The sequence below is a fragment of the Oncorhynchus nerka genome, linkage group LG25 (genome assembly GCF_034236695.1).
Source record: "Oncorhynchus nerka isolate Pitt River linkage group LG25, Oner_Uvic_2.0, whole genome shotgun sequence".
NCBI lineage: Eukaryota > Metazoa > Chordata > Actinopteri > Salmoniformes > Salmonidae > Oncorhynchus > Oncorhynchus nerka.
Genome location: NC_088420.1, coordinates 38,885,583 through 38,957,316, shown reverse-complemented (window position 1 = coordinate 38,957,316; position 71,734 = coordinate 38,885,583). Strand labels below are relative to the sequence as shown.

General features: G+C 43.0%; 4 protein-coding genes and 1 long non-coding RNA gene across 5 annotated transcripts; 2 read left to right on the top strand and 3 right to left on the bottom strand.

Moving 5' to 3' along the window:
* Positions 1–14,185: 14,185 nt before the first annotated feature.
* Positions 14,186–16,610, top strand: LOC115118915 (uncharacterized). Its single transcript, XM_065009939.1, is given in 6 exon segments — positions 14,186–14,210; positions 14,490–15,548; positions 15,671–15,772; positions 15,957–16,078; positions 16,228–16,368; positions 16,521–16,610. Coding segments are annotated over 6 exon segments (1,539 nt in total).
* A 684-nt stretch (positions 16,611–17,294) lies between these two features.
* LOC115118918 (rab-like protein 2A) lies at positions 17,295–21,978 on the top strand. The gene is made up of 8 exons (XM_029647647.2): positions 17,295–18,280; positions 18,400–18,429; positions 18,711–18,790; positions 18,985–19,064; positions 19,157–19,268; positions 19,354–19,451; positions 19,572–19,655; positions 20,595–21,978. Exons 1-8 carry the CDS (start codon positions 18,174–18,176, stop codon positions 20,676–20,678), a joined length of 675 nt encoding a protein of 224 aa, XP_029503507.1. The 5' UTR covers positions 17,295–18,173; the 3' UTR covers positions 20,679–21,978.
* A 6,578-nt stretch (positions 21,979–28,556) lies between these two features.
* Positions 28,557–33,013, bottom strand: LOC135564533 (SH3 and multiple ankyrin repeat domains protein 3-like). Its single transcript, XM_065009776.1, has 2 exons — positions 32,945–33,013; positions 28,557–29,940 (listed from the first exon to the last, which is right to left on the bottom strand). Exon 2 carries the CDS (start codon positions 29,682–29,684, stop codon positions 29,382–29,384), a length of 303 nt encoding a protein of 100 aa, XP_064865848.1. The 5' UTR covers positions 29,685–29,940; positions 32,945–33,013; the 3' UTR covers positions 28,557–29,381.
* Positions 33,014–37,777: 4,764 nt separating this feature from the next.
* Positions 37,778–41,573, bottom strand: LOC115118916 (SH3 and multiple ankyrin repeat domains protein 3-like). Its single transcript, XM_065009938.1, has 6 exons — positions 41,552–41,573; positions 40,886–41,016; positions 40,512–40,617; positions 40,371–40,392; positions 39,856–40,270; positions 37,778–39,742 (listed from the first exon to the last, which is right to left on the bottom strand). The coding sequence occupies exons 1-6, from the start codon at positions 41,571–41,573 to the stop codon at positions 37,778–37,780; spliced, it is 2,661 nt and encodes an 886-aa protein (XP_064866010.1).
* Positions 41,574–41,644: 71 nt separating this feature from the next.
* On the bottom strand, positions 41,645–44,931 carry LOC135564534 (uncharacterized). Its single transcript, XR_010461120.1, has 3 exons — positions 44,801–44,931; positions 41,992–42,072; positions 41,645–41,668 (listed from the first exon to the last, which is right to left on the bottom strand). It is a non-coding gene; the product is annotated as an uncharacterized LOC135564534 (long non-coding RNA).
* Between the last annotated feature and the right edge of the window lie 26,803 nt (positions 44,932–71,734).

Below are 71,734 nucleotides of genomic sequence, written 5' to 3'. Positions count from 1 at the left end.
CAGGTGGAGTTGATAAGGCTAGAATCTTGCTGGTCCTCCAGCTCACACCACATCATTCTTAATTTGAGTCATGTCTCTGTCTGTCCGCCTGATGTTCCCCTCCCAAAACCCTCACTCCTCTCTACCTCTCTTGCCTCTCTCTTTCAGTGAAGACCCACATAGATTAGATCTGTGCTGACAGGTTCGGGCAGCGTGCGTACCGTCTGACTGACTGCTCTTTTTGACTTGTGCGGTCTTTTGTGTGTGCAGCCGAGCGTCTCTCCCTGCCTGGCGTCTGAGGGTTTCATCTATGTGGCAGGTCTGTCATATCGCTGTGCCCACCATGCCAGATCAGTGCCAGTCCCAGCCAAATGGCAGCGCCTAACAAGAGCTCGCCGTCTGACTCCTGTGTGTGTGTGTGTGTGTGTGTGTGTGTGTGTGTGTGTGTGTGTGTGTGTGTGTGTGTGTGTGTGTGTGTGTGTGTGTGTGTGTGTGTGTGTGTGTGTGTGTGTGTGTGTGTGTGTGTGTGTGTGTGTGTGTGTAAGGGGGGTTGTTTGTGTGTGTATGATGCCTCGACATGACAGGAAATATTCACACAACTGGCAAGCTGGCAAGCCACCTGACTGATGCAGACGGAGAGTGGCACTAAAGAGTAGACAAAGGAGCACTGAGGACTGGGAGAAAAATAACTGCTTTAAACTGTGGCTTCAGAGAGACAGAAACAGGAACACAACTTCACGGTTTCCTGAAAGAGGAACACAGACAGACAGACGAACAAAAATGAACTAAGAGGAACACAGTCATTGACCTCTCTCTCTATGGATCTTTAGCAGAGCTGGCAGCCATATGACTCAGATCAGAGCCAATGCAAAGAATTCAAGTCCACCACAGTTTCAACCAAGATACATGACACAGCAAATGCCTTACCTCACAACAACATTCTCATAACTCCACATAAACATACAGGAAGAAGAGGTCTCTCCTTTGACTCAACACTCCCTCTACATTAACTTTAGCCCAGAGCTGAAGGTTATATCTACAGTAATATACCATAATAGTGTATGGCTGATGATGGATTGGTCTGATGCATTCTCTGTGTTGTTGTCATGTCCTATAGAGGGACCAGAGGTTGACCACCTCACCACTTTAGACTCATAAGGGGGATTAAAAACTCTGCATCTACCTCTCTCTCTCTCTCTCTCTCTCTCTCTCTCTCTCTCTCTCTCTCTCACACACACACACACACACACACACACACACACACACACACACACACACACACACACACACACACACACACACACAGTGGGTTAGAACCCACTTCATGAGAAAAACATGTAGACAGAGTGAGACAGAAACAGAGACAGAAAAAGACAGACAGAGAAATGGACACACAAACCAAATAGACATAGAACACACTAAAGTCTGTTCATTTCTGGGCTTAAAGATACGCTCTACTGATAATACCTGCTTGGCGGTCAATGAACTGAAAGAGAAAACAAGAAGGGGTTTTTACGCTATCAAAAGACAAATTCAAATTGACATACCAATTAAGTCTGGCTCAAAATATTCAAATCTAAAATTGAACCAATTGCCCTATATAGAAGTGAAGTGTGGGGTCAATCAACATTTTAAAAAATGGGACAAACCTCCAATTGAAATCCTGCAAGCATATTCTTAGAGTACAGAGAAAGCCCCAAGTGATGCATGCAGGGCAAATTTAGGCCAATATCAATTATTAAGTAATATCCAAAAAGTAGACATCAAATTCTATAACCACTTAAAAGCAATCGACCCTTACTCATACCACTATAAAGCCCTGAAATGACAAGAGATGAACATAGAGAAAAGTTACCTTGTTCAGCCAGTCCTGAAGTTCATTAACCTCTACCAACACAACACAGCCTCAGGACAGCACTCTGACAATCTGCCCCAAAGAAATTATAACAAACAAAAATAAAATTAGATTACCTATTGGGGAAACATAATATAAAATCTCAAGGTTAACTTGAATGCTATTGGGACCTAAACAGACAGTACATGGTGATAGACTAGCTGTAGAAAGAAACACAGGAAAATTGAACAATGTGCATAGCCTTGCTACTGAGAGCCTTGCTACTGAGAGCCTTGCTACTGAGAGAGGCCATTAGGCAGTCCTCGCTCTGGAGAAGACAGGCTATGTGCCCACTGCCCACAAAATGAGGTGGAAACTGAGCTGCACTTCCTAACCTCCTGTCAAATGTACGACGATAAAAGATACACATATTTCCCTCAGATTACAAGGACCCAAAAAGTATTTTAAAACAAATATCGGTTAGCTTGCGTATCTGTTAGGTTCATTCGGAAAGTATTCAGACCCCTTGACTTTTTCCACATTTTCTTAGTTTACAGCCTTATTCTAAAAATGATTCAATTACTATTTCCCCTCATCAATCTACACACAATACCCCATTATGACAAAGCGAAAACAGTTTTTTTGACATTTTTACAAATGTATTAAAAATATAATCCAGAAATACCTTATTTACATAAGTATTCAGACCATTTGCTATGAGACTAAAATTGAGCTAAGGTGCATCCTGTTTCCATTGATCATCCTTGAGATGTTTCTACAACTTGATTGGAGTCCACCTGTGGTAAATTCAATTGATTGGACATGATTTGGAAAGACACACCTGTCTATATAAGATCCCACAGTTGACAGTGCATGTCAGAGCTAAAACCAAGTCATGAAGTCAAAGAAATTGTCCCTAGATCTCCGAGACAGGATTGTGTCGAGGCACAGATCTGGGGAAGGGTACCAAAACATTTCTACAGTATTGAAGGTCCCCAAGAACACAGTGGCCTCCATCATTCTTAAATGGAAAAAGTTTGGAACCACCAAGACTCTTCCTAGAGCTGGCTGCCAGGTAAACTAAGCAGTCGGGGAAGAGGGACCTTGGTCAGGGAGGTGACCAAGACCCTGATGGTCACTCTGATAGAGCTTCAGAGTTCCTCTGTGGAGATGGGAGAACCTTCCAGAAGGACAACCATCTCTGCAGCACTCCACCAATCAGGCCTGTATGTTAGAGTGGCCAGACGGAAGCCACTCCTCAGTAAAAGGCACATGACAGCCCGCTTGCAGTTTGCCAAAAGGCACCTGAAGGACTCTCAGACCATGAGAAACAAGATTCTCTGGTATGTTGAAACCAAGACTGAACTATTTGGCATGAATGCCAAGCATTACGTCTGGAGTAAACCTGGCACCATTCCTACGGTGAAACATAATGCTGTGGGAATGATTTTCAGCAGCAGGGACTGGATGATTGGACTTGCAGTGTTATTCCCAAGAAGACTTGAGGATGTAATTGCTGCCAAAGGTGTGCCATGGAAATTCTTACACAGGGACACTTGAAGTCTATCTTAAATTAATCATTGTTTATTGTCAGTGTGCTGGAGAGGTTCCAACAAACTTGATGCACCATAGTGAACATCTGTCAGGAGCTCTCTCGGGGCAGTCCCGTTAGTTCAAATCAAATTGATTTATTCAAATCAAATCAAATCAAATGTATTTATATAGCCCTTTGTACATCAGCTGATATCTCAAAGTGCTGTACAGAAACCCAGCCTAAAACCCCAAACAGCAAGCAATGCAGGTGTAGAAGCACGATGGCTAGGAAAAACTCCCTAGAAAGGCCAAAACCTAGGAAGAAACCTAGAGAGGAACCAGGCTATGTGGGGTGGACAGTCCTCTTCTGGCTGTGCCAACATAAAGTTTAAAAAAGCACCAACATAAAACCTTCCATCACGTTCCATCTTCTTATCACTTGTGTGAGTGGTGTCCTCTAGTGGTGTGGGGGCTGTGCTTTGGCAAAGTGGGTGGGGTTATATCCTTCCTGTTTGGCCCTGTCCGGGGGTGTCCTCGGATGGGGCCACAGTGTCTCCTGACCCCTCCTGTCTCAGCCTCCAGTATTTATGCTGCATTAGTTTATGTGTCGGGGGGCTAGGGTCAGTTTGTTATATCTGGAGTACTTCTCCTGTCCTATTCGGTGTCCTGTGTGAATCTAAGTGTGCGTTCTCTAATTCTCTCCTTCTCTCTTTCTTTCTCTTTCTCGGAGGACCTGAGCCCTAGGACCATGCCCCAGGACTACCTGACATGATGACTCCTTGCTGTCCCCAGTCCACCTGGCCATGCTGCTGCTCCAGTTTGGGCAGGACTGTTCCTGACATGATGACTCCTTGCTGTCCCCACCACCTATTATTCAACCATGCTGGTCATCATTTGAACATCTTTCTGTTATAATCTCCACCCGGCATGAACATTGACATGAACATCTTGGTCATTTCAACTTCTGTTATAATTCTCTGGTCATTTATGAACCATCTTGGTCATGTTCTGTTAGCCAGAAGAGGACTGGCCACCCCACATAGCCTGGTTCCTCTCTAGGTTTCTTCCTAGGTTTTGGCCTTTCTAGGGAGTTTTTCCTAGCCACCGTGCTTTTACACCTGCATTGTTTGCTGTTTGGGGTTTTAGGCTGGGTTTCTGTACAGCACTTTGAGATATCAGCTGATGTACGAAGGGCTATATAAATAAATTTGATTTGATTTGATTTGTGTGATAATAATCATTACATTTTAATGTAAGCATTTACATTTTAGCTTCTATATCAAAATGTTCTATACTCCTAGACCCACTCCAATTCGCTTACCGCCCAAATAGGTCCACAGACGATGCAATCTCAACCACACTGCACACTGCCCTAACCCATCTGGACAAGAGGAATACCTATGTGAGAATGCTGTTCATCGACTACAGCTCGGCATTTAAAGTAAGGGAAATCAACAAAGAAAAAACAGACACTTCATCATTTCAAACCCTTCATTCTGGGTTATACAATCTAAATAGTATGGTAATACTATAATCATAATAAAGGTTATACTTCTATTAACACACGCTGCAGCCCATTTGGCAATTTGGGATCCCCAACTTCCAAACAGGGATTCCAACCAAGATACAGACGCTCACTCTAGTTGTGGGGAATTATTCTTAGCAACAGTGGCAATGTATTTGGCAAGATCAGTCATATTAGAAGAGTGATCTGGGACAAAAGTTCAACATTCATCGCCAATGATTGCACAAGTGTCGTGAAGAGGGCATGACAAAACCTTCTCCCCCTCAGGAGACTGAAAAGATTTGTCATGGATCCCCAGATCCTCAAAAAGTTCTACAGCTGCACCATCAAGAGCATCCTGACTGGTTACATCACCGCCTGGTATGGTAACTGCTTGGCATCTGACCGTAAGGCGCTACAGAGGGTAGTGCATACGGCCCAGTACATTACTGGGGCCAAGCTTCCTTCAATCCAGGACCTACATAATAGGCGGTGTCAGAGGAAAGCCCATAAAATTGTTAGAGACTCCAGTCACACAAGTCAGAGACTGTTTTCTCTGCTACTGCACGTCAAGCGGAACTGGAGCGCCAAGTCTAGGACAAAAAGGCTCCTTAACAGCTTCTACCCCCAACCCATAAGACTGCTGAACAATTAATCAAATGGCCACCGGACTATTACGTTGACTCCACCCACCCGTCCATTTGTTTTGTACACTGCTGCTACTCACTGTTTATTATCTATGCATAGTCACTTCACCCCTGCCTACATGTACAAATGACCTTAAACCTGCAGACTGACTCGGTACTGGTACCCCTTGTATATAGACTCCTTATTGTTATGTTATTGTGTTACTTTTTATTATTTTTTACTTTAGTTTATTTGGTAAATATTTTCTTAACTCTTCTTGATCTGCACTGTTGGTTAAGGGGTTGTAAGTAAGCATTTCACGGTAAGGTCTACATTTGTTGTATTTGGCGCATGTGACATATAAAGTTTTATTTAAGGTGCCCCCTTGACCTGCCAAAAGACAGTCAAGAGACTCTCTGTTTTGCAGAGCCAATTTGCACAATTATTTTTGCATTACCAATTTTCTCTACGTTTCTAGAGATCTCCCGAATTTGGTCTTGGGCAAATGCATATTGACTTTCACAGCGATGAGAGAGAACATGTGTTATAACAGTTTCACACCAACCTTGATAAATCAAATCAAATCAAAACAAATGTATTTATATAGCCTGGTCCTAGGGCTCCCCAGCAATCCTGTAGAAGCACGGTGGCTAGGAAAAACTCCCTAGAAAGGCCAAAATCTAGGAAGAAACCTAGAGAGGAACCAGGAGAGAGATTATAACAGAACATGGCCAAGATGTTCAAATGTTCACCAGCATTCAAATAATAATAAGGCAGAACAGGAAACTGGAGCAGCAGCACAGTCAGGTGGACTGGGGACAGGAGAAGTACTTCAGATCATAACAAATTGACCCTAGCCCTCCGGTAGTCCTGGGGCATGGTCCTAAACAGTTGGAACTGCAGCAGAAATGGACTGGGGAGGCTGAGACAGGAGGGCTCAGGTCAGGAGACACTGTTCACACAGGCCCCAATAGGACAGGAGAAGGATATAACAAATTGACCCTAGCCCTCCGACACCTACTGCAGACTGGAGGGCTGAGACAGGAGGGGTCAGGAAGGATATACCCCAGACCCAAACAGGAAGGATTTGCCCCAGCCCCCCCCACACCACTAGAGGGATATCTTCAACCACCAACCACCACAATAAGAATGAGATTGGGGCAAGGTTAGCCCAAGCTACAATCTAGTGTCTCTCCTCACAATTTAGGGGCATAGCTCTGTCCCTAGAAGCCTTTCCAAATCGGAATTATAACTATTGATCAATTATCCAACCCAAATTTAGAAACTCCATCCTTAAGGCTAGGGGGCACTATTATCACATCCGGATGGAAAGTGTGCCCAAAGTAAACTGCCTGCTACTCAGACCCAGAAGCCAGGATATGCATGTAATTGGTAGATTTGGATAGAAAACACTCTAACCTTTCTAAAACTGTTACAATGATGTCTGTGAGTATAACAGAACTTATTTGGCAGGAGAAACCCCGAGGACAAACCATCCAGTAATTTTTTTTTTTAAGTCACTCTCTTTTCAATGGGTTTTCTATGTTGATCTAGATTGCAGTTCCTATCGCTTCCACTAGATGTCAACAGTCTTTAGAAATTGGTTGATGTTTTTCCTTTGAGAAATGAAGAAGTAGGGCTGTTCAGAACGAGGGTCAAGTCTAGTGTACTGTTGTGGTTGGGGCGCGTGACCTGAAAGCTGGCTCCACTTTGTTTTCGTCCGGTATTGAACACAGTTTATCCAATCTTACATTTGATTGATTATTTACGTTTAAAATACCTAAAGTTGGATTAGGAAAGTTGTTTGAAATGTTTGGATCAAGTTTACAGGTAACTATATTAGATACTTTGTAGTCATGTTGCGCGAGTTGGAACCAGTGTTTTTCTGGATAAAACGCGCCAAATAAATTTACATTTTGGAGATATAATGACAGAATTTATCGAACAAAAGGACCATTTGTGATGTTTAATGGACAATTTGGAGTGCTAACAGAAGAAGATCTTCAAAGGTAAGGCATGAATTATATCGTTATTTCTGACTTTTGTGTCACGCCTGTCGGGTTGAAATGTGATTTTCATTTGTTTGTTTGATGGGGTGCTGTCCTCAGATAATAGCATGGTTTGCTTTCGCCGTAAAGCCTTTTTGAAATATGACACTGTGGCTGGATTAACAAGAAGTTAATCTTTAAACCAATGTATAACACTTTTATGATTCATGAATTATTATTAGGAGTATTTCTGTTTTTGAATTTGGCGCGCTGCTATTTCACTGGGTGTTGTCAAATCAATCCCGTTAACGGCGTCCAAAGGGATCACTAAGAAGTTAATGCTCCACGTTGGTTCTATCACTTTAATTTAAGAACCTCAATTTAGCACACACCGACACTGGCAGAATGTACATTTACATTGACATACAATATATGCATCTTATATTTCTAGTAATAACTATTGTCATCACTTGTGGTAATGACAGATTGGTATCTCAATGCATTCTTAGTCTAATTACTATACATTTCACAGTGTGCAGACCTCCACAATCAACCTGATACCCCAAATAACCATTTTGGATAAGCCTAAATCAATTACGGGCACGGTTGACCACCCCCCTCCATCCCAGCACTCATCCTTCTTGCGTTTCTTCATGTTCTTCTTCAGATAGTGTTTCAGTTCGTTCTCCCAATGGCAAATGTTCAATGTGGATGGCCCTTAATAATGTCTTGTCCATTTTTCTACCATTACACCAACAAGTTTGGACGGGATCTCTCTCCATGCTCACTCCACGTGGACTCATGTTGCACTCCTGAGAGAACAGGCATGAGAGAAAAAGCATAGCTTTGACTGATAGCTTCGACTGGATGCTGTGTACAGGTTGCTGGCTCAGACTCTGGTCTCACGGTAGAAGTGGTGAAAGATTATAGTGAACGCCATTGTTGGCCGTTGCTTTAGCCAGTTAGGGGGGGTTGAGGTTCACACTGTTCTTGGTTAAATTATCCCTTCCGTGCATCTGGACACCATCTGTGGTCACCTTCGCCATAACCTTGAGAGAAGACAACAGTTTAGATTAGGTTATTTCTGATTCAGGAAATCCAGACAAATGATTTACTGTATGACAAATTATTACTACTACCAATATTCTTAATACAGATTTCTAAGACACATGTCTAAGAGATTAACAACACACAGTTGAAAGCAAAGGACACCAATAATAAGAAGAGACTTGCTTGGGCCTAGAAACACGAGCAATGGACATTAGACTGTTGGAAATCTGTCCTTTGGTCTGATGAGTCCAAATTTGAGATTTCTGGTTCCAACCGTCGTGTCTTTGTGAGATGCAGAGTAGGTGAATGGATGATCTCTGCATGTGTGGTTCCCATCGTGAAGCATGGAGGAGGAGGTGTGATGGTGTGGGGGTGCTTTGCTGGTGACACTGTCTGTGATTTATTTACAATTCAAGGCAGACTTTACCAGCATGGTTACGACAGCATTCTGCAGTGATACGCCATCCCATCTGGTTTGCGCTTAGTGGGACTATGATTTGTTTTTCAACAGGACAATGACCCAACACACCTCCAAAGTGTGTGAGGGCTATTTAACCAAGAAAGAGTGTGATTGAGTGCTGCATCAGATGACCTGGTCTTTACAATCACCCAACCTCAACCCAATTGAGATGGTTTCGGATGAGTTGGACCGCAGAGTGTAAGAAAAGCAGCCAATAAGTGCTCAGCATGTGTGGGAACTCCTTCAAGACTGTTGGAAAAGCATTCCAGGTGAAGCTTGTTGAGAGAATGCCAAGAGTGTATAAAGCTGTCATCAGGGCAAAGGGTGGCTACTTTGAAGAATCTAAAATATGAAATCGATTTAGATTTGTTGAACACTTTTTTGGTTCCATATGTGTTATTTCATAGTTTTGATGTATTCACTATTATTCTACAATGTATAAAATTGTAAAAATATAGAAGAAACATTGAATGAGTAGGTGTGTCCAAACGTTTGACTGGGACTGTGTATACATATAGTCAAATACAGCCGTTTGTAATCATCGCAGCAAAACGTGTGACCTGTTCCAATAAGAAAAGGGCAACCAGTGGCGCTGAAACACAAGTAAATGAAACCCATATTTGAATAATATCTGATTATGTATCTTCCCCTGCCATTTGTACTTCTACTACTCACACATTGTAACAACACTGTACATGCAGTAGTTAATATTAATATAAAATGTCAAAAGTCTTTCTCTTTTGAAACTAATGTTAACTGTTGATTTGTTATTCTTTATTTCACTTGCTTTGGCAATGCAAACATTGTTTCCCATGCCAATAAAGTCACTTTGAATTGAAAACCTAAAATGGTTTCTGGCTGTCACCATTTGAGAACACTTTGAAGAACCCCTTTTGGTTCCAGGTTGACCCTTTTGGTTCTAGGTAGAATCCTTTTGGGTTCCATGGAGAACCCATCCCACAGATGGTTCTACATGGAACCCAAAAGGGTTCTTTCTACCTGTAACCAAAAAGGGTTATACTATGGGGACAGCTGGGGAACCTTTTATCTGTAGACGCAGAGAAACAGACACTAGCCACTTAAATCTTTAAATTCTTCATTCACTTTCCCTCCCCATAACGAGACAGTCCCCATAGGGCTGTAATGAATAATCATTAGCTAAAGGTCCACAAATTATTGATGTAAAATAAGCAATGATATTTTTGGGGGGTTTCTCAATGTATTGCCATTAACAAGTAACTTGCAATCCAATAAATGTCAGTGTAGCTTTCAGTTAATGAAATGGCAGAATATTAGACTGTAATGCAGGGTGGCGTTTATATCTCAATTTCCACAGAACACAATTTATAGCCTGGACTTTATTTGAAGGGAACCACAAATAATGGCAGTTAAGACATCGGGGGGATGGACAGGAGATCACATTAATGAAATTAGATAGGGCAGAGCGGTGATATACACAGCACTCACACTGGGCAGACTCTGGTGCATGGGTGGTGGATGGATGGACACAAATACACACACATCTAGAGAAAGGCAAACTCAACGACCGCATGCTGCCGTGGAATGCTCAGCTGCTCATGGGATGGGTTGGCTTGTATTGGTATTGTGTGTGTGTGTGTGCTGCAGGATGCCATGGCTGGGCCTAAATTGGTGACCAGGGAGCATCCCTCTCTCTCCTCCTCTCTCCCCTCTACCTCTTCTCCTCCCTCTTCTTCTGTATCCTTTGGTTGGCTGTAGAGTGTGAGGACCTGTCACCTCATCAGGGAAACTTTCCCTATCTTGAGAACTTCTACACACGCACGCACGCACGCACGCACGCACGCACCGCACGCACACACGCACGCACGCACGCACGCACACACACACACACACACACACACACACACATACACCCCTAATCCCCCTGGTAAGAGGGAGGTGTCACTTGAGGAGGCAGCTGCAGTCGTCTGGGTGACGGCTCTCCTCAAATCAGAAACGCTCGTACCTGTCAACAGCAACCAGGCCCCCAGGCTACCACTGTCACACACACACACACTGACACACACACACACACACACACACACACACACACACACACACACACACACACACACCAAACTCACCAGGGGATGGGAGAGACGAGGAATGAGTGAGGGATGTTTCAGTTGTAGTCTGAACAGTGAGGCTGATTTCTGTCCCGACAGTGAGACCCAATTATGAGCAGTGACAGTTTGGCTGTAGTTGGTAATGTAGGTTAAGAGAGAGAGTGTGTGTGTGTGTTTGGACATGTTTAACTATTCTTGTGAGTACCAGAGCTAGGTTTAGGTTTAGGGTTAGGGGTTAGGGAAAAATACAATTTTGAAGGGGACTGAATTGTGTCCTCCCACAAAGTTAGCTAGCTGTACAAGACTGTGTGTGTGTGTGTGCGTGTGTGTGCGTGTGTGTGCGTGTGTGTGCGTGTGTGTGTGTGTGAGACAGGGGGACATAGAGGTGCTGAACTTTTTACTATGGCAGCTCTAACAGTACTTGAGAACACCGTAGGAATCCCCAGCACTGTAATTGACTAGAATCCCAGATAAGTGTGTAGGCTCACACTGTCAAATCCACTGTCAAAAAAGGGCGATACTAAAAACAACAATATTACAATGTTTCTCTCTGTTTCCAAGCACACTTGTTTAATGTATGATTACATTCAAAGTGGCCTGTCTGTCTGTCTGTCTGTGTTTCCTCTAGAAGCAGGAGGCCCACCGTATGTTGCAATCAGACAAATAGCCAAAACTTCTTTCATGTGACAGTGGCTTTGTGTCTGTGTATGAAAGAGGAGTAAAGTGTTGTCAATACTGGCCCGTTCTCTCCAATCTCCTCAAACATACACAACCAATATCATGGCAACACCTCGGAATATCTCTCATCTTCCCATGTTGTCTCAATTACAAATACACTACACATGAACATTTTTGGAGACTAACAACTTGTGTAAAAACAAAACAACAATAGGTTTTTTGGATAGCTCATTCTTGCATGTTATAGTAATACACTATGTAGGAAACTAAAACAGAACAGAACAGTTGTAGATCCCGGCAAAGATTTATTTTACAACCTGATTGACATTGTTGTGTGACATTTGAGTTATTTAGCAGATGCTCTTACCCAGAGCAACTCACAGTAGTGAGTGCATACATTTTCATTCGTACTTGTCAAAAATGGGAATTGAACCCACAACCCTGACATTGCAAGTGCCATGCTTCACCAATGGAGCCACACGGAACCACTGTGGTCATAAAATCAAACAGATTCAGTTTTGGTGTAAAATATTAGTTTTGATTCATATTTTGGTTATAGTGAAACATTACTCCTTAATAGAAGCACAGTACAGCAAGCAACACACGATTCTAAAGTGTTCCTCAGTCTCACACACTGTCTGCCTGAAATGAGCCTCCCTTTCACATAGGACGACACTGCCCTCCAGTGACTGGGAAGAGAAGCAGTCTATGAAAAACAGTGATCAGGTTGGTGGACCGGGAGAGCTGCAGGGTGTGGCGTCTTTTATTCCAGCCCGGAACTAAAACAGCAGAACAATCTAAGTGGTTTCTTATGTAGACCTTGATTTGTTGAATTAGGGTTATGATTAAACACACTCACAGAGTCCCCCCCCCCCCCCCCTCACACACACCCTCAGATAGAGGACTCCATCCATGTCTGCAGTATGAGAGATTTAACTAGTTGTTAGTATTGACAACGTCCCGTTGCTGTGACGACAGCCTCTCCATGCACTCCAATCTGAGCTGGACATTTTCTATTGATCCCTGGCAGGACCTCCATCGGCAGCTCTAAGATTTTTACGAACCTGTCACTCCCTGCCATCGATCAACATGTCCTTCATCTGATCCTTAATTATATGCAAAGATAAAAGATTTTCTCATTATTGTGTTTAATCTAATGAAAGCAGCGCGCTACGGCAGGGGCCAGTTCAGAGGTCCTGGGACTATTGGCCCCGGAGGGCAGTGCTACGGGGTGACGTTTTTAATTAGACAGAGTAATGGGATTCAGACAGAGAGACTCAGATGTCTTTAGAGCGAGAGGTTGGACAGGCATGGAAGGCTGTTTAATAGAACGCCCGGTCACAGCCTCTAACCTTTATTGACTGCGTCTCACAGCTTATCACGGTTTAGCATCAGACTCGGCATCAATAACCCAAAACTATGTAGGGACCAGAGAGATTGGAATCTGTGCTCAGCTGTTCAGAGAGATGAGCACCAAACCACAAGTGATGTAGATATTCATGCTATGAAGGGGTCTGGAGCCAGTGTCTGTATAGCCAATCATATTTCACTACTAGGGGGGGTTCAATTATTTAATGCACCACTATTAAAGAGCTGGCTTTTTTGCGGGCCACTTTGAGTAGTTTCTCTCTCTCTTTCTCTTTTTACATGTCTTTCTAGCTATATATCTCCCTCTCTCTCTTTCCCACTTTTCTTTAGTGCTCTCTAGAGTAACATTGACACCTTTATCCAGGAATTGTGTAAATTGATAACCATGCATAAGGCATAAAATCACTTAAAAGTGAGTGGCTGGAGAGAACATTTCTAAAAGCCATAACTGCGTTTTGGACAGACTCAATAATCTGAATGCTGATACATTTATTTGATGATATTTAACCTCCTGATCCTTAATTTTCCACAAAGGTTTTGTTTCAGTTTTTCATGAATCATCATTTAAAAGCCTTCAGCCTGCTACTCAGACCCTAAACCACATGGAAATGAGGCACATTAATGTGAGTTTGATAGAGAGGCGACAGTAAACAGGTTTATTATTGTCTCAATCAAGCCTAGACATATTTATGTACTTGTCACATTATAAAGGTTTGGATGTGAAATGTTTTACTGATGCCAAAGCCACTGTTAGATGAGAGTTGACGTTGATGTATTCTGAACACTCAAGGCACAGGCACAAGTGCAGATGAGATGTTAAAATGAACACACCATGCAAGCTGTTTCTCTAGAGAACTTTGTCATTGAATATTGATCCGAAATCACATCTGTCCTTAATAATACAATGTAAACATTGAGTTTACCCCTAGTAGTACAGAGGATGCCTATGTAGCCTATTTTTGAGTGAATTGGGGGCCAATTGACAGAGAGCTGAGCAATACCACCACCTGGTAATTTAAGGAATTGTTCTGACTCTTCCATCAAAAATAATTTGGAAAAAAACTAGTTTGCGTAATATTGATGGGTGACTCAGGATGGAACATAGGTAGGTCTGATGTCTGCTGGTTTATCCAGCTGTCAAAACACAGACAGTTCCAGACAGACAGACAGACACACACACACACACACACACACACACACACACACACACACACACACACACACACACTGAGAAACTGAAGCATATTTTTTCATCAAGTTCTGACTGCATTGCATAAAAAAAACATGAATAAATGTGTCCATTTTTGTAAATTATTGTGATTTAAATGATTAATTACATGTGATTTAAATTTGACCTGCCTGTCATCTTCATCTCTTCCTTCAGGTCTGAACTACCATGACCCCAGAATGCTGAAAGGGCCGGCGTTCAGTTTTGGGATGCGCCACCAACAGCTCAGCTCAGACCGCTCCCGAGGGCCAGCGTTCAGTTTTGGGATGCGTCACCAACAGCTCAGCTCAGACCACTCCCCAGGGCGGGCACTCAGTTTTGGGATGCGTCACCAACAGCTCAGCTCAGACCGCTCCCCAGGGCGGGCACTCAGTTTTGGGATGCGTCACCAACAGCTCAGCTCAGACCGCTCCCCAGGGCCAGCATTCAGTTTTGGGATGCGTCACCAACAGCTCAGCTCAGACCGCTCCCCAGGGCCGGCGTTCAGTTTTGGGATGCGTCACCAACAGCTCAGCTCAGACCGCTCCCCAGGGCCAGCGTTCAGTTTTGGGATGCGTCACCAACAGCTCAGCTCAGACCGCTCCCCAGGGCGGGCACTCAGTTTTGGGATGCGTCACCAACAGCTCAACTCAGACCGCTCCCCAGGGCCGGCGTTCAGTTTTGGGATGCGCCACCAACAGCTCAGCTCAGACCGCTCCTCCGGGCCGGCGTTCAGTTTTGGGATGCGTCACCAACAGCTCAGCTCAGACCGCTCCCCCGGGCCAGCGTTCAGTTTTGGGATGCGTCACCAACAGCTCAGCTCAGACCGCTCCCCAGGGCCGGCGTTCAGTTTTGGGATGCGTCACCAACAGCTCAGCTCAGACCGCTCCCCAGGGCCAGCGTTCAGTTTTGGGATGCGTCACCAACAGCTCAGCTCAGACCGCTCCCCAGGGCGGGCACTCAGTTTTGGGATGCGTCACCAACAGCTCAACTCAGACCGCTCCTCCGGGCCGGCGTTCAGTTTTGGGATGCGTCACCAACAGCTCAGCTCAGACCGCTCCCCAGGGCCGGCGTTCAGTTTTGGGATGCGTCACCAACAGCTCAGCTCAGACCGCTCCCCAGGGCCAGCGTACTTGGTTCCCTCCAACATCACCAGGATTGGACATGACGGGGCCCCTTCATACTCCCTCTACAGCCGCCCCAATGACCCCCAGCTGTTCCAAACCCCTGGACCTGGTCAGTAACACACACACACAAGCATGCTCAAAACTCACAGTGTCTCTCAGAAATTACACACACATACAGACTCAAGACATATAATATGAAACTGTGTTCTTACTGTCTGTTCGGTGTTTCAGGTCGCTACTCCACTGAGAGGTCGGGGCAGTCTGCATATTAATCTGCCCCTGCCTACTCCCTGTCTGATTGGAGCAAAGGCTTCTGCAACGACCAGACCCCAGGTAACATCAGGTAACATCCTCTTCAATAATGATAACAGTCCAACACTGTGCTCTTTAGAGACATGGAGTAGAATGCTGGCTGCAGAATTTTAGAATGTGTTCGATGAAGACTGAGAGAATGTGTTAGAACTGTGGAATAGAATGTTGGTGTACTTACGGAATGTGATTGTGTCCTTTCGCTCAGGCCCTGCTGCTTACATGCAGCTCTCTGTGCTGGGGCCTGCCACCGTCAACAAAACCTCCGCCCCTAACTTCTCCCTCCGAGGATGCAGCAAGATGGTCAGTTTCCACGAGGACCTGCAGAAGGTAGATCTGACATGTCGAATACAGACTCTTCCAAATGGAAATCTCACCTGTCCTCTTTATTGAAGATGAACAGATTGAGTTAATAGGCCTATCGATAAGCCTATCGTTCATTGTATCTTCCCTCACACTTCTTCCCTGTGTTTTCACCTGTCCCTGGCCCAGGGACATTCAGAGTGGTGGACCCCTGCACCTACAAACACAAGCCCCCCCACTACAGCATGACAGGATGCAACAGCATGCCTGGAGACACCACCATGAAACCAGGCCCCGGAGCTCACCACCCTGAACAGGCAATCACCTCATCATACCCATATCACTCTTATATTACTGTTATGCAATGATTAACATCTTAAAATAAAAAATGTGAAAATCTCTTCTGCAAAGTGTTTTTCTACCCACTGTTGCATCGGTAGTGTCCTAGCTGCCCGTCTTCCATTGGTAGGTGACCTTCACCAGGATCAAACCTCCAAGCTTCACTTTCAGAATTCATCATTCCGAGTTCATCACTCCACTCATCGTGGACGTGGTGTAATAGGAACTCTCCTCCCCTCCTTCTTCCATTTCCTCCACCCCTTATCCCAGCAATCAATAAAGCAGCATCAAACTGCTCTGCACTGAAGAAAGCAGTTACTTGTGCCTTATTGTTATGTATTGCATATGCTGCATTGAGTAAAATGATGCTGACAAGCTAACCTGACAATCACATATTGGGGGGGGTGTACATTACTGTATTTATACTTCAGTTATCACTTTTCAACAGGATACGTTTCTGTTTTAAGGTGCACATATTTTACCACATGAGATTCAAAGTTTGATATCAGGTCAAAGGTTTGTGACCACTTTCAGTATTACAATTAATATAAAGTATCTAGTAGTATGTCTTTTTCCCAGTACCAAATATGTGGTTTGATATCACATTGATCTGACATGATTTTCACAACAAAATGACTTATGTTCACTCACTTTGATGTCATCTAAAATAGCCAACCTGTCAAAATGTGGTAATCAATCAATAAAGAAATGTTCAACAATGACAATGAATGCACTTTTTTCACTCATTGAAAAAGAAACCATGGGTGTAATCGTTAGTCCAAACAGTTTGAAAACGAGTTTCTATTGGGAAAATTCACGTAGGTCCCCAACGAATGGTCCCTTCCCTTTTCGCCTCTTTGCAACATAATCTAGCCAATCAGAAACGAGAATTCGACAACCCTGCAGTATAATGAGGTATTATAGGAACGTTGGCGACCAAGTTATATTTTCAGCCAATAATAGGAACAGCATCGTGGGCTTTCACGCGTCAGCGTTGCATAGAAACAGACTTTCTCTATGGAAGCCGTTGCTACAAGAACATGAATATATATTTCCAGGCAATAATAGGAACAGCCACGTTAAAAAGTGGGCCTTCACGCGTCAGCGTTGCATAGAAACAGACTTTCTCTATGGAAGCCGTTGCTACAAGAACATGAATATATATTTTCAGGCAATAATAGGAACAGCCACGTTAAAAGGGGGGCCTTCAAGCGTCTGCGTTGCATAGAAACAAACATTCTCTATCGAAGCTGTTGTTACAAGAACATGCTAGCTAACTAGCTACAATGTTTTGACGTTTTTCCATCGATAGCTACGTTAATGTTTTGATGCTTATTTTGCTAGACCATTGACCGCTAAATAGGGTTGTTAGATATAGCCAAACATATCAAATGTCCATGACTGGATGTAACGTTAAGCATTAGCTACATTTTATCTACAGTTAACTAGTTAGATAAGTCAAGTAAAGCCACTGGCTAGATAACCAACGAGTTGAAAACATAACGTTACCCGTTTCGCTAGTTTAGCTAATAAGTTAGTTTAGACATATGACTTCGACTGGGGTTGAGTCATATTTTAAGTGAATAACTTAACAGTTACATGCCAATGTGTGTCGCGATAACGTTAAGCGGTTTAATTTAGCTAGCTCAGGAGCTAGCGTTAGTGTAATCACAGACTAAGTGTAGTCGGTCATCTTGTTCCTAGCTAAAGTTAGCTAGCTACCTAGTTAGAAGTTAACTAAGCCGCTGTGCGACGCAGCTGATTTCCCCATCCCGAAGGAAGGATGGCAAGCGACGCCAATGGCATTCCTGAACTGGACCAAGATAAATATGATGCAGATGAACAAGTGAAGATCATCTGCCTTGGGGACAGTGCAGTGGGAAAATCTAAGTATGGAGATAGGGAGCATGCCAGCTACCTCTTGTCACTGCAAATTCACCTCAAAGGTGATAGTGCATACCTTTTGTGACCCAGGAGATGTTAAACACCTGCCTCTTGTTGTCTTTCAGGTTGATGGAGAGGTTCCTGATTGACGGATAGTATCCTTTCTCATCTATTCCTTCTGTAATTGGATTTTGAGTGTCACATGAAGACATTCATCAGTGTTTTGGGTTGATGTAGTTAAGTAAGTGTTGCCTAGTGTTAATAGCAGTAAATGGAGAGAAACCCAATGCCTTCATGCAGTGACCGATTTGGCTTGTAATTGGTTGGTCATCCAGCATGCCGACATGCCTTTTGACCAGCAATGTTACCATATGCTGTAGCAACTGTACAGATAGTTTACAATGTTGTTTATTCTATTCCTTAACTTGTTCTCCAGTCGTCCACAGCAGCTGTCAACCTATGCTCTGACACTCTACAAATACAATACCACCATTGACAGAAAGGCTGTATTAGTAGGTATGTTTATGAATGGTTTCCTTATCAAAATATCTGGTTTAGACTGATGAGTTGTTAAGGCTATAAAATAGTCAGCTGGTTTTAAGTAAACCAATCTGTTATTGCTTTAAACCATAAGCATGGCAACCAGATAACAGAACAGGATATCTGCTTGGTTGCCTTCAGCTGTGTTTGTGATTATGTCTGCCCCAAAGACTTCTGGGATACTGCTGGACAGGAGCGGTTCCAGAGCATGCATCCCTCGTACTACCACAAAGCTCACGCCTGTATCATGGTAAGACTTCATGCTAGATTCTAAGACGATACTACTACAAGGCTTGCACTTATGTCTTCGCCTGTATCATTGACTGTACCTGGGTTTGTTAGGTGTTTGACGTGCAGAGGAAGATCACCTATAAGAACCTGACCACTTGGTACACAGAGCTGAGAGAGTACAGGCCTGAGATCCCCTGTGTTGTGGTGGCTAACAAGATAGATGGTGAGTCCAGCCAGACAGGCTTATTCTTTAATCTTTTATTTCCTTCCCACTTTATTTTTTACTCGGTTGTCTCTATTGTTTGCAGCTGATATGAAGGTGACCCAGAGGAACTTTAACTTTGCCAAGAAGCAGGGACTTCCTTTGTACTTTGTATCAGCTGCTGATGGGACCAATGTGGTCAAGGTGAGGATGGACAACACTGACCTCCTTAATTACACACCATATACTCTGTCTGTATACCGTATTCCCATGCTTAACAAAAAAAAGGGAACAAAAGTTCTGTGTTCTGAAAATGTATCCTAGATGTTTAAAGAAACGATCAAGATGGCGATGTCGTACAAGCAGAACTCTAGTGACTTCATGGATGAAGTGATGCGGGAGCTAGAGGTACATGTTTCCCTCTGGATATTAGCACTCTGATGATATATCCCCTCTTATTTATTTTGCTGTTTCACTCTCCAGAGTTACCTGCAGCTATTTGACTGACAGTTGCTCTGTCATTAGAATGAATCTATTCGGTGCACATTGAACAGAAAATGATAATACATTTGGTCTTAGTGTTTAGGCTCTGATCTTCAGGGTGCTCCCCACCCACCCAAGGAAGTGCTCAGGTATTGAATCGGATCATAGCCTAGCTAGGGGTAGGGACCAAAAAACAGGCAGAGGCTGGGGTGGTGATGGGGAAAAGTCTGCAGATAATGTGTAATACACAGCTACTGGAGGTCCATTTTAGAGTCTAAGGGTTCTATTCAATCCGTAGCACTAAAGATCTGCATTCTAGCGCAATTTATAATTAAAAGCAATGTTCCCGCAGTCCTGGAGACTGCATTCATGGTAAATGCTGCATATGTCGGCTCAATGGGAAATGACCTTTTACATTTTTAGCGAACAATCTAACGCTTCAGTGATTCAGATTGAATAGAGCCCTAAAAGACTGCACTCAAGCTACTCCTTTCCTGAAATGCATCATGTAACTTTTATTTAACTAGACAAGTCAGTTAAGAACAAATTCTTGTTTACAATGATGGCCTACTGGGGAACAGTGGGTTAACTGCCTTGTTCAGGGGCAGAACGACAGATTTTTACTTTGTCAGTTTGGGGGATTTGATTCAGCAACCTTTCAGTTACTAGCCCAATGCTCTAACCACTAGGCTACCTGCCGCCCCATCATCCTCTATCTGCGGAAGACCATTTCCCATCGACAACCAGCTCCCTAAATAAAAAATATATAAAACAAACTTTTTGTGATTCTGTATGAAAAGCTCAATCTACAATAAATGTACTATAATTATTATGATGTATTTTTTGTTCATCCCCGGCCTGCAGAACTTTGAGCTGGAGCAGAACAAGGATTTGTCGTTACAGACGGCTCAGAAGGGACTGAAACCAGAGAGCTCGGAGTCTGTCTGACTGGATGTTGATGTGGATACATTATCCTCACGTTATCTTTACATTATACTGACGTTGTGAACACAAGCTCTGATTTGGACTACAGTGCAGCTATGGACACTGGATATGTTATCCAGATAGTGTTGACATTTTACTAGTCTACCATGGGAGAGCCTTGCTCCTGAATACCTGACATTGTGGATATGTCATATTCATGTTATTCTCACTTTGTGGACATTTTATCCTTCCATTATCCTCATGTGTGTATTTTATGCCATGAGAGAGCCATGCTTCTGTGGGACTGATGCTATGGAAATGCTAACCTTTGACCCATATAATAATAGTGACCTGTGAGAACTTGGGAAATCTATTGATGTGAGAACAAACATACTGTAGGAAACATGTTGTCAGGCTGGTGAAATGTCTGCCAAAGTGTGTGAAGCAGGCTTGTTATTTGAGGTGAACTAGAATGTGAAGCTTTGTAAAATGTGGGGCACACAAAATATTTTCCTATTTGGGCTATTTTTGGAGAGCAAAGTGAAACTGTGAATGTGAACTTTCTTTGTCACTTGTGATTTTGTCATCAGCTTTGGCTCTCTGAGGCTTTTACATGAGGATTTGTTCAATGTAAGGTGATAGTGGGGTACATGTATGTAAAGGCTGCTGTCGTTGCTCTTAAGTGCTACAATGTAAAGCCAGAGCTTTTATGCCATGTCTTTTAATGTATTTTAAACAATGAATGTACCTTGTAACCATGTGACGGCACTAGCGACTGTTAGATATTATTTCAGTGTGGTTTCAAACCTCAATACTTGCTACCTGACATGGCTAGGCTGCATCAATGTCACCAGTAATTCATTCCAGTGCAGTTATCGGTCAATGTACAAGTTAGATATAAGTGTGTGTGTGTATATATATGATAGTCAACTGGAATTGTTGCAGAAGTACTGAAGATAGCTCAGAACTACAATGACTGACCACTTCTGAGAGGTTCACAATCTAGGTGTAGAACTCTAAGGACTGTATTCTATGTCACTGAAGTGTTAGAATGCCTTCACATTTAAATCACTCTGAACTCCTGCAATATGGATTGAATAGAGCCCTTAATGTTCTGTGTGGAAAATCCACATTTTTAAAATCTGTACGATATCCTATGAACTGTGATTTAAAAAAAGGATAATTTCAAGACATACTATGTCTATTTGATGTGCTTCCCTCAGGGTATTAACCCTGGTTATTAGTGGAATTTCAACCCCCTTCAAGAAATACACATTTTATAATCACAGCTCAAATGTACACAATAAATTATTTGGAAATTCTGTACTGACTACTGTGAAACTATAGAGCCACACGGCAGCAATTCTCCAGCAGAGGGCCTCAGTTTTCCTTGGGAAAGACTCCGGTCACAACTGACATGGCAGTTGGCACATCTAAAGCTCTGGCCAAAGTAGATCTCAGCAATGAGGAGCTGATACACAGGATTCATGTTTTTAATTATAAATTTATTACATAATATAACAAACATATATCTCTGTGGTGGAGCTATCACAGCTGTGGACCTGCCTCAGCCTCACTACCCTGCCGCCCTTCCCTATCCGTTCCCTTATGGATGATAAGAGAACCAGGGTGAAAAGGGTTCAACTGATCTTGTAAATCATGGGACTGACCATAAAGTGTGTTTTTGTTTCCATTATTGTTATTTTCCAGAAATCTACTCAATGGCCAGTGGCCACTGTATTCTCTCTTATTTTCCAGTCTGTCTGCCCGCTTCTGCCCTGACCCCTTTCAGTACGGTGTGTTTGGGAGTAGACATGGTTGCTCCCCATCTTCACCTTCAGATGCTAGTTAGAGGCAGGTAGCCTGTATCTCTCTCTCTGCAGACCAATGAGGCTATTTTAATTTCAACAGCAAAAACATTTACACTTGAGTATGCCCTTCCTGTATCTGAGATGACACAGAACTGTATCTTAAAATCCTGGCCTCACCAATAGTCACAGTAACACTGTCTAGCAAAAATCTGTACATCTATAGCACCAAAGTGAACGCTACTATTTTATTCTAGTTAGCTAGCAATCTGACCTTTCACATTTTCACCTCCTACCACATTTGACACATATGCTGTCAGGATTAATCCAACAATGCTAAACTACTGAATAATATGAATCTACTGAGGTTGTCATTAAGCCAGTGTTCATCATTAGTTTCAGCCAGGCTACAGTTCTGTGTGGAGTTCAGTGTCTTTGAGGAAGATGGAGAGCCGGGATGCCTGGGGGATCAAGAGGAGGGGAGGTTTAGATGGGCCAAGCAAGGCCCAGACATAGCCTGTGATAGATCCACCATGTTAAACTTCACAGTGCAAACAAGGAGAAAATCAACAATGAAAGAAAAACCCTTTGAATGATGATAAGATCACTAGATCCAGTGATGGGTCTACCAGATACCCTCTCACCGTGTAGATTGTGCTTTGTTGATTAGAAAAGAAGATGAAGTCGACCGTACAGAGAAACTCATTGGTGTGAATGAAGTGTCTGCCTCACCTGTCCCGCAGCATGGGTTTGCATCTGTATAGGCTACCTGTGGTAAACCTACTAAGGGGTCCAACTAGGTTCTCTGTTACTGACGTGTTTTCTAACCAGGAAAGCAACTGGAGTCCAAACTGCACTGTGTGTGTGTGAGCGCATGTGCATGCCGTGTGTATATATGAGCTGTGTGTTTAAACCCATGTCAGCATCTCTCAGCATCAGTTAGACAAGCTATACAACCTTCATCACATTTCAACCAAGCAATACTTTGATACCTTGTCTCAAAATAGATATAGAAATGGTAATAATGCAAAGCTCATAAAATCTGGTCATTTTTCAGGATATATATATATTTATATTCCTTTACAAAACATAAAAAAACGATTGGAGTTCCACTCCAAAAAGGTTGTGCACACACAGTGGAGAAGCTAAATGAATGTCTGTAGTTCTCAAGATTCCCAGGAGATGGCACCATATTACTGAGTAACAGCTCAACAACTTCCAAACTAAGGTAGTCCTATTAAGAAAAATACACCATTTAAAGTTTTTTGTTATTTTTTGGCACGTTTTTCCCTCTTTCTTTCTTTTTTTTGTCGGTCCTCTTCAAAATCACCTCATCATAGCATACCCTAAAAAACTCAGTCTGAAAAGGGAAAAGGGAGCAAAGAGTGTGTAACAGGATGAAACGCGGAGCAGAGAGTGTGTCTCACGATAAAACACGGAGCAGAGAGTGTGTCTCACGATGAAACACGGAGCAGAGAGTGTGTCTCAGGATGAAACACGGAGCAGAGAGTGTGTCTCAGGATGAAACACGGAGCAGAGTGTGTAACAGGTTGAAACGCGGAGCAGAGAGTGTGTAACAGGTTGAAACGCGGAGCAGAGAGTGTGTAACAGGTTGAAACGCGGAGCAGAGAGTGTGTCTCACGATGAAACACGGAGCAGAGAGTGTGTCTCACGATGAAACACGGAGCAGAGAGTGTGTCTCAGGATGAAACACGGAGCAGAGAGTGTGTAACAGGATGAAACGCAGAGCAGAGAGTGTGTAACAGGATGAAACACGGAGCAGAGAGTGTGTAACAGGATGAAACACGGAGCAGAGAGTGTGTAACAGGATGAAACACGGAGCAGAGAGTGTGTAACAGGATGAAACACGGAGCAGAGAGTGTGTAACAGGATGAAACACGGAGCAGAGAGTGTGTAACAGGATGAAACGCGGAGCAGAGAGTGTGTAACAGGATGAAACACGGAGCAGAGAGTGTGTAACAGGATGAAACACGGAGCAGAGAGTGTGTAACAGGATGAAACACGGAGCAGAGAGTGTGTAACAGGATGAAACACGGAGCAGAGAGTGTGTAACAGGATGAAACACGGAGCAGAGAGTGTGTAACAGGATGATGGTAACACTGTAATTGTCTGTGTCTATGTCTCCTATTGAACCACAGCCCGAACCACACACAGTGCCCAAGGCAGACAGGGTCTCTGACACACAGACAGGGGCTATACAGGAACAGACAGAATGTAAAAAAGATTAAGCTGTATCGCTCTATTGTTTTGATCTCTCTCTCTCTCTCTCTCTCTCTCTCTCTCTCTCTCTCTCTCTCTCTCTCTCTCATCAATGAATAGATATCAAAGGGTCCTATAATGATTACAGATTTGGAGTTCAGTCTGTGTCTCTGTTTGTGCAAATGTGTGTGTGCACCACGTGTGAGTGTGTTTGTGTGTGTGAGACACAGCCACTGCCAGGAATCTCTGATGGTATTAAGGCTACAGTGGACTCACTTCGAGGGTTTGAACTAGCGCACACACATACATACACGCACCACACAGAGGAGAGGAGGGAGTGTACAGAGAGTCAGGGTGTTCCTCCCTTCACAGCCTGCATGCGCTGTAACGAATGGTGGCTGTATTGCTAGCACCGTGTTTTGTGCAAATCATCTCCTAGTTCAAAGTTCATAGAAAGAATACAATCTCATCACACATTTTTTCCTCAGTGATTAACTATGCATATATGCCAAACATTCATATATAGATCTATATATTTTTTGATTTTCAAAAATGTATATGAAAACTATCATATATACATTGCTTTTGATTAATATAAAAAAGCAAATATTTGTATTTTGTTCATATTTACAGGGTGTACGCCATTTTGAGAGGTTTAAATATTTTAGTTTATCTTTTTCTTGGTCACTCTGAAATTCAGATTAGGTGAGTGAATAGAAAAAGTTCTTAAATGTCTTAATCCAAGAGCTACAAAATCCACCCCTACATTATGGGGGGGAATAACAAATAAACACAAACCAACAATCAACTCTTACATTATGGAGGGGGAATAACAAATAAACACAAACCAACAATCAACTCTAACATTATGGAGGGGGGGGGGCATAACAAATAAACACAAACCAACAATCAACTCTTACATTATGGAGGGGGGCATAACAAATAACCACAAACCAACAATCAACTCTTACATTATGGAGGGGGGGCATAACAAATAACCACAAACCAACAATCAACTCTTACATTATGGAGGGGAGGGGGGACATAACAAATAACCACAAACCAACAATCAACTCTTACATTATGGAGGGGGGACATAACAAATAAACACAAACCAACAATCAACTCTTACATTATGGAGGGGGGCATAACAAATAAACACAAACCAACAATCAACTCTTACATTATGGAGGGGGTGGGCATAACAAATAAACACAAACCAACAATCAACTCTTACATTATGGAGGGGGGAGGGGGCATAACAAATAAACACAAACCAACAATGAACTCTTACATTATGGAGGGGGGCATAACAAATAAACACAAACCAACAATCAACTCTTACATTATGGAGGGGGCATAACAAATAAACACAAACCAACAATGAACTCTTACATTATGGAGGGGGGGCATAACAAATAAACACAAACCAACAATCAACTCTTACATTATGGAGGGGGCATAACAAATAAACACAAACCAACAATCAACTCTTACATTATGGAGGGGGCATAACAAATAAACACAAACCAACAATCAACTCTTACATTATGGAGGGGGGGCATAACAAATAAACACAAACCAACAATCAACTCTTACATTATGGAGGGGGGCATAACAAATAAACACAAACCAACAATCAACTCTTACATTATGGAGGGGGGGCATAACAAATAAACACAAACCAACAATCAACTCTTACATTATGGAGGGGGGCATAACAAATAAACACAAACCAACAATCAACTCTTACATTATGGAGGGGGGACATAACAAATAAACACAAACCAACAATCAACTCTTACATTATGGAGGGGGCATAACAAATAAACACAAACCAACAATCAACTCTTACGTTATGGAGGGGGGGCATAACAAATAAACACAAACCAACAATCAACTCTTACATTATGGAGGGGGGGCAAAACAAATAAACACAAACCAACAATCAACTCTTACATTATGGAGGGGGGACATAACAAATAAACACAAACCAACAATCAACTCTTACATTATGGAGGGGGGCATAACAAATAAACACAAACCAACAATCAACTCTTACATTATGGAGGGGGGGACATAACAAATAAACACAAACCAACAATCAACTCTTACATTATGGAGGGGGGGGGGCATAACAAATAAACACAAACCAACTCTTACGTTATGGAGAGGGAACATAACAAATAAACACAAACCAACAATCAACCCCACACAAAAGCCTAAATGAGTCAGACGGTATGGTAGTGGCCCAAAATATATCCTTTTCCTTAAATAGTGCCACAAAATGTCAAATGGAGGGCACTATAGGGATAAGGGTGTCATGTAGAACACCCCGCATGTCTCCAGAATCAGGAGTGAGATCGTCTGTGAGGTCCAATGTGAGACAGTGAGCGTTATCCCTACAACCTTGACACAACATTGCATTTACCACCTGCTAAATGGATACAAAGGAACGTTTCACAGAGATAGATTGCCAAGGATCTTAACTGAGCATAAAGGTTTCAGTGCTACTGTTGACTAGTTAAGGTTTTAGTGGTAGCAGAGCCCACCTGGGTCATGTTCAGGGGAGTCCAATGTTAAACCTCAATGTAGATAGTCATGTATTATAGAGAACAGACACGCTTCACTGTTGAGAAACCTATACTACATATTCTTTACCTACAAAAGCAAAAAATCTACTTGTATAATAGGGAATCATGTTTGTTCTTTATAAGACGTTCATGACAGTTGTACCATGTCAGGTCTATTCGCTGCTATTGGACCAGGTCTCTCTTGGAAAAGAGATGTTATCTCAAGGAGATAAAACCTGGATAAATAAAGGTCAAGTAAATCAAATAAATAAATGTGCGGTATTCAGAATGTTGCTCCCTCTTAAACGCACCACTGTTGTTCTCCCGCTGTGATGTTGCGTGTATGGATGACCACTCACTGTCTCTAACCATTGAGAGAAGCTATTCACATTACAATTGTTGATTTCTTAAGACACCCCCGTTCTATAACCCAAACCATGGTCTCAGATGTAGATAATGATGCTACCGGTCTTAGGTTGGATGAGGATTGAGTCTGTGTGTGAATCTAAGTGTGTTATTTGTTTGACCAGGTGAATGTTCATGTGTGTACAGTATATATAGATGTAAGATCTTCATTTGAGCCAGTTTGCTACAACAGGAAAATAATCCTGCAGCAACAGGAAATGTGAATTATTATTATATTATAATTAATGGACATTTTTTGGGTTGATACAAAATCAAGTCTGACATTTCGAAGTGTAAATGACAAACTTCAGAAGCCTACAAGCACTACAAGTGCAGGAAAGTTGCAGGAAAGCTATTCTGCAACAGGCTGATAATTAAGACTCTGTGTATATCTACATCTGAGTATGTGTTGAGGTCACTGGGTTTAAACTGGGGTCAACTGTGGTTTCACACCCCTCACTGTGTGGGATACCCTTCAGCATGACGGAAGACCGCAAGACAACAAGCGGAAACGAAAACACAACTTTCTGTTCAAGATGTGATGCAACTTCTCATGCTACTGTTCAGGAAAGAGTGACCATAGAAGGACAGTTCATCAATAGCGTGTTGTATATTGAATATGTATAGTTTTAGTAAAGTTGTATATTTTATGAAAAAAAATCATTTTTATATATCTATATACTTTCTTTCAAATATATATATATAATTGGTAAAAACAAGTAAATTGTTGGTGGAATCAATGTTAAAGTCTTCTCTCTATACTCTGTCTAGAAGTAGGAGTCAGAGGCTCTGTATATAACATATATTTTTTTCAACGTTCTGTCCCCCCCCAAAGCTATTTAAATACATTTATATTATATATATTTATAATATTCCCTTTGGAAACCCAAAGCAAATGTTTTGATTATGAAAAAAGCCACTAGTGTTGGTTAAACATTCTCCAAATATAATAGATAGCACAGTCAGTCCGTGAGACGGTCCCAGGATAGATGAGTTCTCCCCACGTGGTCTCCAACATCAAACTCTGTCTCTGGGCACAAGTGTTAAACACAATGCCAGGCAGAGTGGAGAGAGGCCTGTGTCAGTACTGTATCAGTATGTCAGTTCTATGTCAATACTAGGTCAGTACTGTATCAGTATGTCAGTTCTATGTCAATACTAGGTCAGTACTGCATCTTTACTCCTGTGTTCAACGTAGCTGATCTCTGTAAGAATATTTTGAAAGGCAACTGAACTTTCCGTTTGGAACGAGATTCATCCTCCTCTTCTTCACACAAACTGGGGATCCTTCAGAGGCAAACAATGAACAGGAGGGAAAGAGATGGAGGGACAGAGAGAAGAAGAACGGCACAGCGAAGGAAAGGTCTGTGGGATAGGTTAAAGGTGTGACTAAAGGAGCAACTCAAGCAGTCACAAATCAAATGTTCTAATCGGAGCTCATGCGAGATACTGTTCTGCAAAGAGTTTCTGTGCCTCTTTCAGAGGACTCATCTGATAGGTTGTGAGATGGGGGAGGGACTTCATAATTCAGTGCAGTGCTGAGAGCTGCATATGAACGCAATCACTGAAACGTTCAGACACATCAGAATAAAAATAAATGAAAAGCAGCGACCTAAAATGGAGTTGGTTTAAAACTGGGGTGGTCTATCCATTTTTCTCTCTCTCTCCCTCTTTCTTTCTTTCTCTCTCTCTCTCTTTCTCTCTCTCTCTCAGGGCAGGGGTCAGCTCTCCAGCAGCTGTTTGAGTGCTCGTTCAATGTTCATGCGGTGTCCCACCCGCGTCACCCCCAGCTCAGCAAAGTCGTCCTTGGTGAGTGCTGGCAGGTGCGATCCCTCAATCTCATGCTCCTGAAAGCCGGCCCTGTGCTCCCCCAGGTGGATGCTCTCCAGCCAGTCTCCAACGTCGTACTTGTTCCACAGGTGGAGGGGCTTCTGGTGGAAGGGCCTGAGGGCCAGGAGGGGCGAGCCCAGCCCAGGAGAGTGAGAGGGAGACGGGGAGCGGGACCGGGCGCTGGAGCTCCTCATAACAAAGCGCACTTCTTTGGGCTCATGGGGCAGGCTGAGGCTGGATGACTTGAGGATGGTGTGGGGCGGCGTGGTGGGCGAAATGGGTAAGCCGAAGCCTGGGAGTCGACTTAGGGGGTCACCCCGATCTGGGGAGCCCGAGCCGGGGCTTGGGATTCGGCGTGTTATGGGGTAGCGGCTGCCGGGCCGGATGGTGTAGGAAGTGCCGTAGCTTCTCTGGGAAATGGTGTGGAGCTCTCCTAGACTGCTGAAAAGTCTGGAGGAGAGAGAGAGAGAGAGAGAGAGAGAGAGAGAGAGAAGGAGAGGGTGTTTGGGAGGGAAAGAGGTTGAGAGGGATACAGAGAAAGCAGGCGCAATGAGATGTAGAGAAAGAAAAAGGAAAAGAGATATTAGAACAATGTCACAGCCATTTGATCTGTTGAGCCTTTGAAACATCAAGCCACTGAGGGGCTGCAGGGTTAGTGACCATTACTGAGAGCAAGCTAGTTAAAATCACAGCAAGATCAAAAGCTTCATTGTTTTCAACTACTCAGTTAGTTTGTACATGGCTTAAAGGCCTTATACAAGATGGTCCAACCTTTCTTGGGGTCAGGAGAGAGGAGCACTGCAGAAAACACAGTTGAATTGGAAAACTAAGGAACTGGAACGTTACAGAACCAGAACATGGCAGAACATCTGACAGAGCAGAAATGGGTTCTATCCACCAATTCCCTCTGTAGTCGCTTTCTCTGTTCTCTCTCGCTTCGATCTATCCAGTTGCTGGCATATGGTGTGCAAGAGAAACGCGTGCTGCATACTGTCTAGCTAGTGGAAGACGATCAAGCAACACTTGGTGGATCCAGCTCATTCTGACAGAGCAATCACTGAGAGTATCTGCTCATCAATCTCTTTCTATCTCTCACTCCCTTTCTCCCTTTCCCTCTCTCCTTCATAAATTACTTTAGTGAAACTTAATTCCGTCTTATTGCCAATCAAGTTGTCCACTCCGACATAGAGCCCTCATCAGCATTTGCCTGGATCCCATCGCTCAGTTTCTCTGATGTCCATTCTAAACCCCACTGAGACTCCAGTCTCACAGACGGGGACCCAGAAGCTGGTGCAGTTTCACCAATGGCCATTCTTGGTCCGCAAAAACACTACAGTGAATACTGAATACTGTAGTATTTACTCTAGTGTTGTGGACATGATTGCAGTACACTGTCGTATGTACAGTTTACTATAGAATAAATACTGTAGTAACTTTTTTGTTGTAGTATATACGATAGTATTTACTGTAGTGTCTTTGCAGACTGTAATATACTGTAATATTTACTGTAGTTAGTTTGCAGACATTACTGTAGTATTTACTACAGTATTTAAGTGTTTTTGTTTTATTATCTTCGACATAGCAGTGGTGGCTATCTCCTTGAGGAAAACTACTGGACCAAATACTCAAAGAGCAAATGTTCCATAACCTGTAGGTAGGTAGGACTGAGGTCTGAACAGATAGTTCAGAGCTTCTGCTCTTTTCTATAATATGTAGGGAACATTATCATTTCTCACTTATGGGTTTCTCACTGGGTGGCACGAATTGAGATATGCAAATGAAATACTGTAGCATATACTATAATAATTATTGTTTTTGCGGACATTACTGTAGTATTTACTGTAGTGTTTTTGTAGTCTGTACTATATTATTCTACATGATCGAAGGATACTAGAGTGTGTAGTATAGTATTCTACTGTATACTACAGTTCACTACATAATTCTATAGCAAGTACTACAGTATTCTATAGTAAACTGTAGTATTTTTCATGTGGGCATGCGTGTGATTCTCTACTTTACGTCTTTTCTCTACTCATTCGGCAGGCCAAGAGAACAGGCTACTCTGACGAATGGTGCTTTTTTAATAAAGTCATATCAAAGCGGAATCAATGTCTGCAAGATCAAATAATGTTTTTTTTTTCTGCCTCAATAAATATAGCTCTGATTTGAAGCTATGAGGGTATGTGGTGGAGGGGGTTTATGGTTCTGTCCTGTCAGAGGAACATAATACAAGCCTACTGTAAACACCAACAAATGCCAGGGTTAAAGGATAATTGTTCAAAACCTGGCCATGTCTTTGACCGCACACACAAGCATGCACACAAATAAAAGCAGTGAACATGATTTCCTTGTGTCAGCATATTTTGGGTCCAAAAAGCTGACCATGCATGTAGTAAGAGTAAGGGTCATGTCTTTATAGCTCTACAGGAGAAACAGGTAGGGCTCTGTATGGGAGAAAAATGGTCTGCTCTGTGGCTAAGAAAGGAGAGAGCTATGGCAGCTACAACACTAGCTCAGTCCTCACACCGTAGATGATGTGCAAACTACCATATTTATACCATATCCCAGTGCTTTCCCTGAGTCTCACTCTGGACTGTACCCTGTGTACACAGTTAGATCACTTTAGATAGTAATGGTTTGATTATTTGTCTGTATTTGACCCAGATAAAGCACCGTACAGTGTGAGACCTGAGGGTTTTGAGGTGAAGAACAGCCAAAACCACAGGAATGACTGGAGAGACTAAGGGGTTAAGGGGAGGGAGGGGTGGAGAGGTGAAGAACAGCCAATACCGCAGGAATGACTGGAGAGAGTGAGGGGTTAAGGGGAGGGAGGGGTGGAGAGGTGAAGAACAGCCAATACCGCAGGAATAACAGGAGAGAGTGAGGGGTTAAGGGGAGGGACGGGTGGAGAGGTGAAGAACAGCCAATACCGCAGGAAAAACTTGAGAGAGTGAGGGGTTAACGGGAGGGAGGGGTGGAGAGGTGAAGAACAGCAAATACCGCAGGAATGACTGGAGAGGGTGAGGGGTTAAGGGGAGGGAGGGGTGGAGAGGTGAAGAACAGCCAATACCGCAGGAATAACTGGAGAGAGTGAGGGGTTAAGGGGAGGGGGGTGGAGAGGTGAAGAACAGCCAATACCGCAGGAATGACTGGAGAGGGTGAGGGGTTAAGGGGAGGGAGGGGTGGAGAGGAGGCGTGGTGGAAGAGTTCAGGGGGAAATGGAGAAGTAGGTTGGTTTTGGGGACAGGCAGGGAGGTGTGTGGGAGTGGTGGAGGACAGGGTGGAGTTTTCAGTCAGTACCAACATCCATGTGTACTTGCGATTGCGTGTGCATTTGTGTATGTCTTTGTGTGTGTGTTGGGAGAGTGCTGTGTGGTATGGGTTTAGGAGGTGAGACGGTTGGTAGCTATAGAGATGGGCGGAGTGAGGTGACATGAGCTCCATGCGCACTTACACGGTCGTCTTGCCCTCCTGGGCGTACAGTCAGTTCTAGACCAATCAGATCAGAGCAGCGGGGCGGAACATGCAAGGTGAGCAGAGAGAGAGCAATGGGAGAGAATGTTAGCATCAGTCCATGAGACATAGCCTGCTAGCCACACCTGGCTCTGCTTTAGACAACTCCTCTGGCCATGTCAAGCCAATGTATGTGTTTGTGTTAGTATGTGTGGATGAATGGTGCCCGTGTTTGTCGGTGTGTGGTTGTGTTTATGTGTTTTTGACATGACAACGACAGCAGAGTTGAGGAAATCAGAACCAGATGAGTCCAGCAGGCCACATGAGAGAGAAATGAGCACACTATTCACATCTCAAACACTGAATAAAAGGATAAAGAATACAAACCAACAGAAAAAACAACAAAATAAAACAATGAGGAACAGGATGAATGGCAAGAGTCTCCTGACTCTGTGTGTTTGTGAGTTTAAACTCAGATTATGGAGACTCATAGTATTGTATAGTAGAGTTAAGCAATAAAGCCAGATTAGCCAATATACCACGGCTAAGGGCTGTTCTTATGCACGACGCAACGTGGAATGGATACAGTCCTTAGCCGTGGTTTATTGGCTATATACCACAAACCCTCGAGGTGCCTTATTGCTATTATAAACTGGTTAACAACATAATTAGAGCAGTAAAAATACATGTTTTGTCATACCCGTGGTCAGCCAATCAGTATTCAGGGCTGGAACCACCCAGTTTATAATAGAGTATATACTATAGTGTGTGATGACTCGTCAGTGGACAATGAAATCCCCAACACAATCACTGATATCAAACAGAAACATATGTAACATAAATAAAAGATCAGAGAAGAACAGGAGACCAAAGAGCCCAACTCAAACAAATGACAACCAGGATTTTCTGAACCAGCCAAAGCTATGACAACATAGCATGAGTGGACATTATTGAATAGATGAATGAATTGTACATATAGCACCTTTGGCAGCATGGATACATTTGAATGAGACAGACATGGACTGGTGATAAATGTATGGAGCAACACAGAGTGAGTGTACACACCACAGAAATCAAGCGAATGAGTTCTGCAACTGTGTGAAGTGGGTGAAAGAGAGAGAGAGGAAGAGAGAGAGAATAACGATGTGCATAATTTGAGCTTTTCCTTCCTTTAAACTGAACAGAAAGAAAGTCTGTAGAAATAGAAATATCAGATGACGTTGGGGGCGGGACGATGCAGGGAGGTTGATTTTGACTGGAAAAGGTCAAGATTAGTCAAATTAACTGAGACGGAGGAGTGGGCCAATCAGAACACTCTGTCACATGACACATATGACATCACGCTATCCTCTGACATCACAGGGAATGTAGGTAATGTCAGAGTCCAGCTCTGGGATTGGTTGAGTTGACGGGATGTGATACTTCAAACACATGGTGAAATATCTAACTAACACATTTGCTTTGCTGGTACGCTACATGACTAACCATAACTACTCTATAGAATGCTATAATAGTAGTGTCCCTCAGCACCTTATCTGAGAACATTGCTGAGCTTCATGGAGAGAGAGATGAGGCGAGCTTGCAGGCCGCCACTACTGTTCCTATCCACAACCAGGTCAGGGTGGTACTGGTGGTCATAATTGGTCCTCCTGCTCAGTAGACAAACAAAGGCATCAGGTCTGCATCTCAATAGTCCTAAAACCACTTCCTTTCTTCACCTTGCCTTCCTCTTCCCTTCTTTACTTCATAGTCACCGCATCATATGAAAGAACTGGACAGGTGAAAGCGAATTCCAAGAAGCCATCGCCTATGTTGCGCTCACCTGTTCAGATCAATTCAATACAGATGAAGGAGAGGTGGTGAGGAGAGGAAGGCATTTTAGACTATTGAGATACATCTGAAGACTCCTGAAAGAAGACTGTTGCTGCTAATAAGGTTGGTTAACTGAGCCTTACACTAACTACATCTAAGCTATTTGATACTGTATAACCACTATCACCTACATACATCATAAACAATCATGATCAACATAAGATCTAATATACTAAAATAAGTAAGCCCAAACTAGTAAAAACAACGAATGCACAGTATTTCAACAGCAGGCAACGGTTCATCCCACTGTATCTCTGCTGATGTGCTTGAGCTTGAAGTTGATTTGTCAGGTGAGGGGAGGGGGCACGATCATTCATTTAGCCCAATCTCTCCGAACGTTGAAGGGATAGTTCACTCCAAAAATATATCAGATGTTTTTATACCTAAAAAGTTGAGCTAAAAGTCATATAGTTTATGCCATTTATGTAGATGATATTGTGTAGAGGATGTTATATATGTGCAGATCCTGCTATTGTATATGCATTAGGAGAAGTCTACAGTCTCGCGTATATTTGGTATCTGACAGACTAAGATTTTTGGGTTGTACTATCCGTGTAAGCAGCCAGCAGACCATAGTGGAAGGAGGGAGTGAACATGGGAGCTGGCAAAGACGAGAGAGATGAAAGCAATCTAAGGAGGGAGTTGAGGTACTGTATATGTTAACCCTAACCACAGACATAGGATCAGATTAACCTAGCACCAACCCGAATTTAAAGCTGGAATCCTTAATGGTGACACTGCCAAGTCTGTTTGTGATATTACAACAACGAAGAAATGACTGCAAACAACGAACACTGTTTTATTGCCTCAGATATCATTGCACGGTGATAGAACAGCAGAACATGTACTGCAATTGATTATAGCACGTTGCGCGACCCTCCTCACCTCTGCCTGTCAGCAACCCAAAATGTAACACTGACAGTGGGACAGACACTGGTGCTGTTTCCCCTACTGCAGATTCCATCTTTAAAACATTTTGGTGTTAAAAAAACGAATTGATCCTTTATCAGTGGTTAGAAGCAACTTTTACCCACTCCAGCTGAGCATTGCACGTAGGAGAGAGGGAGGTGTGTGTGTGTGGGGGGGCTGGCAGGGTCATAGGTCAGGGCCTAAAGGTCAGAGGTGAGAGTGTGTATGTGCGTGAGATGAGAAGAAGCATTCAGGAAGTGCATCCCTCCAGGCCCTGTGTTACCTTGTTTGCACCAACCGACCAACCCTGCACATATACACACACACATATGCACACACACGCACACACACACACTGTTTTTTATTGAGTGAGATTTAGAGCTGATTTACTGACTAGATACAACAAAGGTGACTATTGATAGCAGGCCAATGCTGTCACCATGGAAACAGTTTAGAACTCAGCATGTTTCAGGTGGTCTATAATCTCTATACTGTATGAGATTACATCATATAATTATTTGAGATGATCTGAAGGTTACTCAGTCTAGACCTAGAATTGTCAATGAAAGAATGTAATGTACATTGGAGAGAATCTTTAAAACTCCAATCAGTTACTGAATATATATATACTTTACATTATAATGGTGGCGAGATCCAGTACTACATTCCTACAGTACATAGGTTATACATGTATTATATTTGGAATTATAAACTGGGTGGTTTGAACCCTGAGTGCTGATTGGCTGACAGCCGTGGTATATTGGCTGACAGCCATATACTACGGATATGACAAAACATGTATTTTTACTGCTCTAATTACATCGGCAACCAGTTTATAATAGCAATAAGGCACAAGGGGGTTTATGGTATAAGGCCAATATACCACGGCTAATGGCTGTATCCAGGCACCCTGCGTTGCGTCGCGCTAAGAACAGCTCTTAGTCGCGGTATATTTGCCATATACCACAACCCCTGTGCCTTATTGCTTAATTATAACATTTAGTCATGTTTTATGGTCCTCTACAGGAAGTGATTAATTAGTTAGTGTACGGTAAGCCTGATGTCTAATTTTATTGGTCGAAACATCAGGAAGTGGATCATGCCAACAAGGTAACAACTCATGGCGGTTTGAGAAATAAAATAAACAAAATCGGTAAGTTATTTCATTCCCATGGGGTTAGGAAATGAATAATACAATGAGTTTGGGTTTACCCTAGTGGCTATAAACTTAAAGTTTACTCGTACAATCACTCCTTGTAACATCTGTAGGAATACAAAGGACTTTCAGTAGAACAATGAAAGAACAAAAAACGGGAAAAAAACAGAATCCTCCAAAAATGGTGTGTCGTACAATTACTCGATCGGTTCCACAGCAAACTGTCTAAACGTAACCTCAACCCGAATCCTATGATCTATTATCTCACCTTTCTGTACCATCTATGCTGTACCAGAGAGGAATGGGGATTGCTAATGAAAGGGCCTGTTTGCACTAGCATTGCTAAGGAAAGTTAATGCTAACATTGTAGCATTGGCTAGGCATGTCTTCTATCCTCAGTCTCTCTTACTTACCACCGCAGTTTGCTGTGCAGGGGGAATGGTGGCAGTGGCATACTTTATAATGGGAGAGAGCAAACCATGCACAACAAGGCCAGCAGTGATAGTTAGAATGTAATATTTACAGATGTTTTTGAATCCTTTTAACCTTTAAACTGAATATGAAGCTTTTTGAACAGCTGAGTGGATATGTGAAAGCTGTGTAGCCTAATGGAGCCTTGCTTTAATCCACCGAAGAGATTCTTAATTACTTAAAGGAAGGGAAAAAGGTATCTCAGAAGTACTTGAATAGGGCCTAAGATTGGTTTGGCCATGTTCAGTTAGCCTCCCTCTCTCCTGTCTTACCTGGCACCTGTCACAGGGGACTTCCTCCCAGGGTCCAGCGATGCTCCCAGTGGCTCCTCCTCCCCCAGAGACCTGGTATCCTTATTCAGCTGCTGCAGTCTGGAACTCAGTTCCCCAATCACCGATGGTTTGCCTCCCTCCTCACCCCCCAGCCCTAGCCCCAACCCCCTAGACTGCCAAGACTCCCCATCCCTAACCCCACCCCGGGTCCTCGCGCCTCCATCTGATCCCCCCACAGCTTGGACCTCCTCTGGAAGAGGTAGCGGGGCCTCCCAGGGCCTCCCACCAGACCAGATATAGAGCCTGACCCCAGGCCTCCAGACCCAAGGCCTCCAGACCCAAGGCCTCCATGCCCCAGCCCTGCCCCTCCGGCCGCTGCTGCAGCAAGAGCAGCTGCCTGCTGCTGGGATAACAGCTCGCTGTCAGAGCTCTGCTTTAGCAACGGGTCCCTGAAGGTTACCGGGCCTTTACTGCCTCCGATGTGGGATTTTAGCCTGGGCTTGGGAGGCACTGGTGGCTTGTCGAGCACAAAGGTCTGCCCGTCGGCATAGGAGGTATGTGTGTCGGCGGGCTCACCACTCTCCGAGGACAGAGTGGACATGCTGGAGACGGTGGACACGGTGCTGGTGGTCTCCAGGTGGTGGTCTCGCTCTCTCTCACTGGAGCTGCGTGTGTCTGCCTCCTCCACACCAGAGTCTGCTGCTGAACCAGACTCAGCCAGCAGGGCTGGAGGATGGGGCTGGTCTGGGTCCGAGGGCTTCCCTGAGACGACTGCTCCTCCGGGGGAAGGCTGGAGAGGAGGGCCCTGAGGCTGGGTTGGGGACAGGCTGGGGGTTGGGGTGGTGGTGGAAGGGGTGAGGGGAGTAGGGGTGGTAGATGTTGTGGGGGAGGTGACGGATTTAGACTGGGGTACAGGGGTCCCCTGGGCTTGGGCTTGGGCTTGTTCCAGTGCTTGTGCCTTGGCCAACAACCCGTTGGCGAACTCATCCGGAGGTGGGAGCACCCCGATCTTCTTCAGCTCCTCTCTGGTCTCCTCATCACTTGAGGACAGCATGGCTGGAGGTAGGTTCACTGTGTAGGGCTCCACATCTTCCTCTGAACTGCCCTGGGCCAAGGTAGCCTGGGCTGGGCTGGAGGGGTGCTGGGCCTGGGGCTGGGTCTGGGGCTGAGAGGCAGAGGGGCTGGGCGATGGAACCCGACTGAGGGAGGGTTTACTGGGCTCGGTGGCTGTGGAGGTGGGGGTCTGCTCCAGCCCTGGTTCCAGCCCCACTGCCTGGCCGTTACTGGTGGCATGGACCATGATTAGTCCAGCCGTCTTCTGTTGGGATGTGTCCATGATACTGATCAACAAACTCTTCTTATCCTCCGTTCTCCTCTCCTCCTTCCTCTCCTCTACTCTTCCCTCCATCTCCTGGCGAAGCAAGGTGGGTGAGGATGCTCCCCACTGGGGTTTACCAGCCTGGGGTGACCCCGGACTCCCATCCCCATCCTGAGGCTCTTTGGTCTGGCTGTCGATGAAGAGCGAAGCCCCCTGACTTCCAGCCCCAGCCCCAGCCCTTTCCTGTTTAGTCCTGGGCTCAGGGCTGCTGGCGGGGGACTGGGTCTGGGAGGTAAGTGCCCGCTCTCTTGCGGCCAGCGCAAGAGCCAGGGGCGAGTTAGGATCCAGGGGCTTCCCTGTGAGTGGGTGGATGAAGGTAGTGCCACCAGGTGAGGGACGCAGGGCCAGGGCAGGGGGTGGCAGCTGGCCAAATTCTCTGCTGAGCAGGCGCTCATCGATGGAGCGAGATGTGGTGTAGGAGGGGGCCTCAGGGACAGACCCAGACCCCCCCTCCATTGTCCCCACCGACAGGAAGACTGTTGATTTCCTCCGTTCCTCTAGACGGCGCTCTCGATCCTTCACAGCGCCAGCGATAGCGGCAGCGAACGGCCCTTTCCCCTGTAGCAGGGCCTCTCCCTGGAGACGCATACGCTCGCGCTCCACCATCAGCTGCTGCTGGTAGTAGTCGGCCCGGCTGGTGTGTGTGTGGCCGTGGGTGTGTGGCAGTCGACCTGAGGGGGAGGGCTCTCGGGAGTGGGCGGCAGCCAAGGCGATGCTGGCTCTCTCCTGAGCGTCCTCCACCTGGAGGGGTAGAGATGACAAGAAATTAGAAACTTCAACTTCAAAACAAACTTTGTTCACTTGCTACAGTAACAGCTAATAATCAGAATAAAGAAATCAACAACTTAACCGACCTGTAGCTGTTTCACCAGAGGGCTCTTCTTGCGCTGGGGCTTGGTGGGCGTGTACAACCCAATACTAAACTGGCCGACATTGGCGTACGGGTTGTCAATCACCCGTCCTTTCCTTTTAATTCGCTCGGGTGGTGTAGCAGAGGCAGAGGGGCGGGGGATGTCGGTGGGCTCCACGGGTAAGTGGGAGGAGTCTTGTAGAATAATCATTGACCTTGTCTTCTTCTGGCGTTCAAGATGGGAGGACTGGCGGTGCGATGGGTCGTAGGGCCGGTCCAGGTCCAGGGAGGAGGGCTTGAAGCTGGAACGACCTCCAGGATCATGACCTTGACCTTGACCCCTGGCAGGGGGAGGAGGGGGCAGAAGGAGGGGGAGGGCCAGTGTCCAGGTAGTAGAGGGAGGGGGAGGAGGGGGCAGTCTGGGGAGGGGGCGGGATAGAATGGGAGTGGGAGTGGTCTCGGAGGCTGTCAGTCATGGAAGAGCTCCGGGGGAAACGGTGTTCTCCAGCCAAAGCCGACAGTCGGTCCTCCTCAGTCGCACCTGGAGAGGTCAGGGGGCAAAGGACAGAGAGAGTTAGAATGTCTAAAGTAGTACAGAGATTATGCACTATAGTTGCCAAGTTATTGACTAGGTACTGTACTAAAGGTGAAACGTGTTACCGAATGACTTGGTCCTGGACATCCCTCTAGGCAGCTGCATATGAGCCCTCTCTATCCCTGGGTGGAGCCCACCATGTAGTGCCATGCCCTGCCTCTCAAACAGCGACTGAAACACACACACAGACACACACACACTCACAAAAAGGTTTCAGACGCATATTTTATACAAAACAGTATGTATGGTATATGAGTATGTGGGAGGGTATATACTGTATATGCTGATGTTATTCTGCGGCTTGTAGGTCTCTGTTCCAGAATGGCTGTGTGTGTGAATGTGTGTGTATGTGTGTGTGTGTGTGCGTGCGTGGGAGAGAGAGAGAGAGAGAGAGTGTGCATCAATGTGTTTCTGCACACGTGTGTCTATGTGAACTCACACTGATCTCTGCTGATGTGATTCTCCTGCCGGTAGGTCTCTGTTTGACAGTAGCAGCTCTGTAGTCGGCCTCTGTGGGCTGGGAACGTAACGTCAAATGCTCCTGGGGCGCCAGCATCTCATCTAGTCTTTCTGTACAGGGATCACACGGACAACACAGTCTGAATAAAGCTACACAGTTCGGACCAAGATACTTTCTACATGACAAATTGTGAGTGTTTGCACACAATGCACAGCTCCTAGTCCCTGTCAGACATCTAGAAACTAGAAAATGTCACAACGCCACACAATATCAACACAACCATGCAGGTCTACCTACACATGTTCAAATATATTTAGAATTGACAGTTACACCATGCACATCACACAACTAAAGAACACTTCACTATGTTGGATTAGAGCACAGGAGGTTGGTGGCACCTTAATTGGGGAGGACGGGCTTGTGGTAACGGCTGGAGCAGAATCAGTGGAATGGTATAACATCTATCAAACACATGGTTTGATGCCATTCCATTTGCGCCACTCAAGTCATTATTATGAGCCGTCCTCCCCTCAGCAGCCTCCACTGGATCAGAGGCACGGGGTACAGCGTCTGAGTCTATAATCTTTGTGAGCCTCAAGATTGAGGAGCAGGTTCTGACTGACTGACTCAGAGCTCAGTGCTCACGCCGTGCCGGTGCTTCATCCATGAACAGTGTGTCAGGCTGTGATGCTCAGAGAGGTCATGATGATGCCCCAACAGGTCTCCACTCAGACTCACCTCCTCTCCTCCTCCGGACGGAAGCTTGGGAAAAGAGAGGACAGAAAATGTGGGTCAGGATGTGTGTGTGTGTGTAAGAGAGAGTGAGTGAGTGAGTCAAAGAGAAAGGAAATATCAAAAGTTAAGAAGAAAGACAAGATTATGCTGTCAGAGCTAAAGACATGTTCTAAATTGTGTTAAGGCAGGAAGCATATTTTTATGAAAAAGGTGAAGTGAGAGAGAGAGAGAGACAAAGACACAGAGACAGAGAGAGACACAGAGAGACAGAGTGGGGACAGAGAGAGACAGAGAGAGACAGAGTGGGGACATATGTGTGTGAATGTTTGCATCTGTATTCTCACACTCACCCAGTTCCTCCAGTTCGGCAGTCATGGACTTGGAGCGCAGCGTCAAGGTGGTGCTGGGGGCTCTTTTGGGTGGTGGGGGAGCTGTGGAGAAAAGGCAGGGTGAAGATGATGATGTTGAGGGTGAGGAGGAAGGCTCCTTGGCCCTGCTGCTCAGCGCCCTGCGAGTGTGGCCCAGCCGAACGCTCCATCCTGTCTTCACAGCCTTTCTCTGGTCAGCCTGCGGAAAGCTGGACGACTTGTTCAGGCTGCGGGTAGACACACTCTTCTTCATCGTACCTCTCTCTTTCCCTCCGTCAAACACACAGACACACTCACACTCACCACCCCACTGAACACTTCGGTGGGGAGTACATTGTGCCATGCGGCCTTGGCAGAGGAAAAAGTTGTAGATCCCACAGCTCAGAAATCCCTTGATACACTACCAGCACACCACTCACACCAGTCCGAATACACACATCTCCTCTAACCTCCAAAAACCTTGTAAAGCCTACTAACTATTGCAAATCAGTTCACTATTAATGCTGCACCAGTCCACAACCAATACCAAACACCTACATATTATTACTATACTATCCAGTCCACATCCAAATAACAGGAGAAAAGCTGACTGTTAACATGCTACAATACAATCCCTCAAAACAGATAGCCCATGCCATCACAGCGTCAACTACTACAGTGCAATACCTCCCGCTGTGCTACATCGCATGTGCAGCTACACATGATCACAGCTAAAATACACCGCACAGCCTATGAAATCTATGCTGCAGTCCGCCACCCAACACACTGTATCATCTGAACATGTTAAAATACAGCAGCATACCTCCCAGTCTCTGCACAATACAATACACCTCATTCAACATACTGTCAACCAGCCAGTCCCGTCTCAATACACCACTGTGGAGAGCAACAACAGATCAGCAGAACATCTGGATGCCACCACAGCCTGGCTACACTGCTACACTGAGCAGCTAGAAATCTGATCTAATCTAGTCCATACAGTATCACTTCATCACCGGTCAGCATATTCATGTAAAGTACGGAGAGTGAGAGAGAGCGCTAGAGAAAGTGTATTGCAATGCTTAATTCAAGCACGCAGCATTGTTGCTATGGTTACCATGGCGTTAGCAGGGTTTGACGCAGAGGCTTGTGTGTGAGAGAGATAGAGAAGGGGGGGGGGATTGCGAGAGTGTGTGAGAGTGTCTGCAGAGTTACAAACTGCAGAGAAGGTCCCCTTGGAGCAGCCTGTTAGAGTATTGAACACAGCTTAGAACAGCTTAGAACATCACAGAATCACCAGGCAGAGCAAAGCCAGCTCAGCAGAACCCCATGGGGTGGTTACATCTCTCAGATCTGTCTACCGTCTCTGCCCTGTCCATTGCCCCCTCTCACCCCCCAACACACATTGTACACGCCTGAGTCCTCTAGAGTGACGAGAGCATGTGGGGACTTCTTCATGACCAACTCATTTCTCCAGAGGAGGCTGCTGAGGGGAGGACGGTTCATAATAATGGCTGGAACGGAGCGAAATGAATGGCATCAAACGCATAGAAATCATGTGTTTAATGTTTTTGATACCATTCCACTTATTCCGCTCCAACCATTACCACGAGCCCTTCCTCCCCCAATTACGGTGCCACCAACCTCCTGTGCTATCAGCTCAGTATACTCAGGTTTAATATTGTTGTCACTGTATAGGATCAGATTAGTTCACTCACCTGCAAAAACATCACCAGAAGGAGAAATATTCCACATTTCTAGTCAAAAAAATAGAAGCTCTTAGAAAAAACAACATGCCGGATGTACAAATCATCCTTAAAAAACAAAGTGGTGGATATGAAAATCATCCTTAAAAAACAATATGGTGGATATGAAAATCATCCTTAAAAAAGCAGGTCTGTCATGGTCAGTTCCACATGGACCAGTGTACTGTCTCTAGTAACAGGAGGACTATATATTTGTAATGACTAGACGATTCACAGATCACCAATCACTGACTGACTACTCAAAGACCTCCATATCACAGCTACCACTCTGCTGCTCTCTTTCATTTATCTCTCTCATGTGTGTGTGTGTGTGTGTGTGTGTGTGGAGGAGCGGGGGGCACATACTGGCACTAAGACAGATCTGCTATCTACTGTCCAGATGGAAGTAGGTCAGAGCTATCTGTCTCTCTCTCTCCCACCCAAGGAGACACACACAGAGACACACACAGAGACACACACACACTTTCCCGAGGTTGTAGTAGCAGGAGTGAGTGGGAGATGTTTTGCAGAGAGATGATGAGATGCCGTTGACATGGAAACCACATGAATTTACAGTGTGGCAACGTGGTGAAATCACCTTGGTGACGGGAACATACAGATCCTACTTCCATACATCTAGTGTCAACTGCCATTTCCATGACAACATACTAATACAGAAGCTGTCATTTAAGAATCAAATGGCAATGTGCTAAAGATCAAATACATGGAGCAGCTAATAATGGGACACCGGACTGGAGGAAGAGGAGATTACATCTGCAATGAGGGACAGGCAGTAGTGGAAGTCCCACTTTTCACCCTGTCCACTCCAGAAGGAGGCTGCATACCATCACAGGAGGCTGCTGAGGGGAGAACAGCTCATAATGATGGTCCGGGACGGAATAAATGGAATGGCATCAAAAACCTGGAAACCACGTGTTTGATGTATTTGAAACCATTCCACTTATTCTGCTCCAGTCATTACCACAAGCCCGTTCTCCCCAATTTAGGTGCCACCAACCTCCTGTGATAGATACTCAAAATAGGACTCATGTAGACACATTGCTCACCTTTCTTGCGGACTACCTCCTCAGACTCATGGTTTGCGTGTGACAGAGACCACCTTCATCAGCAGGCTGTTGCCCCCCTGTCTAATCAGAGACACCACTTGCTTATGGCCCACCTTCACCACGTTCACCCCGTGCACCTGGAAGACACAAACCCGAACGCACACGCGGCACATATAAGGCACAAACACACACACATGCACACATGGCTGGAGGTCAGACAAAGAGCTGAGAGGCAGTGGCGGTAGTCCATGGGGTTGGAGAGTAGAGGGGATATGGTTACCTCTATGAGGAAGTCTCCTGTCCTAAGCCCTGCCCTCCAGGCCACTCCCTCCACATCGACAGACTCCAGGTACTGGAGGGCAGGGAATGCTGGTGTTGGGGTGAACTCCTCAATGGGTGTCTCAGCTGGGAACACAGAGAGAGGATGACTTGATTTAGATACAGAAATTGACAGATGTTTCAACACAAGAAACACACATCTCAGAATATTCCACAAGGTATACTCACTGAATCATGAGAGATACACTCCATGACCAAAACTATATGGACACCTACTCGTCAAACGTCTCATTCCAAAATCATGGGCATTAATATGGAGTTGGTCCCCCTTTTGCTGCTATAACAGCCTCCACTCTTCTGGGAAGGCTTTCCATTTTATATTGTAACATTGCTGTGGGGACTTGCTTCCATTAAGCCACAAGAGCATTAGTGAGGTCGGGCACTGATGTTGGATGATTAGGCCTGGCTCACAGTCGGCGTTCCAATTCATCCAAAAGGTGTTCGATGGGGTTGAGGCCAGGGCCCTGTGCAGGCCAGTCAAGTTCTTCCACACCGATCTCAACCAACCATTTCTGTAGGGACCTCGCTTGGTGCACAGGGGCATTGTCATGCTGAAATAGGAAATGTCCTTCCCCAAACTGTTGCCACAGGGTTGGAAGCACAGAATCGTCTAGAATGTCATTGTATGCTGTAGAATTAAGATTTCCTTTCACTGGAACACAGCCCCAGACCATTATTCCTCCTCCACCAAACTGTACAGGCACTATGCATTGGGGCAGGTAGCGTTCTCCTGGCATCTGCCAAACCCAGATTCGTACATCGGACTTCTTTATGGTGAAGCATGATTAATCACTCCAGAGAACGAGTTTCCACTGCTCCAGAGTCAAATGGTGGCGAGCTTTACACCACTCTAGCCGGTTCTTGGTATTGTTCATGGTGATCTTAGGCTTGTGTGCGGCTGCTCGGCCATGGAAACCCAACCAACAGTTCTTATTCTGACGTTGCTTCCAGAGCAGTTTGGAACTCGATAGTGAGCCGTTGTTGTTCTTAGATGTTTCCTCTTCACAATAACAGCATGTACATTTGACCAGGACAGCTTTAGCAGGGCAGACATTTTACGAACGGACTTGTTGGAAAAGTGGCTTCCCATGACGGTGCCACGTTGAAAGTCACTGAGCTTTTCTGTAAGGTCATTCTACTGCCAATGTTTGTTGATGAGATTGCATGGCTGTGCCCTCGATTTTATACACCTGTCATCAACGGGTGTGGCTGAAATAGCCAAATCCACTAATTTGAAGGGGTCTCCACATAGTTTTGTATATATAGTTTACATTCTGTCTTAAGAAAAACCCACACACATCTGCCATCTGAGTTACACACAGAGTTAGACACAAACAGCAGCAAGTGTGTGTGTGTTTATAATAGAGAGAGAGGTGAGGTGGACTCTACAGTGTGTTCTTTAGTGTATTAGAAACAGTGAGAGGTGAGGTGGACTCTACAGTGTGTTCTATAGTGTATTAGTAACAGTGAGAGGTCAGATGGACTCTACAGTGTGTTCTATAGTGTATTAGTAACAGTGAGAGGTGAGATGGACTCTACAGTGTGTTCTATAGTGTATTAGGAACAGTGAGAGGTCAGATGGACTCTACAGTGTGTTCTATAGTGTATTAGTAACAGTGAGAGTTGAGATGGACTCTACAGTGTGTTCTGTAGTGTATTAGTAACAGTGAGAGGTCAGATGGACTCTACAGTGTGTTCTATAGTGTATTAGTAACAGTGAGAGGTGAGATGGACTCTACAGTGTGTTCTATAGTGTATTAGTAACAGTGAGAGGTGAGATGGACTCTACAGTGTGTTCTATAGTGTATTAGTAACAGTGAGAGGTCAGATGGACTCTACAGTGTGTTATATAGTGTATTAGTAACAGTGATATGTGAGATGGACTCTACAGTGTGTTCTATAGTGTATTAGTAACAGTGAGAGGTGAGATGGACTCTACAGTGTGTTCTATAGTGTATTAGTAACAGTGAGGGGTGAGGTGGACTCTACAGTGTGTTCTGTCGTGTATTAGTAACAGTGAGAGGTGAGGTGGACTATACAATGTGTTCAATAATGTATTAGTAACAGTGAGAGGTGAGGTGGACTCTACAGTGTGTTCTATAATGTATTAGTAACAGTGAGAGGTGAGATGGACTCTACAGTGTGTTCTATAGTGTATTAGTAATAGTGAGAGGTGAGGTGGACTCTACAGTGTGTTCTATAGTGTATTAGTAACAGTGAGAGGTGAGATGGACTCTACAGTGTGTTCTATAGTGTATTAGTAACAGTGAGAGGTGAGGTGGACTCTACAGTGTGTTCTATAGTGTATTAGTAACAGTGAGAGGTGAGATGGACTCTACAGTGTGTTCTATAGTGTATTAGTAACAGTGAGAGGTGAGATGGACTCTACAGTGTGTTCTATAGTGTATTAGTAACAGTGAGAGGTGAGATGGACTCTACAGTGTGTTCTATAGTGTATTAGTAACAGTGAGAGGTCAGATGGACTCTACAGTGTGTTATATAGTGTATTAGTAACAGTGATATGTGAGATGGACTCTACAGTGTGTTCTATAGTGTATTAGTAACAGTGAGAGGTCAGATGGACTCTACAGTGTGTTCTATAGTGTATTAGTAACAGTGATATGTGAGATGGACTCTACAGTGTGTTCTATAGTGTATTAGTAACAGTGAGAGGTCAGATGGACTCTACAGTGTGTTCTATAGTGTATTAGTAACAGTGAGAGGTGAGGTGGACTATACAATGTGTTCAATAATGTATTAGTAACAGTGAGAGGTGAGATGGACTCTACAGTGTGTTCTATAGTGTATTAGTAACAGTGAGAGGTGAGATGGACTCTACAGTGTGTTCTATAGTGTATTAGTAACAGTGAGGGGTGAGGTGGACTCTACAGTGTGTTCTGTCGTGTATTAGTAACAGTGAGAGGTGAGGTGGACTATACAATGTGTTCAATAATGTATTAGTAACAGTGAGAGGTGAGGTGGACTCTACAGTGTGTTCTATAATGTATTAGTAACAGTGAGAGGTCAGATGGACTCTACAGTGTGTTATATAGTGTATTAGTAACAGTGATATGTGAGATGGACTCTACAGTGTGTTCTATAGTGTATTAGTAACAGTGAGAGGTGAGATGGACTCTACAGTGTGTTCTATAGTGTATTAGTAACAGTGAGGGTGAGGTGGACTCTACAGTGTGTTCTGTCGTGTATTAGTAACAGTGAGAGGTGAGGTGGACTATACAATGTGTTCAATAATGTATTAGTAACAGTGAGAGGTGAGGTGGACTCTACAGTGTGTTCTATAATGTATTAGTAACAGTGAGAGGTGAGATGGACTCTACAGTGTGTTCTATAGTGTATTAGTAACAGTGAGAGGTGAGATGGACTCTACAGTGTGTTCTATAGTGTATTAGTAATAGTGAGAGGTGAGGTGGACTCTACAGTGTGTTCTATAGTGTATTAGTAACAGTGAGAGGTGAGATGGACTCTACAGTGTGTTCTATAGTGTATTAGTAACAGTGAGAGGTGAGGTGGACTCTACAGTGTGTTCTATAGTGTATTAGTAACAGTGAGAGGTGAGATGGACTCTACAGTGTGTTCTATAGTGTATTAGTAACAGTGAGAGGTGAGATGGACTCTACAGTGTGTTCTATAGTGTATTAGTAACAGTGAGAGGTGAGATGGACTCTACAGTGTGTTCTATAGTGTATTAGTAACAGTGAGAGGTCAGATGGACTCTACAGTGTGTTATATAGTGTATTAGTAACAGTGATATGTGAGATGGACTCTACAGTGTGTTCTATAGTGTATTAGTAACAGTGAGAGGTGAGATGGACTCTACAGTGTGTTCTATAGTGTATTAGTAACAGTGAGGGGTGAGGTGGACTCTACAGTGTGTTCTGTCGTGTATTAGTAACAGTGAGAGGTGAGGTGGACTATACAATGTGTTCAATAATGTATTAGTAACAGTGAGAGGTGAGGTGGACTCTACAGTGTGTTCTATAATGTATTAGTAACAGTGAGAGGTGAGATGGACTCTACAGTGTGTTCTATAGTGTATTAGTAACAGTGAGAGGTGAGATGGACTCTACAGTGTGTTCTATAGTGTATTAGTAATAGTGAGAGGTGAGGTGGACTCTACAGTGTGTTCTATAGTGTATTAGTAACAGTGAGAGGTGAGATGGACTCTACAGTGTGTTCTATAGTGTATTAGTAACAGTGAGAGGTGAGGTGGACTCTACAGTGTGTTCTATAGTGTATTAGTAACAGTGAGAGGTGAGATGGACTCTACAGTGTGTTCTATAGTGTATTAGTAACAGTGAGAGGTCAGAAGGACTCTACAGTGTGTTCTATAGTGTATTAGTAACAGTGAGAGGTGAGGTGGACTCTACAGTGTGTTCTATAGTGTATTAGTAACAGTGAGAGGTGAGATGGACTCTACAGTGTGTTCTATAGTGTATTAGTAACAGTGAGAGGTGAGGTGGACTCTACAGTGTGTTCTATAGTGTATTAGTAACAGTGAGAGGTGAGGTGGACTCTACAGTGTGTTCTATAGTGTATTAGTAACAGTGAGAGGTGAGATGGACTCTACAGTGTGTTCTATAGTGTATTAGTAACAGTGAGAGGTCAGATGGACTCTACAGTGTGTTCTATAGTGTATTAGTAACAGTGAGAGGTGAGGTGGACTCTACAGTGTGTTCTATAGTGTATTAGTAACAGTGAGGGGTGAGGTGGACTCTACAGTGTGTTCTGTCGTGTATTAGTAACAGTGAGAGGTGAGGTGGACTATACAATGTGTTCAATAATTTATTAGTAACAGTGAGAGGTGAGGTGGACTCTACAGTGTGTTCTATAATGTATTAGTAACAGTGAGAGGTGAGATGGACTCTACAGTGTGTTCTATAGTGTATTAGTAATAGTGAGAGGTGAGGTGGACTCTACAGTGTGTTCTATAGTGTATTAGTAACAGTGAGAGGTGAGATGGACTCTACAGTGTGTTCTATAGTGTATTAGTAACAGTGAGAGGTGAGGTGGACTCTACAGTGTGTTCTATAGTGTATTAGTAACAGTGAGAGGTGAGATGGACTCTACAGTGTGTTCTATAGTGTATTAGTAACAGTGAGAGGTGAGATGGACTCTACAGTGTGTTCTATAGTGTATTAGTAACAGTGAGAGGTGAGATGGACTCTACAGTGTGTTCTATAGTGTATTAGTAATAGTGAGAGGTGAGGTGGACTCTACAGTGTGTTCTATAGTGTATTAGTAACAGTGAGAGTTGAGATGGACTCTACAGTGTGTTCTATAATGTATTAGTAACAGTGAGAGGTGAGATGGACTCTACAGTGTGTTCTATAGTGTATTAGTAATAGTGAGAGGTGAGGTGGACTCTACAGTGTGTTCTATAGTGTATTAGTAACAGTGAGAGGTGAGATGGACTCTACAGTGTGTTCTATAGTGTATTAGTAACAGTGAGAGGTGAGGTGGACTCTACAGTGTGTTCTATAGTGTATTAGTAACAGTGAGAGGTGAGATGGACTCTACAGTGTGTTCTATAGTGTATTAGTAACAGTGAGAGGTGAGATGGACTCTACAGTGTGTTCTATAGTGTATTAGTAACAGTGAGAGGTGAGATGGACTCTACAGTGTGTTCTATAGTGTATTAGTAACAGTGAGAGGTCAGATGGACTCTACAGTGTGTTATATAGTGTATTAGTAACAGTGATATGTGAGATGGACTCTACAGTGTGTTCTATAGTGTATTAGTAACAGTGAGAGGTCAGATGGACTCTACAGTGTGTTCTATAGTGTATTAGTAACAGTGATATGTGAGATGGACTCTACAGTGTGTTCTATAGTGTATTAGTAACAGTGAGAGGTCAGATGGACTCTACAGTGTGTTCTATAGTGTATTAGTAACAGTGAGAGGTGAGGTGGACTATACAATGTGTTCAATAATGTATTAGTAACAGTGAGAGGTGAGATGGACTCTACAGTGTGTTCTATAGTGTATTAGTAACAGTGAGAGGTGAGATGGACTCTACAGTGTGTTCTATAGTGTATTAGTAACAGTGAGGGGGTGAGGTGGACTCTACAGTGTGTTCTGTCGTGTATTAGTAACAGTGAGAGGTGAGGTGGACTATACAATGTGTTCAATAATGTATTAGTAACAGTGAGAGGTGAGGTGGACTCTACAGTGTGTTCTATAATGTATTAGTAACAGTGAGAGGTCAGATGGACTCTACAGTGTGTTATATAGTGTATTAGTAACAGTGATATGTGAGATGGACTCTACAGTGTGTTCTATAGTGTATTAGTAACAGTGAGAGGTGAGATGGACTCTACAGTGTGTTCTATAGTGTATTAGTAACAGTGAGGGGTGAGGTGGACTCTACAGTGTGTTCTGTCGTGTATTAGTAACAGTGAGAGGTGAGGTGGACTATACAATGTGTTCAATAATGTATTAGTAACAGTGAGAGGTGAGGTGGACTCTACAGTGTGTTCTATAATGTATTAGTAACAGTGAGAGGTGAGATGGACTCTACAGTGTGTTCTATAGTGTATTAGTAACAGTGAGAGGTGAGATGGACTCTACAGTGTGTTCTATAGTGTATTAGTAATAGTGAGAGGTGAGGTGGACTCTACAGTGTGTTCTATAGTGTATTAGTAACAGTGAGAGGTGAGATGGACTCTACAGTGTGTTCTATAGTGTATTAGTAACAGTGAGAGGTGAGGTGGACTCTACAGTGTGTTCTATAGTGTATTAGTAACAGTGAGAGGTGAGATGGACTCTACAGTGTGTTCTATAGTGTATTAGTAACAGTGAGAGGTGAGATGGACTCTACAGTGTGTTCTATAGTGTATTAGTAACAGTGAGAGGTGAGATGGACTCTACAGTGTGTTCTATAGTGTATTAGTAACAGTGAGAGGTCAGATGGACTCTACAGTGTGTTATATAGTGTATTAGTAACAGTGATATGTGAGATGGACTCTACAGTGTGTTCTATAGTGTATTAGTAACAGTGAGAGGTGAGATGGACTCTACAGTGTGTTCTATAGTGTATTAGTAACAGTGAGGGGTGAGGTGGACTCTACAGTGTGTTCTGTCGTGTATTAGTAACAGTGAGAGGTGAGGTGGACTATACAATGTGTTCAATAATGTATTAGTAACAGTGAGAGGTGAGGTGGACTCTACAGTGTGTTCTATAATGTATTAGTAACAGTGAGAGGTGAGATGGACTCTACAGTGTGTTCTATAGTGTATTAGTAACAGTGAGAGGTGAGATGGACTCTACAGTGTGTTCTATAGTGTATTAGTAATAGTGAGAGGTGAGGTGGACTCTACAGTGTGTTCTATAGTGTATTAGTAACAGTGAGAGGTGATATGGACTCTACAGTGTGTTCTATAGTGTATTAGTAACAGTGAGAGGTGAGATGGACTCTACAGTGTGTTCTATAGTGTATTAGTAACAGTGAGAGGTGAGGTGGACTCTACAGTGTGTTCTATAGTGTATTAGTAACAGTGAGAGGTGAGGTGGACTCTACAGTGTGTTCTATAGTGTATTAGTAACAGTGAGAGGTGAGATGGACTCTACAGTGTGTTCTATAGTGTATTAGTAACAGTGAGAGGTCAGATGGACTCTACAGTGTGTTCTATAGTGTATTAGTAACAGTGAGAGGTGAGGTGGACTCTACAGTGTGTTCTATAGTGTATTAGTAACAGTGAGAGGTCAGATGGACTCTACAGTGTGTTCTATAGTGTATTAGTAACAGTGAGAGTTGAGATGGACTCTACAGTGTGTTCTGTAGTGTATTAGTAACAGTGAGAGGTCAGATGGACTCTACAGTGTGTTCTATAGTGTATTAGTAACAGTGAGAGGTGAGATGGACTCTACAGTGTGTTCTATAGTGTATGTATTAGTAACAGTGATACTGTATTAGTGAGAGGTCAGATGGACTCTACAGTGTGTTCTATAGTGTATTAGTAACAGTGATATGTGAGATGGACTCTACAGTGTGTTCTATAGTGTATTAGTAACAGTGAGAGGTGAGATGGACTCTACAGTGTGTTCTATAGTGTATTAGTAACAGTGAGGGGTGAGGTGGACTCTACAGTGTGTTCTGTAGTGTATTAGTAACAGTGAGAGGTGAGGTGGACTGTGTTCAATAATGTACAGTGAGAGGTGAGGTGGACTCTACAGTGTGTTCTATAATGTATTAGTAACAGTGAGAGGTGAGATGGACTCTACAGTGTGTTCTATAGTGTATTAGTAACAGTGAGAGGTGAGATGGACTCTACAGTGTGTTCTATAGTGTATTAGTAACAGTGAGAGGTGAGGTGGACTCTACAGTGTGTTCTATAGTGTATTAGTAACAGTGAGAGGTGAGATGGACTCTACAGTGTGTTCTATAGTGTATTAGTAACAGTGAGAGGTGAGGTGGACTCTACAGTGTGTTCTATAGTGTATTAGTAACAGTGAGAGGTGAGATGGACTCTACAGTGTGTTCTATAGTGTATTAGTAACAGTGAGAGTTGAGATGGACTCTACAGTGTGTTCTGTAGTGTATTAGTAACAGTGAGAGGTCAGATGGACTCTACAGTGTGTTCTATAGTGTATTAGTAACAGTGAGAGGTGAGATGGACTCTACAGTGTGTTCTATAGTGTATTAGTAACAGTGAGAGGTGAGATGGACTCTACAGTGTGTTCTATACTGTATTAGTAACAGTGAGAGGTCAGATGGACTCTACAGTGTGTTATATAGTGTATTAGTAACAGTGATATGTGAGATGGACTCTACAGTGTGTTCTATAGTGTATTAGTAACAGTGAGAGGTGAGATGGACTCTACAGTGTGTTCTATAGTGTATTAGTAACAGTGAGGGGTGAGGTGGACTCTACAGTGTGTTCTGTAGTGTATTAGTAACAGTGAGAGGTGAGGTGGACTATACAATGTGTTCAATAATGTATTAGTAACAGTGAGAGGTGAGGTGGACTCTACAGTGTGTTCTATAATGTATTAGTAACAGTGAGAGGTGAGATGGACTCTACAGTGTGTTCTATAGTGTATTAGTAACAGTGAGAGGTGAGATGGACTCTACAGTGTGTTCTATAGTGTATTAGTAATAGTGAGAGGTGAGATGGACTCTACAGTGTGTTCTATAGTGTATTAGTAACAGTGAGAGGTGAGATGGACTCTACAGTGTGTTCTATAGTGTATTAGTAACAGTGAGAGGTGAGGTGGACTCTACAGTGTGTTCTATAGTGTATTAGTAACAGTGAGAGGTGAGATGGACTCTACAGTGTGTTCTATAGTGTATTAGTAACAGTGAGAGGTCAGAAGGACTCTACAGTGTGTTCTATAGTGTATTAGTAACAGTGAGAGGTGAGGTGGACTCTACAGTGTGTTCTATAGTGTATTAGTAACAGTGAGAGGTGAGATGGACTCTACAGTGTGTTCTATAGTGTATTAGTAACAGTGAGAGGTGAGGTGGACTCTACAGTGTGTTCTATAGTGTATTAGTAACAGTGAGAGGTCAGAAGGACTCTACAGTGTGTTCTATAGTGTATTAGTAACAGTGAGAGGTGAGGTGGACTCTACAGTGTGTTCTATAGTGTATTAGTAACAGTGAGAGGTGAGATGGACTCTACAGTGTGTTCTATAGTGTATTAGTAACAGTGAGAGGTGAGGTGGACTCTACAGTGTGTTCTATAGTGTATTAGTAACAGTGAGAGGTGAGGTGGACTCTACAGTGTGTTCTATAGTGTATTAGTAACAGTGAGAGGTGAGGTGGACTCTACAGTGTGTTCTATAGTGTATTAGTAACAGTGAGAGGTCAGAAGGACTCTACAGTGTGTTCTATAGTGTATTAGTAACAGTGAGAGGTGAGATGGACTCTACAGTGTGTTATATAGTGTATTAGTAACAGTGAGAGGTGAGGTGGACTCTACAGTGTGTTCTATAGTGTATTAGTAACAGTGAGAGGTGAGGTGGACTCTACAGTGTGTTCCATAGTGTATTAGTAACAGTGAGAGGTGAGATGGACTCTACAATGTGTTCTATAGTGTATTAGTAACAGTGAGAGGTGAGGTGGACTCTACAGTGTGTTCTATAGTGTATTAGTAACAGTGAGAGGTGAGGTGGACTCTACAGTGTGTTCTATAGTGTATTAGTAACAGTGAGAGGTGAGATGGACTCTACAGTGTGTTCTATAGTGTATTAGTAACAGTGAGAGGTCAGATGGACTCTACAGTGTGTTCTATAGTGTATTAGTAACAGTGAGAGGTGAGGTGGACTCTACAGTGTGTTCTATAGTGTATTAGTAACAGTGAGCGGTCAGAAGGACTCTACAGTGTGTTCTATAGTGTATTAGTAACAGTGAGAGGTGAGGTGGACTCTACAGTGTGTTCTATAGTGTATTAGTAACAGTGAGAGGTCAGATGGACTCTACAGTGTGTTCTATAGTGTATTAGTAACAGTGAGAGGTGAGATGGACTCTACAATGTGTTCTATAGTGTATTAGTAACAGTGAGAGGTGAGATGGACTCTACAGTGTGTTCTATAGTGTATTAGTAACAGTGAGAGGTCAGATGGACTCTACAGTGTGTTCTATAGTGTATTAGTAACAGTGAGAGGTGAGATGGACTCTACAGTGTGTTCTATAGTGTATTAGTAACAGTGAGAGGTGAGATGGACTCTACAGTGTGTTCTATAGTGTATTAGTAACAGTGAGAGGTGAGGTGGACTCTACAGTGTGTTCTATAGTGTATTAGTAACAGTGAGAGGTCAGATGGACTCTACAGTGTGTTCTATAGTGTATTAGTAACAGTGAGAGGTGAGGTGGACTCTACAGTGTGTTCTGTAGTGTATTAGTAACAGTGAGAGTTGAGATGGACTCTACAGTGTGTTCTGTAGTGTATTAGTAACAGTGAGAGGTGAGGTGGACTATACAATGTGTTCAATAATGTATTAGTAACAGTGAGAGGTGAGGTGGACTCTACAGTGTGTTCTATAGTGTATTAGTAACAGTGAGAGGTGAGGTGGACTATACAATGTGTTCAATAATGTATTAGTAACAGTGAGAGGTGAGATGGACTCTACAGTGTGTTCTATAGTGTATTAGTAACAGTGAGAGGTCAGATGGACTCTACAGTGTGTTCTATAGTGTATTAGTAACAGTGAGAGGTGACATGGACTCTACAGTGTGTTCTATAGTGTATTAGTAACAGTGAGAGGTCAGATGGACTCTACAGTGTGTTCTATAGTGTATTAGTAACAGTGAGAGGTCAGATGGACTCTACAGTGTGTTCTATAGTGTATTAGTAACAGTGAGAGGTGAGATGGACTCTACAGTGTGTTCTATAGTGTATTAGTAACAGTGAGAGGTGAGGTGGACTCTACAGTGTGTTCTATAGTGTATTAGTAACAGTGAGAGGTGAGATGGACTCTACAGTGTGTTCTGTAGTGTATTAGTAACAGTGAGAGGTGAGGTGGACTATACAATGTGTTCAATAATGTATTAGTAACAGTGAGAGGTGAGGTGGACTCTACAATGTGTTCTATAGTGTATTAGTAACAGTGAGAGGTGAGGTGGACTATACAATGTGTTCAATAATGTATTAGTAACAGTGAGAGGTGAGATGGACTCTACAGTGTGTTCTATAGTGTATTAGTAACAGTGAGAGGTCAGATGGACTCTACAGTGTGTTCTATAGTGTATTAGTAACAGTGAGAGGTGAGAGGGACTCTACAGTGTGTTCTATAGTGTATTAGTAACAGTGAGAGGTGAGATGGACTCTACAGTGTGTTCTATAGTGTATTAGTAACAGTGAGAGGTGAGATGGACTCTACAGTGTGTTCTGTAGTGTATTAGTAACAGTGAGAGGTGAGATGGACTCTACAGTGTGTTCTATAGTGTATTAGTAACAGTGAGAGGTGAGGTGGACTATACAATGTGTTCAATAATGTATTAGTAACAGTGAGAGGTGAGGTGGACTCTACAGTGTGTTCTATAGTGTATTAGTAACAGTGAGAGGTGAGATGGACTCTACAGTGTGTTCTATAGTGTATTAGTAACAGTGAGAGGTCAGATGGACTCTACAGTGTGTTCTATAGTGTATTAGTAACAGTGAGAGGTGAGATGGACTCTACAGTGTGTTCTATAGTGTATTAGTAACAGTGAGAGGTCAGATGGACTCTACAGTGTGTTCTATAGTGTATTAGTAACAGTGAGAGGTGAGAGGGACTCTACAGTGTGTTCTATAGTGTATTAGTAACAGTGAGAGGTGAGATGGACTCTACAGTGTGTTCTGTAGTGTATTAGTAACAGTGAGAGGTGAGATGGACTCTACAGTGTGTTCTATAGTGTATTAGTAACAGTGAGAGGTGAGGTGGACTCTACAGTGTGTTCTATAGTGTATTAGTAACAGTGAGAGGTGAGAGGGACTCTACAGTGTGTTCTATAGTGTATTAGTAACAGTGAGAGGTGAGATGGACTCTACAGTGTGTTCTGTAGTGTATTAGTAACAGTGAGAGGTGAGATGGACTCTACAATGTGTTCTATAGTGTATTAGTAACAGTGAGAGGTGAGGTGGACTCTACAGTGTGTTCTATAGTGTATTAGTAACAGTGAGAGGTGAGGTGGACTCTACAGTGTGTTCTATAGTGTATTAGTAACAGTGAGAGGTGAGATGGACTCTACAGTGTGTTCTATAGTGTATTAGTAACAGTGAGAGGTCAGATGGACTCTACAGTGTGTTCTATAGTGTATTAGTAACAGTGAGAGGTGAGGTGGACTCTACAGTGTGTTCTATAGTGTATTAGTAACAGTGAGCGGTCAGAAGGACTCTACAGTGTGTTCTATAGTGTATTAGTAACAGTGAGAGGTGAGGTGGACTCTACAGTGTGTTCTATAGTGTATTAGTAACAGTGAGAGGTCAGATGGACTCTACAGTGTGTTCTATAGTGTATTAGTAACAGTGAGAGGTGAGATGGACTCTACAATGTGTTCTATAGTGTATTAGTAACAGTGAGAGGTGAGATGGACTCTACAGTGTGTTCTATAGTGTATTAGTAACAGTGAGAGGTCAGATGGACTCTACAGTGTGTTCTATAGTGTATTAGTAACAGTGAGAGGTGAGATGGACTCTACAGTGTGTTCTATAGTGTATTAGTAACAGTGAGAGGTGAGATGGACTCTACAGTGTGTTCTATAGTGTATTAGTAACAGTGAGAGGTGAGGTGGACTCTACAATGTGTTCTATAGTGTATTAGTAACAGTGAGAGGTGAGGTGGACTATACAATGTGTTCAATAATGTATTAGTAACAGTGAGAGGTGAGATGGACTCTACAGTGTGTTCTATAGTGTATTAGTAACAGTGAGAGGTCAGAAGGACTCTACAGTGTGTTCTATAGTGTATTAGTAACAGTGAGAGGTGAGATGGACTCTACAGTGTGTTCTATAGTGTATTAGTAACAGTGAGAGGTCAGAAGGACTCTACAGTGTGTTCTATAGTGTATTAGTAACAGTGAGAGGTGAGGTGGACTCTACAGTGTGTTCTATAGTGTATTAGTAACAGTGAGAGGTGAGATGGACTCTACAGTGTGTTCTATAGTGTATTAGTAACAGTGAGAGGTGAGGTGGACTCTACAGTGTGTTCTATAGTGTATTAGTAACAGTGAGAGGTGAGGTGGACTCTACAGTATGTTCTATAGTGTATTAGTAACAGTGAGAGGTCAGAAGGACTCTACAGTGTGTTCTATAGTGTATTAGTTGAGATGGACTCTATATAGTGTATTAGTAACAGTGAGAGGTGAGATGGACTCTACAGTGTGTTCTATAGTGTATTAGTAACAGTGAGAGGTGAGATGGACTCTACAGTGTGTTCTATAGTGTATTAGTAACAGTGAGAGGTGAGGTGGACTCTACAGTGTGTTCTATAGTGTATTAGTAACAGTGAGAGGTGAGATGGACTCTACAGTGTGTTCTATAGTGTATTAGTAACAGTGAGAGGTCAGATGGACTCTACAGTGTGTTCTATAGTGTATTAGTAACAGTGAGAGGTGAGATGGACTCTACAGTGTGTTCTATAGTGTATTAGTAACAGTGAGAGGTGAGATGGACTCTACAGTGTGTTCTATAGTGTATTAGTAACAGTGAGAGGTGAGGTGGACTCTACAGTGTGTTCCATAGTGTATTAGTAACAGTGAGAGGTGAGATGGACTCTACAGTGTGTTCTATAGTGTATTAGTAACAGTGAGAGGTGAGGTGGACTCTACAGTGTGTTCTATAGTGTATTAGTAACAGTGAGAGGTGAGATGGACTCTACAGTGTGTTCTATAGTGTATTAGTAACAGTGAGAGGTCAGATGGACTCTACAGTGTGTTCTATAGTGTATTAGTAACAGTGAGAGGTCAGATGGACTCTACAGTGTGTTCTATAGTGTATTAGTAACAGTGAGTAACAGGTCAGATGGACTCTACAGTGTGTTCTATAGTGTATTAGTAACAGTGAGAGGTGAGGTGGACTCTACAGTGTGTTCTATAGTGTATTAGTAACAGTGAGAGGTCAGATGGACTCTACAGTGTGTTCTATAGTGTATTAGTAACAGTGAGAGGTGAGATGGACTCTACAATGTGTTCTATAGTGTATTAGTAACAGTGAGAGGTGAGATGGACTCTACAGTGTGTTCTATAGTGTATTAGTAACAGTGAGAGGTCAGATGGACTCTACAGTGTGTTCTATAGTGTATTAGTAACAGTGAGAGGTGAGATGGACTCTACAGTGTGTTCTATAGTGTATTAGTAACAGTGAGAGGTGAGATGGACTCTACAGTGTGTTCTATAGTGTATTAGTAACAGTGAGAGGTGAGGTGGACTCTACAGTGTGTTCTATAGTGTATTAGTAACAGTGAGAGGTCAGATGGACTCTACAGTGTGTTCTATAGTGTATTAGTAACAGTGAGAGGTGAGGTGGACTCTACAGTGTGTTCTGTAGTGTATTAGTAACAGTGAGAGTTGAGATGGACTCTACAGTGTGTTCTGTAGTGTATTAGTAACAGTGAGAGGTGAGGTGGACTATACAATGTGTTCAATAATGTATTAGTAACAGTGAGAGGTGAGGTGGACTCTACAGTGTGTTCTATAGTGTATTAGTAACAGTGAGAGGTGAGGTGGACTATACAATGTGTTCAATAATGTATTAGTAACAGTGAGAGGTGAGATGGACTCTACAGTGTGTTCTATAGTGTATTAGTAACAGTGAGAGGTCAGATGGACTCTACAGTGTGTTCTATAGTGTATTAGTAACAGTGAGAGGTGACATGGACTCTACAGTGTGTTCTATAGTGTATTAGTAACAGTGAGAGGTCAGATGGACTCTACAGTGTGTTCTATAGTGTATTAGTAACAGTGAGAGGTCAGATGGACTCTACAGTGTGTTCTATAGTGTATTAGTAACAGTGAGAGGTGAGATGGACTCTACAGTGTGTTCTATAGTGTATTAGTAACAGTGAGAGGTGAGGTGGACTCTACAGTGTGTTCTGTAGTGTATTAGTAACAGTGAGAGTTGAGATGGACTCTACAGTGTGTTCTATAGTGTATTAGTAACAGTGAGAGGTGAGGTGGACTATACAATGTGTTCAATAATGTATTAGTAACAGTGAGAGGTGAGGTGGACTCTACAATGTGTTCTATAGTGTATTAGTAACAGTGAGAGGTGAGGTGGACTCTACAATGTGTTCTATAATGTATTAGTAACAGTGAGAGGTGAGATGGACTCTACAGTGTGTTCTATAGTGTATTAGTAACAGTGAGAGGTCAGATGGACTCTACAGTGTGTTCTATAGTGTATTAGTAACAGTGAGAGGTGAGAGGACTCTACAGTGTGTTCTATAGTGTATTAGTAACAGTGAGAGGTGAGATGGACTCTACAGTGTGTTCTATAGTGTATTAGTAACAGTGAGAGGTGAGATGGACTCTACAGTGTGTTCTATAGTGTATTAGTAACAGTGAGAGGTGAGATGGACTCTACAGTGTGTTCTATAGTGTATTAGTAACAGTGAGAGGTGAGGTGGACTATACAATGTGTTCAATAATGTATTAGTAACAGTGAGAGGTGAGGTGGACTCTACAGTGTGTTCTATAGTGTATTAGTAACAGTGAGAGGTGAGATGGACTCTACAGTGTGTTCTATAGTGTATTAGTAACAGTGAGAGGTCAGATGGACTCTACAGTGTGTTCTGTAGTGTATTAGTAACAGTGAGAGGTGAGATGGACTCTACAGTGTGTTCTATAGTGTATTAGTAACAGTGAGAGGTCAGATGGACTCTACAGTGTGTTCTATAGTGTATTAGTAACAGTGAGAGGTGAGAGGGACTCTACAGTGTGTTCTATAGTGTATTAGTAACAGTGAGAGGTGAGATGGACTCTACAGTGTGTTCTGTAGTGTATTAGTAACAGTGAGAGGTGAGATGGACTCTACAGTGTGTTCTATAGTGTATTAGTAACAGTGAGAGGTGAGGTGGACTCTACAGTGTGTTCTATAGTGTATTAGTAACAGTGAGAGGTGAGAGGGACTCTACAGTGTGTTCTATAGTGTATTAGTAACAGTGAGAGGTGAGATGGACTCTACAGTGTGTTCTGTAGTGTATTAGTAACAGTGAGAGGTGAGATGGACTCTACAATGTGTTCTATAGTGTATTAGTAACAGTGAGAGGTGAGGTGGACTCTACAGTGTGTTCTATAGTGTATTAGTAACAGTGAGAGGTGAGATGGACTCTACAGTGTGTTCTATAGTGTATTAGTAACAGTGAGAGGTGAGATGGACTCTACAGTGTGTTCTATAGTGTATTAGTAACAGTGAGAGGTCAGATGGACTCTACAGTGTGTTCTATAGTGTATTAGTAACAGTGAGAGGTGAGGTGGACTCTACAGTGTGTTCTATAGTGTATTAGTAACAGTGAGAGGTCAGATGGACTCTACAGTGTGTTCTATAGTGTATTAGTAACAGTGAGAGGTGAGATGGACTCTACAGTGTGTTCTATAGTGTATTAGTAACAGTGAGAGGTCAGATGGACTCTACAGTGTGTTCTATAGTGTATTAGTAACAGTGAGAGGTGAGATGGACTCTACAATGTGTTCTATAGTGTATTAGTAACAGTGAGAGGTGAGATGGACTCTACAGTGTGTTCTATAGTGTATTAGTAACAGTGAGAGGTCAGATGGACTCTACAGTGTGTTCTATAGTGTATTAGTAACAGTGAGAGGTGAGATGGACTCTACAGTGTGTTCTATAGTGTATTAGTAACAGTGAGAGGTGAGATGGACTCTACAGTGTGTTCTATAGTGTATTAGTAACAGTGAGAGGTGAGGTGGACTCTACAGTGTGTTCTATAGTGTATTAGTAACAGTGAGAGGTCAGATGGACTCTACAGTGTGTTCTATAGTGTATTAGTAACAGTGAGAGGTGAGGTGGACTCTACAGTGTGTTCTGTAGTGTATTAGTAACAGTGAGAGGTGAGATGGACTCTACAGTGTGTTCTATAGTGTATTAGTAACAGTGAGAGGTGAGGTGGACTATACAATGTGTTCAATAATGTATTAGTAACAGTGAGAGGTGAGGTGGACTCTACAGTGTGTTCTATAGTGTATTAGTAACAGTGAGAGGTGAGGTGGACTATACAATGTGTTCAATAATGTATTAGTAACAGTGAGAGGTGAGATGGACTCTACAGTGTGTTCTATAGTGTATTAGTAACAGTGAGAGGTCAGATGGACTCTACAGTGTGTTCTATAGTGTATTAGTAACAGTGAGAGGTGACATGGACTCTACAGTGTGTTCTATAGTGTATTAGTAACAGTGAGAGGTCAGATGGACTCTACAGTGTGTTCTATAGTGTATTAGTAACAGTGAGAGGTCAGATGGACTCTACAGTGTGTTCTATAGTGTATTAGTAACAGTGAGAGGTGAGATGGACTCTACAGTGTGTTCTATAGTGTATTAGTAACAGTGAGAGGTGAGGTGGACTCTACAGTGTGTTCTGTAGTGTATTAGTAACAGTGAGAGTTGAGATGGACTCTACAGTGTGTTCTGTAGTGTATTAGTAACAGTGAGAGGTGAGGTGGACTATACAATGTGTTCAATAATGTATTAGTAACAGTGAGAGGTGAGGTGGACTCTACAATGTGTTCTATAGTGTATTAGTAACAGTGAGAGGTGAGGTGGACTATACAATGTGTTCAATAATGTATTAGTAACAGTGAGAGGTGAGATGGACTCTACAGTGTGTTCTATAGTGTATTAGTAACAGTGAGAGGTCAGATGGACTCTACAGTGTGTTCTATAGTGTATTAGTAACAGTGAGAGGTGAGAGGGACTCTACAGTGTGTTCTATAGTGTATTAGTAACAGTGAGAGGTGAGATGGACTCTACAGTGTGTTCTATAGTGTATTAGTAACAGTGAGAGGTGAGATGGACTCTACAGTGTGTTCTGTAGTGTATTAGTAACAGTGAGAGGTGAGATGGACTCTACAGTGTGTTCTATAGTGTATTAGTAACAGTGAGAGGTGAGGTGGACTATACAATGTGTTCAATAATGTATTAGTAACAGTGAGAGGTGAGGTGGACTCTACAGTGTGTTCTATAGTGTATTAGTAACAGTGAGAGGTGAGATGGACTCTACAGTGTGTTCTATAGTGTATTAGTAACAGTGAGAGGTCAGATGGACTCTACAGTGTGTTCTGTAGTGTATTAGTAACAGTGAGAGGTGAGATGGACTCTACAGTGTGTTCTATAGTGTATTAGTAACAGTGAGAGGTCAGATGGACTCTACAGTGTGTTCTATAGTGTATTAGTAACAGTGAGAGGTGTTCTAGTGTGTTCTATAGTGTATTAGTAACAGTGAGAGGTGAGATGGACTCTACAGTGTGTTCTGTAGTGTATTAGTAACAGTGAGAGGTGAGATGGACTCTACAGTGTGTTCTATAGTGTATTAGTAACAGTGAGAGGTGAGGTGGACTCTACAGTGTGTTCTATAGTGTATTAGTAACAGTGAGAGGTGAGATGGACTCTACAGTGTGTTCTATAGTGTATTAGTAACAGTGAGAGGTCAGATGGACTCTACAGTGTGTTCTGTAGTGTATTAGTAACAGTGAGAGGTGAGATGGACTCTACAGTGTGTTCTATAGTGTATTAGTAACAGTGAGAGGTGAGGTGGACTCTACAGTGTGTTCTATAGTGTATTAGTAGCAGTGAGAGGTGAGGTGGACTATACAATGTGTTCAATAATGTATTAGTAACAGTGAGAGGTGAGATGGACTCTACAGTGTGTTCTATAGTGTATTAGTAACAGTGAGAGGTCAGATGGACTCTACAGTGTGTTCTATAGTGTATTAGTAACAGTGAGAGGTGACATGGACTCTACAGTGTGTTCTATAGTGTATTAGTAACAGTGAGAGGTCAGATGGACTCTACAGTGTGTTCTATAGTGTATTAGTAACAGTGAGAGGTCAGATGGACTCTACAGTGTGTTCTATAGTGTATTAGTAACAGTGAGAGGTGAGATGGACTCTACAGTGTGTTCTATAGTGTATTAGTAACAGTGAGAGGTGAGGTGGACTCTACAGTGTGTTCTGTAGTGTATTAGTAACAGTGAGAGTTGAGATGGACTCTACAGTGTGTTCTGTAGTGTATTAGTAACAGTGAGAGGTGAGGTGGACTATACAATGTGTTCAATAATGTATTAGTAACAGTGAGAGGTGAGATGGACTCTACAATGTGTTCTATAGTGTATTAGTAACAGTGAGAGGTGAGGTGGACTATACAATGTGTTCAATAATGTATTAGTAACAGTGAGAGGTGAGATGGACTCTACAGTGTGTTCTATAGTGTATTAGTAACAGTGAGAGGTCAGATGGACTCTACAGTGTGTTCTATAGTGTATTAGTAACAGTGAGAGGTGAGAGGGACTCTACAGTGTGTTCTATAGTGTATTAGTAACAGTGAGAGGTGAGATGGACTCTACAGTGTGTTCTATAGTGTATTAGTAACAGTGAGAGGTGAGATGGACTCTACAGTGTGTTCTGTAGTGTATTAGTAACAGTGAGAGGTGAGATGGACTCTACAGTGTGTTCTATAGTGTATTAGTAACAGTGAGAGGTGAGGTGGACTATACAATGTGTTCAATAATGTATTAGTAACAGTGAGAGGTGAGGTGGACTCTACAGTGTGTTCTATAGTGTATTAGTAACAGTGAGAGGTGAGATGGACTCTACAGTGTGTTCTATAGTGTATTAGTAACAGTGAGAGGTCAGATGGACTCTACAGTGTGTTCTGTAGTGTATTAGTAACAGTGAGAGGTGAGATGGACTCTACAGTGTGTTCTATAGTGTATTAGTAACAGTGAGAGGTCAGATGGACTCTACAGTGTGTTCTATAGTGTATTAGTAACAGTGAGAGGTGAGAGGGACTCTACAGTGTGTTCTATAGTGTATTAGTAACAGTGAGAGGTGAGATGGACTCTACAGTGTGTTCTGTAGTGTATTAGTAACAGTGAGAGGTGAGATGGACTCTACAGTGTGTTCTATAGTGTATTAGTAACAGTGAGAGGTGAGGTGGACTCTACAGTGTGTTCTATAGTGTATTAGTAACAGTGAGAGGTGAGATGGACTCTACAGTGTGTTCTATAGTGTATTAGTAACAGTGAGAGGTCAGATGGACTCTACAGTGTGTTCTGTAGTGTATTAGTAACAGTGAGAGGTGAGATGGACTCTACAGTGTGTTCTATAGTGTATTAGTAACAGTGAGAGGTGAGGTGGACTCTACAGTGTGTTCTATAGTGTATTAGTAGCAGTGAGAGGTGAGGTGGACTATACAATGTGTTCAATAATGTATTAGTAACAGTGAGAGGTGAGGTGGACTCTACAGTGTGTTCTATAGTGTATTAGTAACAGTGAGAGGTGAGATGGACTCTACAATGTGTTCTATAATGTATTAGTAACAGTGAGAGGTGAGGTGGACTCTACAGTGTGTTCTATAGTTTATTAGTAACAGTGAGAGGTGAGGTGGACTATACAATGTGTTCAATAATGTATTAGTAACAGTGAGAGGTGAGGTGGACTCTACAGTGTGTTCTAAAGTGTAGTAGTAACAGTGAGAGGTGAGGTGGACTCTACAATGTGTTCTATAGTGTATTAGTAACAGTGAGAGGTGAGATGGACTCTACAGTGTGTTCTATAGTGTATTAGTAACAGTGAGAGGTGAGATGGACTCTACAGTGTGTTCTATAGTGTATTAGTAACAGTGAGAGGTGAGATGGACTCTACAGTGTGTTCTATAGTGTATTAGTAACAGTGAGAGGTGAGATGGACTCTACAGTGTGTTCTATAGTGTATTAGTAACAGTGAGAGGTGAGATGGACTCTACAGTGTGTTCTATAGTGTATTAGTAACAGTGAGAGTTGAGATGGACTCTACAGTGTGTTCTATCGTGTATTAGTAACAGTGAGAGGTGAGATGGACTCTACAGTGTGTTCTATAGTGTATTAGTAATAGTGAGAGGTGAGGTGGACTCTACAGTGTGTTCTATAGTGTATTAGTAACAGTGAGAGGTCAGATGGACTCTACAGTGTGTTCTATAGTGTATTAGTAACAGTGAGAGGTGAGGTGGACTATACAATGTGTTCAATAATGTATTAGTAACAGTGAGAGGTGAGGTGGACTCTACAGTGTGTTCTATAGTTTATTAGTAGCAGTGAGAGGTGAGATGGACTCTACAGTGTGTTCTATAGTGTATTAGTAACAGTGAGAGGTGAGATGGACTCTACAGTGTGTTCTATAGTGTATTAGTAACAGTGAGAGTTGAGATGGACTCTACAGTGTGTTCTATAGTGTATTAGTAACAGTGAGAGTTGAGATGGACTCTACAGTGTGTTCTGTAGTGTATTAGTAACAGTGAGAGGTCAGTTGGACTCTACAGTGTGTTCTATAGTGTATTAGTAACAGTGAGAGGTCAGATGGACTCTACAGTGTGTTCTATAGTGTATTAGTAACAGTGAGAGGTGAGGTGGACTATACAATGTGTTCAATAATGTATTAGTAACAGTGAGATGGACTCTACAGTGTGTTCTATAGTGTATTAGTAACAGTGAGAGGTGAGGTGGACTATACAATGTGTTCAATAATGTATTAGTAACAGTGAGAGGTGAGGTGGACTCTAACAGTGTGTTCTATAGTGTATTAGTAGCAGTGAGAGGTGAGGTGGACTATACAATGTGTTCAATAATGTATTAGTAACAGTGAGAGGTGAGGTGGACTCTACAGTGTGTTCTATAGTGTATTAGTAACAGTGAGAGGTCAGATGGACTCTACAGAGTGTTCTGTAGTGTATTAGTAACAGTGAGAGGTGAGGTGGACTCTACAGTGTGTTCTATAGTGTATTAGTAACAGTGAGAGGTGAGGTGGACTATACAATGTGTTCAATAATGTATTAGTAACAGTGAGACGTGAGATGGACTCTACAGTGTGTTCTATAGTGTATTAGTAACAGTGAGAGGTGAAATGGACTCTACAGTGTGTTCTATAGTGTATTAGTAACAGTGAGAGTTGAGATGGACTCTACAGTGTGTTCTATAGTGTATTAGTAACAGTGAGAGGTGAGATGGACTCTACAGTGTGTTCTATAGTGTATTAGTAACAGTGAGAGGTCAGATGGACTCTACAGTGTGTTCTATAGTGTATTAGTAACAGTGAGAGGTCAGTTGGACTCTACAGTGTGTTCTATAGTGTATTAGTAACAGTGAGAGGTCAGATGGACTCTACAGTGTGTTCTATAGTGTATTAGTAATAGTGAAAGGTGAGGTGGACTCTACAGTGTGTTCAATAATGTATTAGTAACAGTGAGAGGTCAGATGGACTCTACAGTGTGTTCTATAGTGGATTAGTAATAGTGAGAGGTGAGATGGACTCTACAGTGTGTTCTATAGTGTATTAGTAACAGTGAGATGTGAGATGGACTCTACAGTGTGTTCTATAGTGTATTAGTAACAGTGAGAGGTGAGGTGGACTCTACAGTGTGTTCTATAGTGTATTAGTAACAGTGAGAGGTGAGGTGGACTCTACAGTGTGTTCTATAGTGTATTAGTAACAATGAGAGGTGAGGTGGACTATACAATGTGTTCAATAATGTATTAGTAACAGTGAGAGGTGAGGTGGACTCTACAGTGTGTTCTATAGTGTATTAGTAACAGTGAGAGGTGAGATGGACTCTACAGTGTGTTCTATAATGTATTAGTAACAGTGAGAGGTCAGATGGACTCTACAGTGTGTTCTATATTGTATTAGTAACAGTGAGAGGTGAGGTGGACTCTACAGTGTGTTCTATACTGTATTAGTAACAGTAAGAGGTGAGATGGACTCTACAGTGTGTTCTATAGTGTATTAGTAACAGTGAGAGGTCAGATGGACTCTACAGTGTGTTCTATAGTGTATTAGTAACAGTGAGAGGTGAGATGGACTCTACAGTGTGTTCTATAGTGTATTAGTAACAGTGAGAGGTCAGATGGACTCTACAGTGTGTTCTATAGTGTATTAGTAACAGTGAGAGGTGAGATGGACTCTACAGTGTGTTCCATAGTTTATTAGTAACAGTGAGAGGTGAGATGGACTCTACAGTGTGTTCTATAGTGTATTAGTAACAGTGAGAGGTGAGGTGGACTTTACAGTGTGTTCTATAGTGTATTAGTAACAGTGAGAGGTCAGATGGACTCTACAGTGTGTTATATAGTGTATTAGTAACAGTGAGAGGTGATATGGACTCTACAGTGTGTTCTATAGTGTATTAGTAACAATGAGAGGTGAGGTGGACTATACAATGTGTTCAATAATGTATAAGTAACAGTGAGAGGTGAGGTGGACTCTACAGTGTGTTCTATATTGTGTTAGTAACAGTGAGAGTTGAGATGGACTCTACAGTGTGTTCTGTAGTGTATTAGTAACAGTGAGATGTGAGATGGACTCTACAGTGTGTTCTATAGTGTATTAGTAACACTGAGAGGTGAGGTGGACTCTACAGTGTGTTCTATAGTGTATTAGTAACAGTGAGATGTGAGATGGACTCTACAGTGTGTTCTATAGTGTATTAGTAACAGTGAGAGGTGAGATGGACTCTACAGTGTGTTCTATAGTGTATTAGTAACAGTGAGAGGTGAGATGGACTCTACAGTGTGCTCTATAGTGTATTAGTAACAGTGAGAGGTCAGATGGACTCTACAGTGTGTTCTATAGTGTATTAGTAACAGTGAGAGGTCAGATGGACTCTACAGTGTGTTCTATAGTGTATTAGTAACAGTGAGAGGTCAGATGGACTCTACAGTGTGTTCTATAGTGTATTAGTAACAGTGAGAGGTGAGATGGACTCTACAGTGTGTTCTATAGTGTATTAGTAATAGTGAGAGGTGAGGTGGACTCTACAGTGTGTTCAATAATGTATTAGTAACAGTGAGAGTTGAGGTGGACTCTACAGTGTGTTCTATAGTGTATTAGTAACAGTGAGAGGTGAGACGGACTCTACAGTGTGTTCTATAGTGTATTAGTAACAGTGAGAGGTGAGATGGACTCTACAGTGTGTTCTATAGTGTATTAGTAACAGTGAGAGTTGAGATGGACTCTACAGTGTGTTCTATCGTGTATTAGTAACAGTGAGAGGTGAGATGGACTCTACAGTGTGTTCTATAGTGTATTAGTAATAGTGAAAGGTGAGGTGGACTCTACAGTGTGTTCTATAGTGTATTAGTAACAGTGAGAGTTGAGATGGACTCTACAGTGTGTTCTATAGTGTATTAGTAACAGTGAGAGTTGAGATGGACTCTACAGTGTGTTCTATAGTGTATTAGTAACAGTGAGAGGTGAGGTGGACTATACAATGTGTTCAATAATGTATTAGTAACAGTGAGAGGTGAGGTGGACTCTACAGTGTGTTCTATAGTGTATTAGTAACAGTGAGAGGTGAGATGGACTCTACAGTGTGTTCTATAGTGTATTAGTAACAGTGAGAGGTCAGATGGACTCTACAGTGTGTTCTATAGTGTATTAGTAACAGTGAGAGGTGAGGTGGACTCTACAGTGTGTTCTATAGTGTATTAGTAACAGTGAGAGGTCAGAAGGACTCTACAGTGTGTTCTATAGTGTATTAGTAACAGTGAGAGGTGAGGTGGACTCTACAGTGTGTTCTATAGTGTATTAGTAACAGTGAGAGGTGAGATGGACTCTACAGTGTGTTCTATAGTGTATTAGTAACAGTGAGAGGTCAGATGGACTCTACAGTGTGTTCTATAGTGTATTAGTAACAGTGAGAGGTGAGATGGACTCTACAGTGTGTTCTATAGTGTATTAGTAACAGTGAGAGGTGAGATGGACTCTACAGTGTGTTCTATAGTGTATTAGTAACAGTGAGAGTTGAGATGGACTCTACAGTGTGTTCTATCGTGTATTAGTAACAGTGAGAGGTGAGATGGACTCTACAGTGTGTTCTATAGTGTATTAGTAATAGTGAAAGGTGAGGTGGACTCTACAGTGTGTTCTATAGTGTATTAGTAACAGTGAGAGTTGAGATGGACTCTACAGTGTGTTCTATAGTGTATTAGTAACAGTGAGAGTTGAGATGGACTCTACAGTGTGTTCTATAGTGTATTAGTAACAGTGAGAGGTGAGGTGGACTCTACAGTGTGTTCTATAGTGTATTAGTAACAGTGAGAGGTCAGATGGACTCTACAGTGTGTTCTATAGTGTATTAGTAACAGTGAGAGGTCAGATGGACTCTACAGTGTGTTCTATAGTGTATTAGTAACAGTGAGAGGTGAGGTGGACTCTACAGTGTGTTCTATAGTGTATTAGTAACAGTGAGAGGTCAGAAGGACTCTACAGTGTGTTCTATAGTGTATTAGTAACAGTGAGAGGTGAGGTGGACTCTACAGTGTGTTCTATAGTGTATTAGTAACAGTGAGAGGTGAGATGGACTCTACAGTGTGTTCTATAGTGTATTAGTAACAGTGAGAGGTCAGATGGACTCTACAGTGTGTTCTATAGTGTATTAGTAACAGTGAGAGGTGAGATGGACTCTACAGTGTGTTCTATAGTGTATTAGTAACAGTGAGAGTTGAGATGGACTCTACAGTGTGTTCTATCGTGTATTAGTAACAGTGAGAGGTGAGATGGACTCTACAGTGTGTTCTATAGTGTATTAGTAATAGTGAAAGGTGAGGTGGACTCTACAGTGTGTTCTATAGTGTATTAGTAACAGTGAGAGGTCAGATGGACTCTACAGTGTGTTCTATAGTGTATTAGTAACAGTGAGAGTTGAGATGGACTCTACAGTGTGTTCTATCGTGTATTAGTAACAGTGAGAGGTGAGATGGACTCTACAGTGTGTTCTATAGTGTATTAGTAATAGTGAAAGGTGAGGTGGACTCTACAGTGTGTTCTATAGTTTATTAGTAGCAGTGAGAGGTGAGGTGGACTATACAATGTGTTCAATAATGTATTAGTAACAGTGAGAGGTGAGATGGACTCTACAGTGTGTTCTATAGTGTATTAGTAACAGTGAGAGGT

Excerpts from the sequence above, each read along its gene's own strand:
- LOC115118918 (XM_029647647.2), top strand. The coding sequence starts at position 18,174 with ATGGCAAGCGACGCCAATGGCATTCCTGAACTGGACCAAGATAAATAT. Across the intron at positions 18,281-18,399 it reads AGTGCAGTGGGAAAATCTAA|GTTGATGGAGAGGTTCCTGA; the intron begins GTATGGAGATAG and ends GTTGTCTTTCAG. Across the intron at positions 18,430-18,710 it reads AGGTTCCTGATTGACGGATA|TCGTCCACAGCAGCTGTCAA; the intron begins GTATCCTTTCTC and ends CTTGTTCTCCAG.
- LOC135564533 (XM_065009776.1), bottom strand. The coding sequence starts at position 29,684 with ATGAGGAGCTCCAGCGCCCGGTCCCGCTCCCCGTCTCCCTCTCACTCT.
- LOC115118916 (XM_065009938.1), bottom strand. The coding sequence starts at position 41,573 with ATGGATGAAGCACCGGCACGGC. Across the intron at positions 41,017-41,551 it reads GGATGAAGCACCGGCACGGC|AAAGACTAGATGAGATGCTG; the intron begins GTGAGCACTGAG and ends ATCCCTGTACAG. Across the intron at positions 40,393-40,511 it reads GTCCAGGACCAAGTCATTCG|GTGCGACTGAGGAGGACCGA; the intron begins GTAACACGTTTC and ends TGACCTCTCCAG.